This window comes from Ochotona princeps, chromosome 14, assembly GCF_030435755.1.
Source record: "Ochotona princeps isolate mOchPri1 chromosome 14, mOchPri1.hap1, whole genome shotgun sequence".
Classification (NCBI taxonomy): Eukaryota; Metazoa; Chordata; class Mammalia; order Lagomorpha; family Ochotonidae; genus Ochotona; species Ochotona princeps.
In genome coordinates this window covers 38,153,556-38,225,644 of record NC_080845.1, presented here as the reverse complement: position 1 = coordinate 38,225,644, position 72,089 = coordinate 38,153,556, and positions in this window count along the sequence as shown.

Here is a 72,089-nt window from a genome sequence, read left to right as displayed (position 1 = left end):
ACTGACTGCTCAGTTCAGGCTTCATTTGGTGGTGGACAATAAGCATGAGAATATTACAACACTGGCTAAGGTTATTAAGCCCAATCTTAAGGAGGAAATGTAAATAATAGTGCATAATGGAAGCATGAAGAAAAGCCTGGTGATCTCCAGTCAAGTGGAAGAAAACAGGGTTCCCAGATCACATTTCTGAGAGCACTTCCTCTACAGATTCATTGACCCCAAATTGATTTTTCAGGTATGCTACCAGCCAATGTAATTTGAAAGCCAAGGAATAAAAAGCACAAAAGTGATCAAAGGATTTGAATTGTAACTGTACAGCCGTTGAGGCTTTACTATTCATGTGATGTTTTGAGAATCCACCTGCAGAAACTGAGAGTGAGCCATCTGAGGGAAGGTCATTTTCACCATAGAAACGGTATGAAGGTAGAAGCATGCCTTGCATGTTCAAGAAACATGCAGCAAGCATGGCTGCAACAAACTGAGCATGGGAACATTTTATGGGGTGAAGGCAGAGAAGGTAACAAGGTGTCCACGATATGTATGTTCTTAAAAGTTTCTAAAAACTCCTAATTAAATATTCTGAATAATTGTTATGGGAAGAATATGAAACTTATTAAGTGAAGGTTTGAACAATGGGGTGATGTGCTACTACTTACATTACATCAAAGCTTTTCTGGTTGCTTGGTTGATAATATACTCAGAAGATTAGGGCAGGAGCTGAAGCAGGAATGCAAGTGAATTAAGGAGACTAGATAATTAAGGAGACTCTATTAATGTTCCAGAGAAAGGGGAGTTAACAGGACTGAGGGCCATTTGCTTGACATCTGGAAAGTGAAGGTCTTGACCTTCCAGGTAAACCATTTCAAATCTCTGCTAGAATCCAATGTCTATTTGCTTGTATTTCTTGCAAATATAAACCCTACTCATACTGGGACATACACTTCAATGATTTTCTTCTTTAAATGAGACTTTTTAAACAAAGCAGCAAGATTTGCTCTCTTATTCCTCCGTATCACTTTAGTTTGATGTAAGAATCACATTTGCCTTTCTATGTCATATTATTTAAGACATTATTTACTGAGCAGTAATTCTATATTATATGCCATATTACATGATAAACTCTGACTTTTATTAGTCAAAATAATAGTTCCTTAAATAAATGGAATAATGAATTAAGAGTTAATTATGGGACAGAATTAAAGTTACCTAATTTCTGAGTAGAAGCCTCATATCTCTCCTTAGAATCTCAGTAAACTCAGTTATGGTTTTATTATAAATGCAACACATTAGTTTGTTAAAATCATGCCATAAAATAATGAATATTTTTCAGTTTGGATAAGTGTATGTATTTCGTATACCAATTTTTAGAATAAAACATGTCACCTCAACCAAACATCTTTTAGACAACTTAGTCTATAGAGGTGAATTATGCCTATAAATGTGACTTTATCTATAGCTTCGTTTTTCCAGAAAAAAAAGAGGCGTAATTAAAGTATTGACATTTGGTAGAAAGCATTGCCATATCATTTTATTTTGCTTCCATTCTTTATCTCTATTTCTAAGAATCTTTTGATCTTTACTTTCTTAAATAAGAAAAGAAAATCTTCTGTAGTAGTAGTATGATTTGCTATTGAGCATTCACTAAGTTCCAGGTGCTTTAAATTATTAGATCTGTCTTCAATTCAGCAGGATAGCCTATATTTTTCATATACAAACTGAACTTAGAGGCTGTAATTTTCCTGGGATCACATAGCTAATAAATGATAAAACTTAAAACAGTGTCAGATCAACACTCTTATTACTAATAAACATGAAATTCCAAAGCTCTACATTATGATCTGTAGAAAATTAAATCATCTATGATGGAAGAAGCAGAAATTCTCATTCAAAAATAAGCTAGTTTCTTTTCTTCCTGATTATAATAACTATAAGCACTTGGAAGACATTACCTTTGTGCTGGTACTTTGGGTCTCAAATTGAGAATAATACATCAAAAAGAATCTGCCTTTATGAAAATATCTGAATTGCATTAATTTACTAATAGAACACGTCAAAAAAACTGATTAACATGAAAAATAAAGAAGAAAATAGGATTATATGTTTACAAAAAACACATTACAACTGAAAGGAATTCCAACAAGACCCAATGGGAAATGGACGACTTGTGTCTTTGGCAGCAATATGAGGAAAAACATGCATAATTCATTCATTTTAATTGATTGGCTTAGAGTAACTAAATGAAAGTTCCTTATTCTGGTAAATAGCACATGAAAGAATATTTTAAAAACATTTCATGCTCAATGAAATACAAGTAAAGTCAAGTATACAGGAATGGGTAGTGAGGTTATAGGAAATTCATACAGACAGGTTTAATATCAAAAAGCAGGTATCCTAGAAATTTATATCATTGGTTGTTTTTCATATATTTTCACGCTTTGCAAAAAAATCTGAAATTAACCTAAACTAATTCTTTACATGTCATATTAAAAATGAGGACCAGAGAGGTTGGGTAACTTGTTTAAGGTCATGGATTTATTATTAATTTAGCAAAAACTATACTAAAACACCCTGAAGATGGAGTTACTGACAATATTTATTAGTTTTGATGGGTACAAACATGAGTCAGAGAGTGATTCAAACTATAAACTTTCAATATTATGAATTTAAAATTATGTATAATTTTCTATTCTGCCTTAAAGCATTTAGTTTGGAACTTAGAGATTTCCTCAGAGCTCCTTTCATTTCACTGAGAAGGAGAATTAATCATGTAGAAGTTCTTTGCAAATAATTTGTGAGAGAAAGCAATCTAAAAAGAAGACTGGACCTGAGTTTTTTACAGAACGTTTTGAGGAGCAAATGGGTTTGCTGTGACCCTCGGTCCTTGTGATTCAATCCCACCAGGAGCACAGTGCTGAGATCCTGGTAACCTCTTTCAAGTGAAAAGCAAGAGGTGGAGGGTGAGATGGGAAAGGGGCATGGAGTGCAAGTATTGGGGCTTTGTGTTTTTACAATGCTGAAAGTGAGATTTTCAGTACAGAGGGAGATGCCCTCCAGAGTGCAAGGAAAGAGAAACCAGAGACCTGAAAATTACTGCCATGGGCTGAAATTCACCATGACCTTTAGTGTATACTGAGACACAATGTAACTTTGGAAACACTTTTCTCCAGTCACTGAACTGTACATTTTGAATGTGACAACAAAGGAAATCTGACCCACTATGACCTTCACCGTTATCCAGTCCCTGTGATGAACCAAGGGTCTTGCTTCATTCTTCCAGCCTAACAAATCAAAACAAACTGTATTTCAGTGAATCCCATTGTCACCAGGACCATGCTATTCCAGAGGAATGTCCTTTTAGGTACTCATAAAAATTGTTGGACAAATATTTAATAGAGAGGTTTGGGAATGGGACAAAAGTAGAGACAATAGCAGCATGAACCTTCCAGATTCTTTCAATGATTCCCTACTATCCATAGAAATTCCACTCCTTAGACAGAGCTCACAGGCTTTCTATCACGCCCTCAGGACATTAAAGTCCCAGTGATGGTTCAGAATCTAGGACCATTCCATTATCTGAAAGATGTCAAGTGAAGACATTCTGGCTTGCCTAAGGCCAATTTTTGCTTCAGGTTCTTTGTGAACACACCCCTCATCTCATCAACTGAGACAGCCTCCTTCAATTAGGTTAACATCTTCCGTTACTACTCATGTTCTATTCCTAGGTTATGGTTATTCGCCTATTGTGCCAAGCCTTAGGCAGTCTTTGCCATTTTATATACCTATCTCTTGACCCTAAATTTTAAACTAATTTAAATCCAAAATCTGTTACTTTGCTTAAGATTCACATCACCATTGACTTTTATCACATGGTTACATCTTTATCAAGAAATCTTTTTCACTTTTACAGCCAGAGATCTAGACTTTGTCTTGGCTAAGACAAAATTGTAACAGAAACGAAGAAATATATCTGAGTTACATTGTAAGATTTGTGATGATGAATGAATTAGCATAAGATTTGTGAATTTATTTGAGCCCTGTGGAAGAAAAAAAGAATTATTGTTTTATTATTGTTGTGGAATTGCAATTTCTTACATTTTGACATCTGAAGTAGAAGTACCTGAGCCCTAAGGGGGGGAATCTCATTAAGATTTATATGTTATCAATAATAGAAATAGCTTGAAAAAATAATAACCTTGCTAATTTTGACTTAAATATCATATCCATGCCAATTTCATCTCCTGTAAAGTTTTATCAGGCATCAAGGACACTTTTAAGTTTTGTAATTAGTATGATGCAAGGAATAAGGAAAACATCAAGATCACTTTCTATTCTTGCAACTGTCTTTAGGAGGCAACACATACTCTTTCCCTGGTGGATTCAAAGTAAGAGTGTTTCTTACTTTACAAAGAAAAGAGCCAGAGGGTGGCTAAAATCGCCCTCCATGGTGGGAGTTACAAAGAGGCTTAAAAATTAAAATCTATATCTAAATCAACAAATAATAATTTAGTACATTTGTTTCCTTTACCACATCCTCTATAATCTGATTGACCTTCACTGTGCAAAAGCTGTCCATCCAACTCTAAAGGAAATGCTGATGAGAAGTCTGTCCATACGGACACCCTGGATCAATGAAGAACTTTACAGTTATATAAGGCACATGCCAACCCCTAAATAATTAATTCTTCCGAATAGAAAGAGAAAATCCTATTTTAGGATTTTTAGTACATTGATTATTAGTAAAAGAATACTTATAATTTTTTTTAGGTTCATAATCATCTTCTCTAAAAAATCAAGCTTAATGACACATAAAATACAAAAGCAACTTTCACATACTTAAATTATTTGGGCCTCTCAAAACTGTGATAAATGTCATTGAAAGGCCCAATCCATATATGAACAAATGAGATTCTATGATGTCTGGTGTTTAATAAAAGTGTCATAATAAGGAATGGAAGACATGGGCAGAGCATCAGATAGTCTGGCTATTTGGAAAACTGATGTATGTCATTTAAAGATAAGGTTTCTTATAAGGTTAAGAAAATTCTTATAAGGTTAAGAAAATTCTTTTTCTCCAGATTTTGATAGGCCTTATTATGAATGGCTATTGAATTTGGTCTAATTTTCTGTGCCTTGCAACAGTTCTATGCCTTTTTCTCCTACTAATCATTATGTTAACAAGTTTTCTTTGAATGATTGTTGGAATATAGTTAAATCACTTTAATCCTTTGCATTCCTTCAATAACCTTGCTGGGGTGGTAGTTTCAATTTTTCACATATCAATGGATAATTTACACTTTCCTGAAGATTTTTACAAATATGTTCATTAGGCATATTTACATTTTCTTATAATAAATCTTGTGGCATTTTTTTCCAAACTCACAAAACAAGTTGGCGGTTTCTTCCTCATTTTTACAAGAGGTTATATGTAAGATCTGCAATTTTCCTTCATTGATTTTTTTTTTCTGGAATTCACCCAAGACGTCATTGAGGCCAAGAATTTTCCTGAGAAGAGTATTTTAACTGCTAACTCAATTTTATTCAGAGATGAAAGGGTTATTCTGAGTCATTACTACTGTAGGCCAAAGCTTGGTGTGATATGAGGGACTCTTACTGGAACTAGAACCCCTATACTTGATCGATTCCCCTCTCAGATTTGATTCATTCTAGTAGTATTCTGTTCTTAAAATACAATCCAAAAGATAAAGTGCAGTCAACCAGATCTAGTCTTGCTCCTGCACTCTCACATTTGCTCTCTCTCAGCAAAGATGATCTGTTACCTTATCTCCACAGTGGTGTTTGCTCAGTTCTTCAAAGCAGTATGTCCCCTACTAACACAGGACTTGCCTATACATGCTCTTCCTTCTGCCAGGAATGCACAGGTTCCTCCAATCCCCTCTCACTTGCTATTTCCAGTTCATACTTTTTCTATCCTTCCTATTATTCACAGAAGCTGCACCAAAAGCGCAGAACAAACTGGATGTCTCTGTTTTCCACTTTCTTAGCTCCTTACCAATGTTCTTTCTTGGCATCTATTACGGGTTCTATTACCTACTGACATGTTAGATAATTGTCTATCTTCCCACTAGACTACAATCTCAGAGAACGGAGATCATGTCTGTGTTGTTTATGATATCAGCTTTGGACTTGGTATATAACAACTGACAAAAGAGGTTTCACACATATTAAATAAGTGACTAGTGGATTAATGAATGTAATACTGATTTTTGGATAGTCCAAAATGCTGTTATTACGCCATCATGTTCTGCTGACTATTTTGAAGGGCTCAGTGCAGTATAATGTTGTATTTTTTTAAACTTCAGTTTGTATTTTATATTCTTACACTAATGCAACAGGACATATTAGGGTGAGACTATTACGATCCAATTGTGAGTGTATTTGGGCCTAAAATCTCCTTGTGATGTTATACACCCAAAGACTTAAATTGGCCATTGGTTTTCCCAATATGTGATTCTGGTCTTGGCCATTCACTCCCTAATTTAGCTTATTTAGATCATTTCATTCTGGAATTAATAATGTTATTTTTTCACGCTGTTAATAGGTGAAAATGCCTGATGAATCACAAAATGCAAAATTAAGAGTTGTTAACTGTAATCTTTATTATCATTATTTTAGGAATGTTTACCCTAGACATACATTTTTTTCTTCCTTTAAGTAATAATTCAAGATATGTGTACAGTCAACTCTGTAGGAACGGTATTTCTATGCGTGGTGAAGACTGGGTAAATATATTTTCAAAATTCTCTGGAGAGTTAGGGTTGCATTTGTAGCAAACAAAAGATTAATTTAAAAGGAGGGAAAGAAACATGTTAGATTGTTGTCACTGTACTGTTACTTTTTATTGGGATTCTATTAGTTATCAATGAGTTATCCCAGCTCTTTTTATAAATGAAACTGATCTGGGTCCTGAAAAACAGCCCCCCAAAACACAAAAAAGTATGCTTTTTCTTTGGAAATTAAGCCACCATAGTTTGGAATATGGCAGGGTCTTTTCTGGGGATAAAAGGAGGACAATACACATATCAGTCTTTCTCTCCAGTGCCTGGAGTTCTTTGAGATGACAGAAAATGAACTCAAGACACTGTATCCAGAATAAGTGATTCAAAAATCAAGTAACTTGTCTTGAAATAGTTCAAGCAGAATACTAAAACCATGCAGCAATTATACTATCAAACAAATAGCACTGACCTTGGAGAAAAGCCTTAATGATGACCAGAAATAATTTCAGCTGCCATCAGCAACATTATGTATTCATGATGTTATATTTATTTGTTCCTTGCATGAAACATACTTACAAATCAACCAGGCACTTAAGTTGCCTTGCCCTCTTGGACATCCCAGTGCACAGCAGCACATTACAACATATCTTTTAGATACACAGACAAGGCTAGTCTGTAAAATAAGATGACAAAATGCTTTTTTTCCTCCTACTCTCTCCCTTCTCCTCATCAACTATGCCCTGCAGAGCCTTCCTTACAATTTCGATGCTCTAGCATAAACATTTCTTAAACTCAGTTAACTCTAGTGGCAAGATTCACGAAATTTTAGAAGAAAGATGAGAAGATTAGAGAGGAAGGGAAAAAAACCCATCTCTTCTCATTTAGCTATAAGGAGACTAATGCCATGCAGGAAAATTAGTTTTATGTGTTGAGTTCTCTCTTCTAATTATAAATGTGAAATTTCAGAATAAAAGAGCACAACAAAATGACAGTATCCATAGAGAGCCAGGCAGGCAGGCAGGGTTCCAAGAGACTGTAGCAAGACATTTCCTTTTTTGAATTCATCCCAGTACAAGGTTTGCCCTACAGTTATTATACAAGCTTAGAGATCTAATTTATCAGATATGCAGACAAAAGAGTAGACTATATTAACCAAACATATGGAGAATTATATGTAAGATTATCATTCATCCATTAACAATGAAAGCTATAACACTTGTGTAGAATGAAATGAACACATTTTTTCCCCCTTTGAACAGATCTGGATTCTAATCCATAACAATAAAAATGCTTGGAGAATGGATTCTCAAAGACAAGAGGATTCACTGGGTGAGCTGCATATTTAATGGCATTATAAATCCACATTTCTATCACAAATCTGTGAGACTGGTCAAACTACTATTTAAATAATATTTTCCTCTTATTCCAAATCTGAATTGCTATTGGGACTTACACAATAAAACTTTAAGATAGTTTCTGGTTAGTGACACAGATTTTTGTTAAAGTCTCAGGAGCCAATCAAGTTATTAAAGATTAACTTAAAAATGAATAGGGATGGATGTTCGGCCTAGTGAGTGCGACTCGTATGTGCTGTGTTTGAATGCCTTGGTTCAACACCCACCTTGCTCTACTGATTTCAGCTTCCTGCTAACACAGATCATAGGAGGCAGAATTCTTGGAGTAAATCGGTTCCAGCTATCCACATGGAATACCTAGATGGTATTCTTGGATTCAGCTTTGGAAAATCCTGGCTTACAATTGATTTAGTCAGTAAATCAGCAGAAGGGAGCCTTCCATCAACTCACTCACTCTCTTACTCTGCCTCTTAACTATAATTAATGACACATATATATATATATATATATATGTGATTATAATCATTCTTATGTTTCAAATTTCACAGAATAAAATCCTTCCTTTTTTTAAAAAAATTAGCTATTAAAATACAAGAGCCCCTGAGAAAGCCCACACACACATAATGAGTTTCACAACAAACTCAGTTCAGAAATCGGTTACACAACTAAAGCAGAACTGATTTCTCTCCTTCCCCCATTCAATTATATTCCTCACTACCCAGTAATTTTGGGACTGTTTTACTCCATTTCTGTCCAAATTTCACATCTTCATACCTGGATTTAGGCTGTTCATTCATTTGTTGTTTAAGTGCACAAACACATGGAGGGACCACGCTTCCTAAAAATAGGTTCACTTTGAAACAAAACTGAGGCTTTGTATAGAACTTAAGCATCTGTTAAGGACCCAAGGGGTAAAAGGGAAAAGGAGAAATGGAAATAGAATTAATGCAAAGTAAAAGCTACTGAGCACAAAGACATTTTTCACTATTTAAAATATTACTTCAAGGTTGCTTTAAATTCTAAAAAAACCAAAAAATATAAAAAATATGCCAGTTTCTATATTTTAATGCTCTAACCTCTAGTTGTGTTCAGGGATGTTCCTAAATTAGATTTTGAAGAAACTCCTGAGAAGTAGGCCCTGATTTTTCCACCTCTTAATTTCACTTCCTTTATGTAAACACTAGGAACATTTTTATTTTAGGGATGACTGGAGAATAAAGAAAACAGCAACAATGAGGAAAGTGTTGTTACAGGAACAGAACACTGCAAAAAGAAATGAACTCCAAGTTTATAAATTGGATTGTTACGTTGGCAAATTCTCCTTTCATAACAATGAAAGTAAATCAGAATTTACTAAGACTCAACAAAATTTTACCACTTTTGTATGATGAAATTGGCAAGCATAAAGCATCTCAGTGGACATTGCTAAATTAAATAACATACACAAAAATAAAATATTTTGTAATAATTACATAAATAGGTACACAGACACAATAAAATGAAAAAAATATCTAACAACTCAGCTATAAATTCTTTAAGGGAAAGGTATACAAAACATAAAACTTAAGCTACCAACTACAGAGTAAATAGGTTCCATTTTTGCTGTTGAGATTTCAGAACTGATTCAATTTTCCTTTAGCCTTTATTATTTCATAGGAATAGCAAAACTATTTCTTTGCATTTAATGGAACAGGTTAAGAGCAACATACACACAAATAGGAGTCCTTTGAATATCTAAATTGGGCTGTGCTATTATTCCTGTCTGTTCTAACTCCAAGTCAACCTATGTGAAAACATGAGTCATCTTTTATTCATCCAATAGTGACAAAGCACTAGCTGTCTTTTGATTAAAGAACTGTTGTAAATCATAATGATAAAACTTGACTTTCCATACTACAGCACAGGTCAGCCACAGCAAAGGATAGCATATTAGCTTGTAGCAAAGCAAAAACAAAAACAAAATAGTTTCATGAAAGTCAGAAATTCTTACATGGGAGAGAAAAAGCAGATAGATATTTAAAACTATTATTCAAGTAATTTTCTGCGATTGTTCAGATTTAAACTCTAAAATACCATAAAAAGCTTTGAGTAACAAATTTAATTTTAGTAAGTCTTTCAGAAGTTCAGAATAGGTGAATCTGGATAGTTGTTCAATCTAAATTTTTTCTGCCCAGTAATGTGATATAATGCTTAAGGCCAAAGGCACTATGTTAATGATGGCTGGGATTAAATATTGGATTTACCAGTTTTTAATACCAAAGTTATCCATTTCTCTAAGCCTCATCTATAATATACTGACAACAATAATACTTGAGGCAGAGGCTTCTATAGGAAATAAGCAGTATGATTCATAAGAAGTGGAACATATTAGGGCATCAATAAAGCTTAAACAGAAGTTTACTGGGAGAGTAAGATGGTAGAATATGGTAAGGACACGTTAAAATGGATGGAGAAAGAATAGGGAGAAGACTCAGAGAGAATGATACCAGGAAATAGGAGTGGATAGCCTGACAGCAGAGGGCTAGCTCAAGACCCATGGACATGGGAAAGCAGAAGGGCTGAGCAGAGCTGTAGTGAACAGATAACCCCAGCAGCAATTAGAGCTCCACAACTGACCAAGTGGCAAGAGAATTCACCAGAAACTCAGGTGGTGAACTAAGTTTCAAACTGTGGGTTCCTCTGCTTTTTAATTCAATCACAAGTACAAACAGAACGGCAAAGCTATTTTGGAAGGTTTAGGGAATGAGATGAATTTCACAGCATAGATCCCCACATCAGGCACCTTTTTGAGTTTGTGGCAAAACCCCTGAGGCTACAATAGTAAGATGAGCATGTAATAAGTCTGGAGAGAACTGACTTCCAGCTCAATACATTGCACTGGTTTCACTGTAAAAGTAACACAGACTTCACTTCTCTTGGGTTCTATCCAAAATAGGTCTGGTTTGCCATTAGATTTAACATCCAACTGATTACAGTAAGAAGAGAAAAGGAAAAAATCCATGCAAGAGGCACCACTGACAACTCTGTGATCCAGATCGAAGTCACAACTAGTTTCTTCCGAATTCCAAGTACCACAGGAATCATGGGTAGGAGAAAGTCTGAGCAGAAAATGGTGGCACAACACATGACTCTTGGAGGTGGAGAATGATGACCCAAGATCCCCAGATGAAGAGGATATGGCAATAGTTTGGACTTGAACCCAGGACAAAAACTCACTGAAGGCAGTGGCATGAATGACACAAATGGAGAGCTGGGCACTGAATGAGATCATTAATGTCAGCCTTTAGAGAGGTGGATGAAACAGCTTAAAAATTAGCTGCAAATAGAATAATCAACTAATCTGAGTAGCAACAGCCAAAAAAGGAGCAAAAGACTATTTCAGTTTCACAATTAACTGATGAAGGTCTCAAGGAAAAGCCAGTTAAATAATTTTTAAAAAATCATTATAAAGCTCCTTAAACAGTAAGAAGCATAAAAGGAGTTCAAGGAAAATGTAACAGGAAATTGCATCAATAAAAAATCAAACTGAATTACTCAAAATGAAGAATGCAGCAAATTGAAAATTCAATGCAAAATCTCAACAATAGAATGAGTGAAGCAGAAGAATTTAAGAACCTGAAGATTCCAAATATGAAAATGCTAAAACAGAGCTGAAAGAGAAATTTGGAAAAGCTAAGACCACTAAGCAAGAATCAATACCATTGAAAGGCCAAATAAAAGATTATGAGTGTACCTGAAGAGGATTTGAGTTGAAAGATGTATTCAATGAACTAATAAATTCGAATTTTCCTAAAATGAACAGAGATCACCAAACAGATTTGACCAGCAGTGATACTTCCCACCATACATCCTAATCAAACTCTTTGTAGTCAAACACAAAGAAAAAATAAATATGCACATGAGGAAAGTCAATTAACTTACAAACTCCAATCAGACTGAGAGCCTTAGAGCTCACCCCTCAGAGGAAACCCTATAAAGCCAGAAGAGAATGGAATGACATACTCCAGATCCTAAAGGAAAAAAAAAAGTCAGGCAATTACTGGGAATGCTATTGGTTTCCTTTATAGTTGAAAATGAAATAAAAATTTCCCAAATTAAACAAAAAATTGAAAGACTTCCCCTCTATTGGGCCTTCTCTACAAATGTTGCTTAAAGATATGTTACAATACAAACAAACAAAATTCTAGAATAGACAGAAAACAGCAAGGAAAGCTTAGAATCAGACAGGAAATGTTCAGCGTGGATTCACTCATACCTTACTAGGTGGGACACAAAGATTAGTTACTCCTCACTGGGGTATTGAAGATTTCTCTGCACACCCCTCCTTAAAACAGTTCTGCACCTAAACTGTTGCCACATGTCTTGTTAGAGTTATAAACCAGTTTAGACTATCTGAAAAACAGCCAGGTTCAGCAAAATCATGCTTCAACGCTATAAACTGCTAAATACTATAATGAAAATAGACACAAGACAGCTGAATAGTAATCTATAGCCATTTTAAGGTGTATAGAACCCGGTTGTATATAAACTAAAATTGAAATGTCAATGAAGAAGTCACAGGATGTGGTTAAGAACTTGCATTTGTTTTAACATACCGGTTACTCAATAGCATGTCAATTAATTCCATAACGTTATAAATTGTTGCTGATGTTATGTTGGGGCTTTTAATTGATCAGGATGATATTCTGCTGGCTCTACCTTCAGACCAGAGATGGTCTCCCCAAGAAACCGTTGAACTTATCTGGACAATAAGATACTGGACGCTATGCTTGGTATATGCTTGCAATGAAAGAATATCAACTGAATTTGAACTGTGGTAATGCAGCAAGGTGGAGCAATCCACCATGGGGGGAGGGTTTGGAGAGGGCTGGGGGAGAATCCCAGTGCCTATAAAACTGTGTCACATAATGCAATGTAATTAATAGAAAAAAAAGAGAAAAATATTTAGCTTGGGGAAATAAAAGATGCTACAATAGAGAAAAGAATACCTACCAAATCTAAAGGTAAACGTGAAGAACATTCCAATAAAACCACAAAAGAAACTTGAACAATGAGAAACCCTGTGCTAAAATGACAGCCTATGAATACCAACTCTGAATATAAAAGGCTTATACTTATCAATCAAAAACAGAAAGGCAGACTGGATCAAAATACAGGATCTATCTCTGTATTGCCTTCAGTAAATGCATCTCATCTACAAAGGTGCACAGAAACAAAGTACCTTTGGATGGAATGGAATAATCCAGGCTAATTGAAAGGCAAAACAAGCTAGGGGAGCCATTCTACTATCAGACAACACAGACATTGATGTGAAAAACATTAAGAAATGAAGAGGGACAAAACATTATGATCCAAACAGCAACATGAGATCATGATGATAAAGGTATTTTGCACCAAATACCAGGGCACCTACCTATGTAAAAACGAATATTAATGGATTTAAAGGGAGAAATAGACTTCAATGCAATAATTATAAGGCAATTAATGCCCTATTATTGGACATAAAATGAGAGAAAACTCAAAAAGGAAAACACAGACTCAGACTCTAGAGCAGATGGAGTTAATTGATGTCTACAGAAACTCATCTGCAGACACAGAATATACTTTTTTGTTTCATCTGTACATAAACATTCTTCTGGATTGGTCACATCATAAAGTAAGACTCAGCAAATAATACCATGCATCTTCTCAAACCACCATCAATTAACCCCAGAGAGCAACAAATCAAAATACCCCAGCAGATATGCAAATACTCGGAAACTGAATAATATGCTGCTAAGTTAACAATGAGTTGCAGAAGATGTCAGAGGAAAAGAAAATACTGCTTAAAATGTATGAAGGGACCAACACAGCACATCAGAACTCATTGAATATATTAAAGGCAGTGTTAGGGAAAAGTTCATTTCAATTAGTACCTAGTTCAAGAAATTAGAAATGCACCAGGAAATGAGATAACTATGCACCTGAAAAAGCTAAAAAAAAAAAAAAAAAAAAAAAAAAAAAAAAGAAAGAATTGAAATAACAGAAATAAAAGCAAAAAAATCACAAGATATGAAACAGAAAAAATAGAGGACAAAAGAAAAATACATGAGATCAATGAATCAAAAAGGTGGTTCTTTGGGAAAATTTACAAAATAAATTTCCCACTAGCCCAACTAATCAAAAAAAAAAAAAAGAATGAAAGAATGAATAGAATCAGAGATGGAAGAGGAATGTAATAACAGATACCCCAAACAGAATAATCAGCAAGTATTATAAGCAGCTATATTTCAATGGTGGAAGACCTAAAAGAAGCAGATAGATTTCTAGACACATGAAATTTACCAAAATTGAATTATTAGATAAATAAATCTCTAAATAGATCCATAATAGACACTGAATCAATAATTAAATCCTTCTCAACAAAGGAAAGTCCAGGACCAGATGGCTTCACTGTTGAATTTTATCAGATGTTTCAAGAAATCTGCACTATCCTTCACAAGCTATTCAAAAATTTGAAGGGAGGAAATTATTCCAAAATCTTTCTATGAAGCCAGCATCAGCTGAATAACAAAGCCAGACTGAGACACAACAAAGAAAGCTACACACTGATATCCCTGATGAACATAGACACAAAAATCCTCAACAAAATGCTAGCCAAAAGAATCTAAAAATACATCAGACCAATCATTCACCAGAAGTAGGTGAGATTTATTCCTGGCATGCAGGAAAGGCTTAGCATATACAAATCTGTGAATGTGATACATCATATCAACAAACAGAATAATAAAAACCATATGATCATATCAATAGATTCAAAGAAGGCATTTGAGAAAATCTAACACTATTTCATGCTAAAAACCCGAGCAAGGTAGGCATAGAAGAAATATTCTGCAACACAATCAAAGCAATACCAGCATCTTGTTAAACCAGGAAAGACTGGAGCCTTTCCTACTAAAGAGTGGAATTAGACAAGGATGTCTACTTTGACCAGTCCTAGTAAACATAGCACTGGAAGTCCTCGCTATTGCTATCAGAAAAGAAAGAGAAATTAAAAGGAACTCAAATAAGAAAGAAACAATTAAAACTATCCCTGTTCACATGATTCTATACATAGAAGTACTCTTTACTTCCAAAGACTCAATGAAATCAACTATTTAAACTCATAAGAGGGCTTGGCAGGTAGCATTATATACAATCACTGAACATAACTTGATGCTGTCTTATACACAAATAATTTCATGGACAACAAGGAACTTGTAAGTACAGTCTCCTTTAAAATAGCAGAGAAGAATTTTAAATGAGCTTTAAAATAAGCCTATCAAAGATGTGTAAGACCTTTATGATGAAAATTACAAAACACTAAAAAGAAGGAAAAGGAAAGGAAAAAGGAAAAGGGGAAAAGGGAAAAGGGAAAAGGAAAGAAGGAATAGAACACCTTAAATGATGGGGAAATTTACATTGTTCCTGGATCAGCCGGATCAACATCATCAAAATGTCATATTCCAGAATGTAATATACAGATTCAAGTCAATCCAAATCAATCCCAATATTCTTCTCAGAGATGATAGAAAAATTTATCTAGAAACAAAAGAGATCATGAATAGCAAAGCTATCCTGAAAAATAAAAATGAAGCTGGAGAAATCACAATTCCAGACCTCAAGACATATTAGAGGTGGTAACCAAAACAGGCCGGCACTGGTACAGAAACAGAGAAGACGATTAATGGAACAGAGTAGAAACTCCAAAAGGGAGCCCATACACGTACAGCCAACTAATCTTTGACAAAACAAACAAACAAACAAAAAACAGCTGAAAATAATCCAGTGAAAAAGCCTGGTTTCCTCAACAAATGCTCTTGGTAAGAAACAAAATCTCCACCTCTCACATTATATAAAAATCTGCTCTAAATGGATCAAGGACGTGAATCTGCACTCAAATCACCAAAGTATTAGAGAAAACATAGGAAGCACTCTCCAAGATATAGGGATTGGGAGAGACTTCTTAGAAAAGTCACATAAAACACAGTCAAAGCCAGAATAAACAAATTGGACTACATTAAACTGAAAAGCTTCTGTACAGCAAAGGAAATGATCAAGAAAGTGAAGAAGCAACAAACAGAATGGGAGAAACTCTGTACATTATACAACCAGTATGAGACTAATATCCAGGAATTACAAAGAGCTTCATAAACTCAAGAGCAAAACAATCCTGTGACAAAATGAGTGAAGAAAATGAACATTTTTCAAAAGAACAAATTCAAATGTTCAATAGACATACGAAAAGCAGCTAGTGAAAAAAAATTAGATCTAAGACAGCTACAAATTAATCATATGTCCCAGCTCTCCCATTCCTAGAAATATATCATAAGGAAGTAAAATCTGCATATAGGAAAGTAATCTGCAATCCTATATTTATAATAGTACAATCTACAATCTTGATGAGATGGGAACAACCCAGAAGCCCATCAAGAGAAGAGTGGAAAGAAGTTGTGTTACAGCTACTCTATGGAATGCTACTCAGCCATTAAAATGAAAGTTCTACCATTTGCAACAAAATGGTCCCAAATAGAGACCATTATGCTCAGTGAAAAACAGCCAGTCACCAAAGAATAGATACTACATATTCTCTCTGATAGAAGGCAACATTCATGGAAAATACAAAATGAACAGACATGTAGGTAAACATGTATATACATATATTCTCATAGATGAACTGTAGAATGGAGATTAGCATACCAGGAAGTGAAGATACTTTGCATTATACCTCTCTACTCCTGAATAAAAGGAAGCCTCAATGAAATTGTTAATTTTATCTTGACAATATGATACCAGATTTTCTATTATTGCCCATACTTACAGTGCTGTGATAAGCTTTAATAACAAAATGTTGGACTTGCATCTGTTGCTGAAGGACTATGCTATTGTAATAATATGGGAGAAAATGGTGGTAATGGGAAAATGAGGAGGTGTGAAAGGCAAGGAGGAAAGAGAATCCCTATACCTACAAAACTGTATTATGGAAAATAATTTGTAAAAGTACAATAAAAGAGAGACAAGTGCCACAATATAAATGGATCTAAGTAAGTTTATCTGGAGTTTTTAAATGTAAAATTACTAATAGTAGCTAAACACTGTTTTTCCCCCAAGAAATGCAAACTGATATTGGTGTAGACATACATATACATGTAAATATCCATTCTATTCCCTGCCCTCAGTGAAGCTCAAGTCATTTGAAGTCAGTCATACTGTCTTCTGAAGACTCCAGTCTTCCCGACCACTATGACTGATAATAGGCGTTACTCCCTTACTTAAGAGACATGATAAACTTTTACCAATCCAACTTGGATTACTTAAATCCACACAGAATCCATGCAGTTGATAAGAAAAATAAAAGAAACAAAGCATTTAATGTAGCCTAAGTACTTTATTCACTTTCAGTCCTGCCACAACCTTCAGGTTAGACTCTGAATGGTTCCTGCTGATCAGCAAACCTGGGAGAAAGGAAATAAAGTGTTCACAGCCAGCTGGCATTACAAGTATAGAGCACACACAAGATGCAGAAAAATAAGACATACCTTCAACAGAGAAGCAAATCACACAGTCAAAACAACTGTATACAATTTTACTGATAAAAAGTTCCTGCCGCCATCGTTTTCCATGAAAAATATCTCTCAGGAGTCTTTTAGCTGTATGGCATGGAGGTAAAGGCCATGATTTGGCCTGGAAACCTTCCTGAAATTCAGGCATACTATGTGGCCTTAAGGGTTCACTATCTTGATTTGATGATCCACTGTCTTGATTTGCTCAGAAATTCAGTAGAAAATCATGACTCAATTTTAGGATTACTGTTGACAACTAACACAGATAAAGAACGCAGAGCTTGGTATTAGCATGTTTTTAGAGTGTGAGAATTATGATTATTTTACCATTCTTTCTGTTCTTCAACACTCAAGGGCAGAGGCATGAATTCATATAATTTATAAACAGAAGGAAACAATGAGATTTAAATCCATGCTCAATGTGTTATCCCTTTCCCCATTAGCGTGGCTGATTTCAAAAAACCCAAAAGCAACAATTGCTGGTAAAATGTGGAGAAAGGGGAGCTGCTAGCCACTATTGGTGGGATTGTAGATTAGTACAGCCATTGCAGAAGGCAGTGAGATTTCTCTAAAAAACTAAAATAGAGCTGCCAATATTGTCTAGCAGTCCCCCACTGGATTTACCAACAAAGGATATTAAATGACCAGGTCAAAGAGATGCCTTTCCTACCATGTTTGTTCACAATGGTCACGAGATGGAACAAACCAAGTGTACATTACTAGATGAATGGATAAAAAAATTGTGGTATATACCACAATGAAACATTAATCAGAAATGAAAATCAAGGAAATTCTTGTAGAGATGGGTAGAAATGGAGGGCAAAACATTAAGTGAAATCAGCTAAACACAGAAAGACGAATGACACATATGCTCCTTCAAATATAAAAGCTCATAAACAAACTGCATTTCAGTACACAATGAGGAGTACTAGAGACAGGAATGGCTAGGCACATAGGTAATATGTTCCAATGGAGTTAATGGGCACCTAATCAGAGTTAGACAAAAGCAGTACAGAGGAACAACAGGATGGCATTATATAGTTCACAATGATCCATGAAATATTTTGAGAAAGTCAAAGAAAGGTATTCCAAAACTCCACTTGTATGATTATATAAAGGGGGAATGTTTACTAGCCTAATGTTATTAATACATATTCTATGGATATACCAAAATATTTTACAGCAACAATTATTATTGAAATGGTTACCGGGTCTTTCAATATTTTAACAAGGTTAGCATCAACTCATTCTTTCCACGAAGACTCAGCTCTTTATGCAATTCATTTCTGATCTTAATTATCAGCAATAATAAAGCTTCTTAGGAAAGAGACAATCCTGAAGTATCCTGGGGTACCCCTAAACATTGACAAAAGGAGTTAGGAGAGTGACATTTTTATAGGAGATCTTTTGAGATGCTTCAGATGATGTCATTTCTCAATTTTGTGGCAAGAATACATTTCTTATTATATTCCTATGACTCAAAACAATGGAAGTATAGAGGGTAATGTTTACCTGAATCATTGGAACAGGTCTTAAGACTTTTTTTACTTACTCTCTCTTGAGATATAATTCATAAGGATAAATGCATGGATAATGAATTTATGTTTATATAACATTTAAACAAATATATCTTTAGAAACCCTGTCTGAAGGACACTATAGGCTGATAATACTTACTAGGAATTGGATGATATCATAAAGTAATTCTATGAAACCTCAGAGAATTATTAGCCTTTTCTATTTTCTATTTACTACTGATACAGCCATTGGAAAATTTACAAAATATCATTAATAAACCATGTCCAAGAAACATTATTTTTCCACATTTGCATATTTATGTTCAGATATATAATTAATAGTAAACTTGTAAAGTTGAGATTTATTTATAATAATTATAACACATTTCAAGGTTGTTATTTAAGCACTTTCAATATTACTGTATATGATAACATAATTCCTGGTAAGGGAAAACTTGTTTAAATATTTTAGCTTAGGGTTTCTCTATTTGCAACACCTATTTTTAAAAAGATGCACTAATTTATTTGAAAGTTTGAATTACATAGAGGGAGGGAGGGAGCAATAAACAGAGATCTCCCACCCATTGTTTCACTACTAAGATGGCTGAAACCAACAGGGCTGGGACTGAAGCCAGGGACCATGAGTGCATCCAATCTTCCTCAAAGGTTACAGAGGTCTAAGTACTTGTGCCACCTTCTGCTGCTTTTTCCAAGGCACTAGCAGAGAACCAGTTTGGAAATGGAGCACTCAGGACATGAACAATTACCCAGATGGGATGGCAACATTACAGCAGCAGCTTTACAAGCAATACCACAAGAGAACAATTTCTGCACCACTCTTGACATTTAGGGTCAGAGTTTTATTTGTTGTGTGGATTGTCTTCTTCCTTGGCCTCTATGCAGGAGAACAAAAAAAAAAAAAATAGTAGCCTGATGCTCCTTGTATTATGCCTCTTGACATTGTTATATGCCTCCTGGTGATAAAATTTCCCCTTTTGAGAACTACCTGCTTAATTCATTGAATTTTCTTAATAATCCCAAGAGGCAATGTATTACTGTCTCATTTTTGAAGTGAAATGACAGAAGCTTAAGCAGTTTAGTAATTTTCCCAATGTCATATTGATAGAAAACGAGAATTGACTACAGCTCCAAATAATTTAATCATGGCATGACTCTAACTCACTCAAAGATCTGGGTGAATACATCAGTCCTACGTATCCATGGATGTCTAAGCAAACATATATTGCCCTGAAAAGTTTTCACTTTCATAGGCAATTGACCCATCACTTCGAATTTTGCTATAGTGCATGAAAGTTTTAGTTACTTAAAATATCAAATGTTTGTTTCTGACTCCTATTACAATGTAATTGTGTGGTGGGATGGGCTATTTCAAAAATGCAAGTCAACAATTCAGACATACTAGGCTCTGGCAGAGGAATAGTGGAGTCGTGGGATGGTTCCTGAAGCATTCACCCTGGAGTGAAAGATTCCTTCAGTACAGTTAACACAGTTGAAGCAAATCAGGTGGCCAAGCATGAGCTCACTATACAAGGCAGTGTGCCCTTCCCTCAGGGAGGGCTCAAGTAGAAAGTGGCCAACAAAGAAAGGCAATAAATAATTTTTTAAAGTAATTACATTTTCATGCAATTTCATTGAAATGTGATAAGAAGTAATGACACAAAAACAATTTACTTTTTATTCAAAATGCCTTTAACTCTGTTTTCTGGAAATACTCCTCTCAGAAAATAATCATGACATGACAGCCAAGTATCAGACAGAATGGTACAAAATCAGGATCTCAGAACCGCTAAGCAGTAACACATTTCAGAGGTGTCACATAACAAATGCAGTCTCCTGATTCTTTCCCGTTACCTTTTCTTTGAGAGACAGAACAGCTAGTTTCCTGCCCTTCTTTATAAAACTATTCTAAATAAGAGCTTTTTTGACCCAATTTCCAAGTTATTCTTAGGAAGAAGTAGATACATTTCTAGATGTAAAAATAATGCTTGCACTTGATATTTGGTGAGAAGACACTTCCTCCGCCACGGGAAAATCCGTCACATGAGCATTGCATGCTTTCACTACATGAATCGTTTGGTCCCCATTCCACCTTCCTCCTGTCATTTTCTCCCACACTCTCCTCATCGTAGATGTGTGAACAGACACACACACATACTAATATACCGCACAATCTTAAACTTCTGATTAAAAATCATATTAAGAACTTTTTAAAATGTTCATATGTTGGGCAATTAGTGGGGTTACATAGGAAATATGTTCACTATTATCACTAAAGTAGATAATGTACTTTAAAAGCTTGTGGCAGAACAGAATTAATCAGTAAACTTATTTTGGCAATGAGGTGTCCTTTCAAAAAGATCATGGAAATGCCTATTCTAAAAAGTGAACAGATTGGAAACATTTTGAGTAAAAATAAACTTATCTTTAAATTCCAATCTCTTTGAGTTATTGAAATCTCATACTGGAGAAAAAAATAACAATGAATGAATAAAGATAAAAGAGAAACAGGAGAAAAGGACAAGAGAGAACTAATAGATTGAAGGCAGATTCAAACACCACATTTCTGTTCCTGAGGTGTAATCTGCATACTCTTGAATTCTTACTAGACTTAGTGACATTCCTAATCAATAGAATGGCATGGACAGATGAGCTTGGGAAGTCTTCTGGGGGTGGGTGGAAAGAGTTCGTAAAGGGAACACTTAGCATTGGGGATGAAATCACATTCTTCCAAAAATACATTAAACTCTCATTCAAGTCCCAGGAATGTAAATGTAACTTTATTTAGGATCTCTGCAACTATAATCAAGGTAAGATGAAGTTGGATTATGTTGGATTATGGATAAACCTAAATTCAATAAACTCATGGAAAGAAAGTTTTGAAGACACATGCAGAAGGCGGAAGGATCAAGGAAGATAATGGCAAAAACAGGAATGTTGCAATGGAATGCCATTGACTGCCAGTAGTTAGGAAGAGACAAGGAAGTGTGCTTCCTTCCCTACAGCCTTCAGAGAGGGCATTACTTATCAAGCCATAACTTCAAACTTAAAGAAAGCAGTAAGGTGAGAGGATATTTATTATTTTGAGTCATCTAATTTATGGCAATTTGTTGCTACAGCCTTAGAAAAAAACATTCATTAAGTCCTGGGATGTCCTCCTCCAAGAGCCCATGTTGAATCACAAGGCTCAGAAGGGGTCTACTTGTAGTCAAGAGGCCTACAAGAGCTCTCAGTTGACATCCAGCATCAACTACCAGACCAATTAACTGAAGCATGAATTGTAGGAGGAAAGGTTATCTTGGCACCTATCATAGTGTGGCTATGCGATGATGTTCCAGCTTCTAGAATCCCTAGCTCATAAAATAAAAAAATGAAGCAAAAGTGCTGTTTTCAACTACCAATATTTGGGAAAATTTGTTAAACATTCATATATAAGTGGAAGAAAATCCTGAAGCTATGATTCAAAGGATATCATAATATCAATCCAAAATATTAGTGCAGGCTTTTGGACTAACAGAAGACCATAACTGGACTTCCAGAAGTCGTCCAGGGAAGTCTTAAAGAACAATGAGGAAAATGTTATTCGATAGCAATGAAAAAGAAATAATTATGTGGTCACAAAACAATCTTGGCAACATGGCTCACCTTCCATAGCATGGAAATAAAATCTGCTTCATTAACGCCTAGATTTTCTGGGGAAGCTTCAAGCCATAATGTATAAGTATCATCTAGTGTGAAAAATTTTTTCTCAAATTTCTTACCAGAAAAATCATGAATAGAATAAATGATATTAGGGCAGACCTTGGAACACATGTCCCTGGACCCCATATGGGTTCCATTTCATGTCCTGGCTGCCCCACTTTCAATCTAGTTCCCTGCTTGTGTCTTGGGAAAGCAATAGAGGATGGCTCAAGGTCTTGGGATCCTGCACTCATGTGGGAGGCCCAGAGGAAGCTCCTGGCTCCTGTTTATATCAGCTGTTGTGGACAGCTGGGGAGTGAACCAGCAGAAGAAAGATCTTTGTCTCTGTCTCTCCTCTGTGTAAATCTGACTTTCCAATAAAATAAATAAATCTGTTAAGGTTTTTTTTTTTTTTACTGAACAGTCAGATATGCAGACAGAAAGAGACAGAGAGGAAGATCTTTCATCTGATGATTCACTCCCCAAGCAACCATAACAGCTGGAGCTGAGCTGACCACAAGCCAGAAGCCCAGAATCTCTTCTAGGTCTCCCACATGGGTGCATGGTCCCAAATTTGTGCTGTCCTCGACTGCTTTCCCAGGCCACAACAGGGACCTGGATGGGAAGTGGAACTGACAGGATTAGAACCACCACCCATATGGGATTCTGGCGTGTGTAAGACGAGGCATTTAGCTGCTAGGTTACTGTGCCAAACCTCCTTAAAACTGTTCTGCACCTAAACTGTTGACATATGTCTTGTTAGAGTATAAGCCAGTCTAGACTTGCCCCTCAAAAAAAGTCATGTTCAGCAAAATTATGCTTCAACGCTATAAACTGCTAAATACTATAATGAAAATAGACACAAGACAGCTGAATAGTAATCTATAGCCATTTTAAGGTGTACAGAACCCGGTTGTATATAAACTAAAATTGAAATGTCAATGAAGAAGTCACAGGATGTGGTTAAGAACCTGCATTTTTCTTTTTTAAAACATATTGGTAACTCAATACTATGTCCACTAATTCCATAACGTTATAAATTGTTGCTGATGTTATGTTGGGGCTTTTAATTGATCGGGATGATACTCTGCTGGCTCTACCTTCAGACCAGAGATGGTCTCCCCAAGAAACCGTTGAACTTATCTGGACAATAAGATACTGGACGCTATGCTTGGTATATGCTTGCAATGAAAGAATATCAACTGAATTTGAACTGTGGCAATGCAGCAAGGTGGAGGAATCCACCATGGGGGGAGGATTTGGGGAGGGGTGGGGGAGAATCCCAGTGCCTATAAAACTGTGTCACATAATGCAATGTAATTAATTTAAAAAATAAAATTAAATTGAAAACATAAATGATGTTTCACATCACTAGTTTGGAAATATACAAATAGGGTAAAGGAAAGTAGAAAAAAGGGGTAGAAGAATGTAATAAATTAGGTCAGCTAACAAGTCTTTAGCACTGGGCTAAATTAAAATTGGGTTGAAATCCAACTTTCTTACACTTGAATATGGACTAGTGTTACATATCAGTGAACAACTGTCACAGAGGAAAAAAGTAAAAGGAATGAGGAAAAACTGGTTTAAAAAGAGGAAACTGGGATTAAGCCACTACCAGCACTGCTAACATCCGAAATGGATGACTGAGTTCTAGCTACTCACCTTCCAATCCCGCTCCCTATCAATGAACCTGGGAAAGAACCAGATGATGGCCCAAATACTCACACCCCTGAACCCTGGTAGAAGACCAGATGAAGCTCTTGGCTCTGATCTGGGCCAATTCTAACCTTTGCAGCCATCTGGGGAGTGAATCAGCAAATGAAAGATCTCTCTGTCCGTCTCTCTTTAGCTCTCCCTTTCAAATATAAATATAAATATAAATATAAATATATAAATATATATATATAAAACTTTTAATAATGGATGTTTTAGGGTAGAAAAAAATGTCAACGCAACCCCATCTTAATTCCTGACATCACCTGTTGAAAGTTATTCAAATGTCAATTTTCTCTCTCTCCACAGATATAGCTAACTAGCTAGCTATAGATATCTCCATATATAGAAAGAGAGCCAGAGAGAGAGGATGGGTGTGGGGCAATATATAGTCACTAACAAAAACCTACTCTTATTTTTCCTTGATGTTTGAACAAGAGACAACAGTCTGTTTTATTCTGGATGACAATCTAGTTGAGCTGTATTTTTGAGAACTGTCATTTTTATTTCTAACATGATATCTCTCTAAAGGATTTTCAAATTTAAAACCTCTTGCCTTAGGCATTAAACTTTTACCTCACCGAATATGTGGCTTCACTTTATCATTTCAAATAGAAAGCACTCATGCTACACAAGTTGTTTGACTTAGTTAAGACATAATCTACTTACACATTTTTCAATAGCCAATTTTTCAATTGTACAAATCAAGTGGTTCAGAAGCATACTCATCATTTTATAAACATTTGAAAAATGTCGAGATAATGTAAAGCATATCCAAATTAACAAATTCTAAAGGAAGTTTAATACCTTAATATTTATTAAATTTTGAGCTTCCAGAAAATGAAAATAGAAATATCAGCGATGTTTCTCAATATCAATGAGAAGAAAATATTTCATTTATAAAAGAGAAACAAAATTATTCCTGTCTGAGAATCCTCAAAATATCCCTTTAGGAATTTGCCACTGAGGACAAGATAATTTTAACATTTTTCAGTTAATACTGTACCCAGAAATGTGTTTCTATTAACATGTTTCTCCAGGCTTTTCTCAACAAATGAGACCTTAATTCCACAGCTGAACTCAGCAACAGTAATAAAACAAAGAAAATGTGTCCAACCACAAAGTTTCTAATTAAAAAAAAAAATTCTTAGACTATAAACCCTTCAAGGAAAACACTTGGCTTTTTGAAGTTCTATATAAAGGAATAAGTCCCAGTTTAGCACAGTAGCCTAGTGACTAAATCCTCACCTTGTATCCACTAGGATGCCATATGTCCCAACTGCTCCACTTCCCATCCAACTCCCTGCTTGTGACCTGGGAAAATAGTAGAGTATGGACCCTTCCCCCATGTGGGAGACCTGGAACAAGCGCCTGGCTCCTGACTTTGGATCAGTTCAGTTCCCAGCAGAGTGGCCACTTTGGGAATGAATCAATGGGTGGAAGATCTTTCAGTCTCTCCTCTCTGTAAATCTGCCTTTCCAATAAACACAAATATTTGGGAGAAAAATGAATATGTCAATGACATCCTACAGAAATTTCATCATTTGTTTTGGGAAATCTGAGGGAAGGGTCTTAATCATATCAAAAAACAGAGGTGGCATTGTGACACAGCAGGTTGAACCACTGCTTCCAATACTGGCATCCAATATAGGCAATGGTTGGGGTCCTGGCTGTTACACTTCCGACATTGGTCCCTGCTTCTGTATTTCAGGGAGAACAGAAGGATATGGCTCGAGTACTTGTGCCTGTGCTACCCATGTGGGAAACCCAGATTCAGTTTCATCTCCTGACTTTAACCTGGCCAAAATACAGCCCTGGCAATCTTTTAGGGAACACTTTGCTTTTCAAATAACAGGTAAATCTTAAAATTAGAGGAATTGTCAGTCTTTTCAAAGTTGTTGAACTACCTCATCTTTAAACAAGAGAACAAAAATGTGACTGTTAATTTTTTATTGGAATATGCAATACAGAAGCATTAGCACTTATTTATAGAGTTAATATTTGTATATACAATCCTGACAAATAAGAGGCTAACATTACTGTGGGAGTCATCTGAATGCATTTCTCTTTCCTTTCTCACATGGCCTGCAGTGTGAAATGTGTATTGCCGGTAACTGATACAGACCTAAAATAGAGCCCCACTTGCAAGAATATTGAAGAACAAGTGCTTCATGCTTGTTAAACAGTAAAATATCCCAAAAGGCTTGGAAGAAATCAAGACCACCAGTACTATTAAAAAAAATTACCAGGAGCAGCGATGATATTAAAGCTGAGTTGTGGGATGGAAGTTTAGCAGAGATTGTCAAGTACAGCTTCACAGGGCTGTTTAACGCTTAGGCAGCTGACTGTTATTACCATCTCAAGGGCCAGATCTAAGTAAAACTCTCCCAAGTCTTCACTTCACAATGCACTAAAAAGGAATAGAACATCTAGGCAAAGAGATTTCACATCCATTCCATTTGTAAAAAAGCAAGGCAAAGAAAAAAAAAAAAAAAAGACTTGTAAATAGCACTTACTCCACAGCAAGGAGTGATTTGCCACTGCTGGAGGGAGTGGGGAGGCTGGTTCCATCTAACAGTTTTATGAGCACTGTGGGTGCTAAAGAGGGACAGATTCAACCCGGGAAAAAAAAAACACAAATATTTAGGAGCTATCAGGGAAAAACAGTTGCACCACCATCAAACCCAGTCATACCCTTAGGAGCGCATACTCCAACCAATGAGCAAATGAGAGCTCAATAGCCAAAGCTGAGTATGCTCCATGGGGAGCCTCGGACCTATTCTGTGGTGCAGAATTCTACTTAATCTCTGAAGAGATCAGCTGATCTACTGGCTTTCAAATTTCTCTGTAATTCCTGGGAGGACCATCCAGAGGTGCTGCCAAGGGTGAAAAATGACCAGTCCTGAAACAATGTGTTCATATTTCACAAGAGTGACCAATTCAGTAGGCTAGAAGTAGAATTCAAAGCAGTCCCTCGTAAGTTGAACTCACAGACATTAAAATCTAAAGGCTTAAAGAAAACAATTGGTGTTTTGCAGTAGACACAAGTTGCTTTATTTTTTCCCTTTATTTTTGCTTGATTAGAAGGCAGCACTCCTTTGTCTAAATCAGAAGGAACTGTTTCTAACACTGGCTATGACAATCAAAAAACTCATCAATTAGTTTATTTTACTAAGCCAATCTGGTCACTGTAACAAGTTAAGGAGTGTGTTATTCATATCAGAATTTGAAGCAAATATAGACAAATGCTTGGATTCAGAGGTTTTTATGAGAGTTGTCAAATTTGGGGGAACTTGATCGACTAGAATCTTAAAAGTGTGGAACTGAACCTGAAGCTAGAGGGAAATTTTCCACAGAATGGTGGTTAAGCTAGGGAGCGAGCCTTTACCATAGAGTGTGGCTTACAGTATGGACTATAACAAAATTCTTGATGTTTCAGTTATAGAACAAATGAATACATGTCTTTTTTCTTTGTGATTTTGTTTAATCTCATTTGGTAACTAAGAACCATACCTCAATACTATACAATGACATTTTAAATTATTCAAGTATTATTTACAATGATACAGTTTTGTAGGTACAGTTCTTCCTTTCCCCTCTGTTTCCTCCCTCCTAATTTCCCCTCCAAGCATTTTCCTCTGAATTAGCACAGTAGAATAGCACCATACTAATAGTTAAAAGATTAATCACCTTTCATTTAAATATATCATGGCATGGTAGGTATAGGTAAAGTTAGAAAATCTAGTTACATACCACCAAGGTATATTTATATGACTCAATGGGAGTCCTACCTGGGAGTAGAGATACGCACTGCAACATAACTTCCAAGCCCGGCTAGTCTCTGTTATGTCAGTCATCTGTGAGTATATGTATGTACTTGTTTACCTAGATCTGTTTATTTTGTACTTTGCATAAAGTCACTCTGCATTGATTTTGTTCTGTTTTGTTGTCTGTTTTTCATTGAGAGCAGAGGTTCTCAACAGGTAAACTGATTGGTCCAGAGTGGCAAACAAAGTTAGAACTCAAAGACTCCAACTCTGCTGATTCCACCAGAGTCTTTATACACATTTGGTAGTTTCCAAACCAGACCTAACATCCAAAAATTACCTTAGTTTAAATGCACAGCAGAGAGGCAGGCTGTTGGCCTAGTGGTTCAGACACGGGTTATAATGTTCATGTACTGCACTGAAGAACTTGGCCTTCGTTACTGCTGTTTGTTCCTGGCTCAGCTTCCTGCTCATGTAGACTGAGAAGCAGCTGTGATGCTGAAGTCATTAGATCCCTGCTGCCCACTCAGGAGACCTGAACTGAGCTCCTGGTTCTCAACTTCAGTCCTGCCTCAGCTCCAGCCACTGCAGATGTTCAGAGTGAACCAGTGGATTAAAGATCTTTGTTTCTCGCCCTCCCTGATTCTCAAATAAAATAAAATAAAGTACACACATTCTTGAAATTACTGGAGGAGCATGTGCTTTTAACTGAATGGAGCTGTGTCAGTCCAGGGCCCTGAGAAGAGCACCTGCCTGAATCGTCAGGTCCTGAGATGGGGACATCACGCTTGTGCCCTCCTCTTTCCCAGAGTCACCAAATCCTTACCCCTCTCCCTCTCAGAATGAATACAGTAATAGAAATGGATTCTGCCAGAGGCAAACAAATTCCTTGATAAGAACTGTAGACCTTAGTAACCTCAAATTGATATCTTGAAGAAAATAGTTCAGAATTGTTGCTTCCTTTGTATGTTCTTTTTTCCCCCTTTAGGTAAGAAAATTTTGCGTATTTATATGCTTACGCAACATAGTTTATTTTCTTTTACAATCAACTATATGCCTGACCTTGGACAAAAAGTTTCTACAAGTCTTTTTGTTAAGTGTTTTTAGTTGAAACAAATCCTTTCCAAATCTCCTTTCAGATCTAGTAACGTCTGAAACCATGGACTTAAAACACCATACACTGCACAGACCTACAGTGTGGTAAGGCAAGGATATCTACACTTAGGTGAGGATGGTAAAGGGGGCTGATGCAGACAGCTGAAGTGTGGCATTTCAGTGCAAAAGTCGCTTGGAGAAAACTGTGCGCAAGAAAGGTTTTTATTTGTTTTCCCAAAAATCATGTGTAACTCTCCAAAGTAGATTAAACTGCTAAAAGGCAATTACAAGTATCAGAAGATCTGAAGCAAAACTTGGGATTCTTAAAAAGTTAGTTATCTCTAGAAAAATATATTAATCTGAAAAATGTATAGTCGTGCAAAAACCAGGGGCCATTCTTAATCTACACTGGATATGGAATTTTCAGTTTCTATTAATTCATGGTGTTATCTTGTATATTAAAATACCATTCTTCAGTAGTTAACTGTGTTAGACAGAGTAAGATAGTGCCATTTTGGAAAAGTGCATTACTGTTACTTTTACACAAAAGGGAGGAATGTACTGAAGAGAACTAGTTTTAGCATTGGAAGCCAAGTGAGTCTTAAATGGAGTGGGAATTTCCTGGGGATCGTGGACACCTTACTGAAACTCCATGAAGCTCAGTATACAGTTTACACACACAGACACTGCACAGTAAGGTTAATATCTATAGATGGAATTGCTTAAGGACTAAAAGCGTAAAGCAGCATATGGTGGACATTAACACATATGTTTTTGTTTTCTGCATTATAATGCAACATTTCACATAATGCTCACGTGCAAATATCCTAGAATGCACTGGTTTCTTTTGTGATAGATGCATATACAATCATTGTTGACCACTTTGTCCACAGCTTTGGCCTCCTGAGATACTGAAATTCCACTATGCACTCAGACAGTAAAAAATGAATATTCACTTCATATTTCTATGTATTCCTCAAAACATTCTGCAGTTATTAACACAGCAGTGTTCACAAAGACCTACTGATTTCCATACGGTACCCCATGGATATCTTCCCTTATCAGACCTCCTCATGTAAACTTAGCTTTTTTGTTTGCCACTTTACTGTTTTTAGTACTTGTGCTTGGTCAGTGAGATTACTAAAGACAGCAAACTCTACCACATGAGGGAACTGCTGTGAAAAATAATGAGTATTTAATGTGTCAATGACATAGCTAAGTGCAGAGAACTTTTGACATACAGAATTGGATTTGTGACTCCTTTATGCTCTTAGAGAAACCTCTACCTTTAACCCCAAGTTTCAAATACTTGGGTAGATAGAATTCTCTTTCCTAAATGTCTCCTACCTCCACTTGATACATTTGTCCTCTCATGGTCTTTGTTCATATGTTTTCTCCTCTCCCTGGCCCTCCCTTTCTTACATATATTTCCTTTATAAATTATGTCCTTTTCCTCTTTTTTATTAGCTTACATGGAGTTGCTTCTCTATCTCTGACCCTTTATCCTTTTTAAAGCCCAGCTTTTTTGTATTATACTATGATTCATGTTGCATTTCAACTTCAGTTGGAATTTATCTTACCAGAAGGTTGAGTTGGCTGCATCAATTGCCACTTGGGATGCCCAAATCCCATTTCAGAGCTTGGGTTCAAGTATTTTCCCACTCTCTAGGTCAGCCTCCTACAAATGGTCACCCTGAGAAGCAGCAGATCACAGCTCAAATCATTAGACACAAGCCTTGTGTGAGAGTCAGTCTTGTGCTGGTGGGACACAGGAGAAGTGTGGAATCTGAGGCTTGCCTATCATGGTACTCTAAGTAGGCTTTAAGTTCAGGGACACTTCGCAAAAACTAGAATAAGCTCCTAGTCCTTCAATATGTAGACATTAATTCTCAGGCACAAAACCATGTACAATTATGGAAACACAGTCTCACCAAAGGAACAAAATTATCTACCAGGAATTTGACTTAATGAAATGAGTATTTACAGTTATTAGACAACAAATTCAAAATAATTATTTTAAAGGAGCTCAACAAACTTTAAAAATACATAAAATCAATTTAATAATATCAGGAAAACAATAAGTGGCCCAAACTAGGAATTAAACAAAGGTGGGGGTAATAAATTACAAAATCAGAATTTAATTTGGTATTGGGAGAGGATCTGCTTCCTTGCTCATGGACAGCTGCCTTTTCACAAATGACCTCACTTGGCAGAAGAGGCTGGGAACATTCTGAAGCCTATTTAATAAGGACATTAGTTCCATCATAAGTAATCCCCCTTCATAGCTGAATCACCTCCCACAAGTCCCACCTTTCAACACCATCTCCTTGAAGGGGTAAAGACTGCAAATTTTGGAGAGGGAAGATATATTCAAGCCCCAACAAGAGAAGATGGTAACTAGGTAGAATTGGCGGAGCATGTATGTTTCCAGCTTAATCATCAGTGAGGTAGAACTCTGGGTGATTGGATCATGAGGTAACCTAGTGAGTGCCTTGTCCTTTCCAATTATGTGAAGAGTCGGCTTGTAGCTCCCATCTAAGATCTCTAAGATCAGGCCCTCAATGGACATCATATATGAGAGAATCTTCATCTTATACTTCTCAACCTCCACAGCTGAGACATAGATTTCTGTTGTTTAAAAGTCATCCAGTTTATGTTATTTTGCCATATCAGCTCAAGCAGAATAAAAATTATATTTATATTATATAAATATGGATATCACATTTTAGATGATGTGTCATATATGAAACAAGATGACATCAGTAAAACAAGAGTACGTGTGCACAGAGAAGAGAGACAATCACAGGACTTATGGGCATTCCCACATTTACAAGATTAGGAGAAGAGGAAAAAAACCACAAAGGAGATAAATAAGGAGTACACAGTAAGACAGAGAAGAAAACAAGATGGTGCAGTATCCAAAATTTTTTTAAAGATTTATTATTATTGGAAAGCCGGATATACAGAGAGGAGGACAGAGAGGAAGACCTTCCATCCGATGATTCACTCCCCAAGTGAACCGCAACAGGCCAGTACTGCGCCGATCCCAAGCTGGGAACCAGGAACCTCTTCCAGGTCTCCCACTTGGGTGCAGGGTCCCAAAGGTTTGGGCCATCCTCAACTGCTTTCCCAGGCCACAAGCAGGGAGCTGGATGGGAAGTGGAGCTGCCGGGATTAGAACTGGCACCCATATGGGATCCCGGGGCGTTCAGGGCAAGGACTTTAGCCGCTAGGCCACGCCTCCGGGCCCAGTATCCGAAATTTTGTGAACAGGCTTAAGATCATTAAGCTGAACTACTTTGATTATTTCAAGTTTATTCAGTTCCTCCAGTGACAAGGTATTAGGAGATGAATTCTGTCCCTACAAGCCTCTGAAGCTTAATCCTAAACCATTAGTAACTCAGAATGGGACCCTATTTCTGGATATCGGGTATTTAATGAGGTAATTAGATAAAATGTTAGTTCCTTACAGAGGGCTCAAACTTAGCACAGCCAGTGTCTTAGTAAAAAAAAAAAAAAGATGAAGTCACAGTTACATGTAAAGGAATGACCGTGGAAATGCTATAGAAAGAAACTGAAAGATAGGAGAAAGAAGAAAACCCTGCCAAAACTTTGCTCTCAGACTTGTAGCCTCCAGAATTGTGAGAAATAACTTTGTGGCTTAATTCACCCTCACCATGAGTCTTCTTTATATCAGTCCCAGAAAATTGATATGAGGTGTTTGTTTGAAAAACAAAAAGGAACAAATTTCTTTCCAGAATAATGGGAGATTTAATGGACTAAAGATGCAGTATATTACTGCCAAGCATCATTTAAGACCCTCTGGAGGTTCATTGTCAAGAATTTATAGAGAGACAAATCAGTGCAATGGACTAGATAGAATTAGATAGAATTATTTTCTATTCACATGCAACTTGAAAGGGTATCAACTCAACATAGCTGAACAATTAGATTTAATACAAGGATGTGGATTTTGCCACTAGAATTCAACACGGTAATGTATAAGAAGAATCTACAGAGTTGATAATGTGGGCCTGAGAATGCTGATTATACCTCATGAAAGAATTTAAGCTAGCTGAGGTAGACTAGTGGCATCATGCAGGAGAGGAAACATGGAATGGAGGAGAATTTGTGAGTAGGGATTGTGTTCTGGAAGAAGGAATCTGGAAAGATGAGAAGGTATGGATAGTGGTTTACATTCAATTCCCTTCATCTAGCAGCTCTCAGCAATAAGATCTAGGATATGTTATCAACCTTGTTTGCATCACAATCACCTGAATGTTGTTACATATATAGTAAGTACCATTCCAAGAGTTCAATCCATAGGTTATGACTCAAGACCCAATAACATAAATTTCTATTAAGGATGGGTATTCTGGATTATATTAAAGGAACACAAATTTCGAGAACCCCTTCCACAAATTTAAAGGAAAAAAACAGGATGAATGTCTGAGATAGAGCACATGTTAAAATCACTGAGAAGAATTCAATGAACTGTCAGACTAGGTTGATAGAGAAATTTATTGAAACAAACAGAGAAGCAATGACAAATATTAAGAAATGATAGAATTTGAGGACAATTGTGTATACCTAGATCTAAACACATAAACAAAAATTCATATGCATAAATTAACCATATACATCAGTATAAAATTTTAAAATAAAATTGCAACTTTACAAAACCCAGTATGAACTAGTAAATGCAAATGCTCAAAGCCTTTGAGAACCACAGAATTCCCCCTCAGTCAAAGGCATCAGAGGTGCTCACGTATATGCAGGAATTGCTGGTGTCACATGGCAGGCAACTAACTTTCTGTCCTCTCACCTCTGCCTCATGGAGTTTCTGTTCTCAGAAACTTTCGTCACTGAAAAATTCTCTCCATCAGACCTGGGAACGTGTTCCATTCTTTGTTTTTTCTGTTACTTGTTTATGACTGAGGTCAGCCTGGCTGCTTTAAATTCAACAATTTGGATCTCTGTGTAATGATGTTTAGACATGGAGCCTTCCAGAGATAAATACCCCATGAGAATAGTACCTTCATGAGGGAGATTCATTCCCTTCTAAGATACAGGAAGGAGAAGATCTCTCTTTCCATCATATCAGGACATATCAAGAAGGTATCAGCATCCCAGGAAGGGGGTAGTCATTGGAAACCAAATTCACTGGCACCATAATCATAAAATTTGTACCTTCAGAAATGTAAAGAATAAATTATAAAGAATAATAATCTGCAGTGTTTTGCTATAGCAGTACAAAAAAAAGCAGTGATTGCATGAAATCACAAAAACGTTGAAACAAGAAAATGAATATGACTTTCAAGGCACAGGCTATCTGAGAATATGAACAAGATACTGGGTACACACGGTTTAATTTGTGGGGAAAACAGTTCAGAATAGGATTGGATATATAATTACACTTTATAGTCATACAATAAATCTTCCTCATGTTTTTATCTGAATATCCAACAATGGTTGAAAGTCAGTCTCCCATACATCATACTCACAACAAACCATTCAGCTTCTGCAGAAGGATCTTGAATGCTAGAGAACTCACCACTTCATTATTTGCTTGGATAGCTACAACTTTTAGAAAATTCTTCTTACACTAAGCCAGAAACTCCCTCCCGATAACGCTGATCAATTGCTTCACATTCTTGCTTTGGGCTATTTAATTGCTGGCAGAGATTTTAGTTGCTTCCCTAAAGGCAGAAGACTTAATGTTTTGTAAGTACTATTGATCTTTGGCCAGCTTGGTCTGTAGCTGGGCAGCTTGATAATTTATTTCTCTTTGAGATTCTCTGATACTATTTCTGAGCTACATTTTCCCTGTTCTGTTTCTCAATACTTTCATTTCCTTATGTGAAGAAATGATTTTTTAAAAAGTTTTCTGGTCCCTGTGCTACACTTTTTACGTAGATACAAATTAGCTCTTACTTATTAAGTGTGTGAGTGAGAGGGCATAGATACATATTTATAGCTCAAATGAAACTCAGTGCAATAAATATGAAATATTATGAAAATCTTTATGATAGCAATATGAGATAATTAAGTTATGAAACAAGCTGCCAAGAAAGGTTGCCTAATGACTGTCACTACATTTATTGAAGACTGAAACAGCCACCAGTTAGGAAGCGATGGTTAATAGCTAATTACATTTCTGACCATCAGCTATGGAAATATATCCATATTATTCTTCAGGTTATTAAATAATTTTAGTGACTCTAAAAAGGACATTCATAATGGACACATACCTGTTGCCTTCCATTAATGACAGTATAAAACTTTATTGTAGATTAGAATATTTTGCTCCTCGTCAATTCAGACAAAAGTCAAAAACCACAAATGAAGACACTAACTTTATCAATATTTATGGAAGTAATACATAACCAATAGACAAAACATAACAAAGTAATTATAGAAAACAGTGATTTCATTTAAGAACTTATTTAGTAACAATTTAATTTGTAGTCAGTTCACAGTATCAGAAAAACCTTATTTTTATAATAAAAAGCATTAGTTCAAGAACTCCAGTTGCATAACATTTCTGCTATAGAAAAAATTACATGAGAAAATATGGTGGGACGTTTCTATTAGGTCGGTCTAGCTGCACAACTACAGATGTACTGTCACCATACAGAAATGATGATTTGCCACTAAGCTTGAAGCTTAAGAAATTATCACTGGCAGCTAAACTAATATCCCAGAATAAGAACAAAATAAAAGTTTCCACAAAGAAATATGGAAAATATATTAGTCACTGATAGCTAATTTCTAATGCATTTTGAAGTGGTATAGGTTTGAAAAAGTACTATGTGCAAAGAAACTGATAAATCCAAGTTTTCCTTGGTGATAAAAATTGAAATGTCACCTTCAGGCAATGTATGCTGAAAGTAAATGGATGGAAAATGAAGCAAAAATTCAAGGAAAAAGTGTTATCAGAGCAAAAGAGATTTTTTTTTGATGGTTAAAGCAGCAATTCACCAGGAAGATACTACAATCCTAAACAAAGATCAACAGCAACAACAACAAAATGCAGTAATAGTGAAAATTAAAAGAAGAGCATTTGGATAGATGACAGGGTAGGAAGTACCAGAAACCTATTTAACAACCTAGCTAAATTTGCACTGAAAAAAAATCTTTCTTATATATTCATGTTGGATTTCAAGCATTTAATAAAAGCTGTCGACTTCCAGGTGAGCTCCAGCATGGTAAAGTGCTAGTACTTAGTCAATCCTAGTCCTTAATCCTGAGGCAGCTGCTCATGCACAGCCCTGAGCTCCAAGAAAGTACATTTTGCCGTACTTTCCTAGGTTGCCTGCATGCAGCTTGTGAAAACCAGTATGTTCAAAGGACCCTGATTTCTCAGTATCAGGGATCAGTGCTCTGAGCACAGCTGACCAACACGGAGACCGACTGTTTCTGTACCTTCTGCTCTTTCTGCAGGGCACTCCACTCTGACTGAAATGGTTTTCTGTGGTTTTAAAGGGTCAGCAACTTGAAACCTTTTACCCCATTCTGTACACCCCATTTGAAGCCAAAAATTAAAGACTAGGACCCAAATCAACTAAAGTAAGAAATCAACTAAATAAAAAGGTGAAATTAGAAAGTCCCCATGGATGGCCACAAAGAAACTCAAACTCACAAAAAGACCTTGGAAAGCCACAATGCAGGTAGCCTGTAGCATTCAAAGGATGAAAACAAACAATAGAAACAAAAGTTAAATGAGTTCTAAGGACATAGTTAGCATACAAATGTAAATGTCTAGTTTTCTGCAGCTGAAATTCACAATGTGAGTTTCCATAGGCTATTAAAACCATAGGCTATTAAAAACACTAAATCAACAGAAAATTTCTCTGAAAAAAACCTGATGGAATACATATGGTAAAAGTGTTCTAAATAAACTGTTTTAAAGATGTGCAAAAAATTAGAGGAAAACATATAGCAAGTCAAACATTGTATAAATATAATAGAAGTATCAAGAATTGACAGACAACCCAAAAAGAAATTCTATCACTAGAAATTTAAGAACTAAAACTAAAAACCCACAGTCATTCAAAATCAGACTTGAGCAGGTAAATTAAAGAATCAGCAAACTTGAAGACTGAACAATGTAGTTTCAAGTAAAAAAAAAAATGGAAAAACAGTAAAGAAAAGTAAACAGAGCCCAAGACACCATCAAGGAGACTTATATAAGCACTGTTCGAGTATCAGAAAAAGAGACCATCACCACCCAAGAAATGCAGTCTCTACAAACAACTAAAAATGTGTGCACAATAATACACATTCTAAATAAATTGTTAAAAGAAAGCGAATTCTGAAAGCTGCAAGAGATGTCACAGAAGACATCCTCAGTAAGTTCAGCAGAAGATTGTCATTCAGAAACCTGGAGGCCAGAGAGCCGTGTGTTGATATTCAAAGTGGTAGGAGAAAATGAAAACTTTCACCAAGAATCCTATTTCAGAAAAACTGTCCATCAAATGTAAAGAAAAAATTCTTACACTTTCAGATAAACAAAACTGTCAGATACTGAAAAAAATGTAGAGGAGATGATGGAATACACTTTTATATTACCAGTCGTATTATAACAGCTCAAGGAATATTTAATTTTCTACATGATTCAAGAGATCAATACCTTCTTTAGAAATCAATCTACAAACCAGTGTTACTGTAACTTTAGTTTATAATTGCGCATTTCAATTACCCAAATATAGCTATCTTCTTTTAGATAGTTATCTTATGAATCTGAAAGGCATTGAATTATGGACGGCCAGAGGTAGTGAACTTCCAAAATGGATTTACTACCCAGATGGCCACCACAGCCAGGGCTGGGCTAGGCCAAAGCCAGGAGCTTGCTTCTTCAAAAGCCCAAGGACTTGGGTCATGCTCTGCTACATTGACAGGCATATTTACAGAGAGCTGGATGAGAAGTAGAGCAACCAGGGCTCAAACACACACTCCTGTGAGATATTGGCGTTGCTGGCATTGCTGCTTCTTTAATGCACTATGCCAGCTCCCAAATATGGCTCTCTTTAAAAGTCACTTTGCATCCAAGGTCATCAGAACAACAGCCAGGATCCCTGAGCGGCCCGCAGATACAGAACAGCAAACTTCCTTCAGGTCTCAGGAGAGGAGCTTAGAATCAGACAGGAAATGTTCAGCATGGATTCACTCATACCTTACTAGGTAGGACACAAAGATGAGTTACTCCTCACTGGGGTATTGCGGATTTCTCTGCACGCCCCTCCTAAAACTGTTCTGTACCTCAACTGTTGACATATGCCTTGTTAGAGTTATAAGCCAGTTTAGACTACCCTAAAATCTGCCAAGTTCAGTAAAAGTTATACTTCAACACTATAAACTGCTAAATACTAAAATGAAAATAGACATGAGACAACTGAATAGTACCCTATAGCCATTTTAAGGTGGATAAAAGCCAGTTCTGTGTACAAACAAAAATTGAAATGTCAATGAGGAAGTCACAGGATGTGGTTAAGAACCTGCATTTTTAAACATATTGGTTACTCAATACCATGTCAATTAACTCCATAATGTTGTAAATTGTTGTTGATGTTATGTTGTGATTTTTAAGTGGCTGGGATGATATTCTGCCAGCTCAGCCTTCAGACCAGAGATGGTCTCCAAGAACCCGTTTAATGTATCTCGACAATAAGATGCTGGACGCTATGCTTGGTATATGCCTACAATGAAAGAATCTTGACTGGATTTGAGCTGTAATATTGCAACAAGGTGGAGGAATCCAGTACGGGGGGAGTTGGGGGAATCCCACAGCCTATGAAACTCTGTCAGAAAATGAAATGTAATCAATAAAAAAAAAAGAATCAGGAAGAAAAAGTCACATTGTATCCAAAGACAAACTCAATGATTCTGAATACAGCAACAAAATAGACTTCAAAATAAATCAAATTGAATTTTTTGAATATTGCAAAAGTTTTGGTCACGAAAGACATGGTCGGAGTGAGTATCTGCACACAAGTCACCACTTGGTATGTAGGTAGAGTTGATGAGAAGAGCTGAGATTTGTTAGTATTTCCCTGGAATCCTGTCATGACAGCAGAACTGCCTGCAGCATCCAAATCACATTCCTTCCACACACTACCCAAATCCTTGGCTTTGTTCATTGTCACAACCCCCTTTTTCATGTATGCCCAAATCTCCTGCCATTTTCTGAACCCTCCACTTCTGAGTAGTGGACAACCACAACTTTCACCACTTAAAACTGGTAGCAGCTAAAAATAACCAACACAGCTGTAGGCTGCATCCCATGATGATATACATATCAGATCTGACACGCCCACCATCACCTGCACCTAACATAATATTTCCAGATTCAAAACAAAGACGGGGTGAGGAAATGGGCAAAATTCAACACCCACTCCGAGTTGTACCCTCTGAATACCCAATTGATTCTTACCTCAATCACCTTCCCTGTGCTTCCAGATCATTGGAAGGGACAGCACTGGTCCTCACTGAATACAGCCCTTCCCCTACACTCATAACTGAGTGTCTTCTCTAACTTTGCATGCATATAAGTTTTGCATTTTTTACTGACTTTTGTCTACATCTTCTTCTTGAATTCATTTTTGTAATGGAGAAGAATGACCTGCCCATCCCGCAATAACGGTGGAACATTCGTATTCCATTTTAAAGTGCCTGATTGAAGTCACAGCTACTGCCTTCTGATCCACATTACTGATGCTATAAACCCAGGAAGGCTGCAGATAATGCTTCAAATACTTCAACATCTGATACCCATGTGGAACATCTGAGTTGAAATCCTAACTGCTAACAATAGCCTGGTCCAGCCCGTCATTGCAAGCATTCAGGAACAAATTAGCAGATATAGGATTCATTCTGTCTCTTGCTTCCCACCCAACATCCGTCCTTTTCTCTCCCTTTCTCTTTTGCTACATCTCCCATTCTCATTTTCTACTTCTCCACCTAAAGAAAAATATTTAAATGCTTAGAAAATAGAAGACAAAGTGGAGGAAACTGGAAACTCTTTGCTTTGGTGGGACACACAATGATACAGGCATTGCTCATCAAAATGCAACAGTTATTCAAACCGAATCAAAATTGCTAGAACTTCTGTGATCCGGCAATTGTACCTCTTTACATGTGTTTGAAAGAATCAAACCTGGGATCTCAAAGAGATATTTGTATCTCTTTTACTTAGTGGTATTATTCACATTGACTAAAACTTGAAAGGAAACCATATACACCCATCAATCCCTGGATGAGTTACATGTGCTGTAGGTACATTATGTACTGCTGTTTGTAGTTAAAAGGTAAGGAACTTCTAACATGTGGATGAAAAAGAGGAAGAACATTGAGAATATTATGTGAAGAGAAATAAATCACTCATAAAATCAAAAACACAGTATAATTCCTCCTATAGGAAGTACTTAGAATCATTGAAATCATAGGGACAGAAAGTAGCATGGTTGTAGTCAGAGTCTAGAAGCATGGGGGTAGGGAATTTTATTGCTAAATGAGTACAGAGTTTCACATTTACAAGATGATGTTATGCTGTGTAATTGTAAAAAAACTGATATATTAAAACCACCGACAATACACTAAAAATGGTTAACATGGTAAATGTTCTATTTGCTGTATTTTATTGCAATAGATTGAAAAAAAATCAACAGACCATCAGTGTAGAATTAATAAAACAAAAATTCCTCAGGCTTTTCTGTTTGCCTCTAGGTTTCACAGTCAACCATGCACATTAAGAAGTTTATTATGTACAATACTAAGTAGTAAAATATATTTATAAAATGTGTTGTTATCAATTAGGCTGCCAGGCTTTGTTAAGTACTTAAAGAGAAGAATTAATGTATATTCACATGGTGGGTTCCTGGAGGGAACAAAGGTAATGGAAACTCTTCAAGCAGCAACCTATTTTGTCCTTAGTTTACAACCTATGGCTATAGAAAGCAGTATGTATGTCTGTCAGCTAAGAAGGTAGGGTTTATTTCGAACTTCAGTGGCCTGTGTGCCTAACTCCCGTATCTCTGCTACCTCGACTTCTCTTTTTAACAGGTGTGAGAGACTTCTGGGAGACCCATGACTGCTAGAGTTTTCTGCCTTTAATGTGTAGTTCCATATACTGTTCTGTTACTGTCCTCCAAGTTATCTGGTAGAATTTATATTGTGAAAGTGGTTGAAAGCACACATCTCTTCTTAATTTTTGGCTTAATTAGACAAGCCTTGTGAGCCAAAGAAAGAGCGTTCCCTTCTCATTTCAAAGGCCTAGTATTTCTTCTAAGCTATCCTCTTCCATGTTGTAACTAGAACTTGTTTTACCTCCAGAACTGGATGAAAGCTATTCTTTGACCTACATAGATATTTATTTGTGTGAGTATGCTAACAAACGGTAACTCTTCTTCTGGGTTCACATATATATGGATTTGTGATAAAATTATCCACATGGTTCTTAATATAGACAATGGGATGGTGTACAATGATTGTTTCAATTATATGAAAAAACACTGGGTTTTTAAAATATTTCTAAAGCAAATAAAGTGAAATGTTTATTTTCTTCATTGGCATTGTACATACATAGAACACTGTTGTGCATTAATGTATAAGTGTTCACTAGAAATAGTCTAGACTATTAAAACATTTAAAAATACACAAGAAATAAAGGGAAGATTTGTTTTGACCACTGAAAAAACATCAAAATGTTATTAGCTGCCTCTAGAGTTACAAATTTGTGTTTTATTTGTTATTCTAAATGTTGCTATTTTTTCCTTAGAATATTTTACTTGTATTATCTAAACAAAATTCATTTTGCTTTAAAAGAAAACATTTCTGTGGATCTTTCAAACTTCCTTCTGAAATCAAAATACCAGAATGCTGAAAGTACTATGGCATTTGAAGTGAAGAGCATCATTAATTGAAAAGGTAACAGAAGTATGTTTTGGTCCCTTTGAACCCCACTGTAAATTGGGGCTGTAGTTGGAATTGAATGCACTTTTTTTTCCTTTTTACTCTGGAGATTGCTTAGGATCTGTAGCTTTGAGCAGTTTGGTTTGCTTAAGTCAAATCAGTGTGTTCTGCCTCATTTTCCTGATACTTATTTCTCTGAAACTGTAGAGAGGAATTTTATAAGCATTTCTCCAGAATCTTAGATGGACAGATTAGAACTTTTTAAAATTATACAACTTTTACACCAAATGAAACACCAAGCAACAGGGGTGTCTGAATAGCAGAAAGCATAGTTACATACCAACATCCTTTCTGGCATTTAATCTATCCCTAATTGATTTACATTTTAGCATATTGTTTTCAATCATTATGTGAAAAAATTACATTTGCTCCACAGGCATATGATCTGCCACTCCATGGCTATTCATATACATATATATTTTTTTTTTTCAAAATCATTCGATGCTTTCAAGTGGAATTGTTGTGCTCAGCATCTTTTTCCCTAGACTAAGAACATGTGGCTTCATCCTGTACAATAGACTTGGGCAGCAAGTAAGTCCTTTAGACTGATTGTACATTCTGCAGATTCCCTGGGGTTAATTAAAAAGGGGCAGTGCAACATGATGTAGAGAATTCTAAGCATGCTTTCCTAGGAAGCAGGAAAATGTAAATACTGAATTTTCCCACTTTTATCAGGCACTTTATAGCACTTTTAAGAATGATGTCTTTGAGGCACAGTGTTTCTAGGGGCAGCATTATGAAACTTTTCTGAAAGTTCTACCCTCTGCTCTTCAAAGATTCCAATTCCTTTATAGTGTCTACACACAGGCAATGGAGTCTGAATTAAATATTCTATTGACATGTTTTGGAAGGAAGATTAAGCTAACTGTTTTGAGATTCAAACCGACAGTTCTGTGGTTTCTAATCATTACAAACCTGATGTTTTAAATCATTAAGCCATTTCTTTTAGCTAACCATGGGAATATAATTCCATAGAGTTTGCTGTGATATATTGAGAGAGATAAGAATTAGAATTCAATTGCCATTTAATTTTTCTCCCAAAGTGACTTGAAAAGGTCATTATAATGCCCACACTTCTTCCATTTCTCAAATAATTTCTACTCTAATTATCACAAATTTTTGTGTCAAAGTAATTTATTTGACTAGGCTCTTATAACTTCTGGTTATATTTATTGGAATAAAACCAGAGTCCCATCTCATCCTAACCAACAAGGCAGGGAAACATAGAAATGGTTATATTGAAAATGCTGAATTATCATGAAATTCCTATAATTTTCCTTACACTTGAATAGACCACAAAATAGAATAGATGCATATTCTAATTTTACTATCAACCTACTCAAAGTTCATTCCAAATTATTGAGGCATCTTTGATATAACAAATATTGCCTTAAGAGAAGATTTATTTTCATTTATTGAGTTTTCTGAAATATTGTGATTTCTTTACTTCGTTGTTACTAACCCCATATCCTCAATGTCTGGGTCCCTGGGTTAAAAAAATAAATAAAATGAGAGGTCAGCATGCAGGCTAAGCTTTTGCCTGTAGCAGCAGCATCTCATATGGGCACCAATTAGTACCCTGGATACTTCACTTCCCAACCAGCTCCCTGTTTATAGTCTGAGAAAGCAGTGAAGGATGGCCAAAACCTTGGGACCCTGTGCCCATAGGGGACCAGAAAGCAGCTCTCAGCTCCCAGCCTCAAATGGCTCTGCTATGGCCATTCCAGATACTTGAGGAGTGAAACAGTGGATGAAAGCTCTTTCTGTGTCTACTTCTCTCTGTGAATCTGCCTTTCTAATAAAAATAAACCAGTCATCCACAAAAACAAAAAACAAAAAGATTTTGTATAAACCAAAGCAAAAATGAAAACATTCAAGAAAACTGAAATTCAAGACCTCTGAGACAAATTTCTAATGCAAACAAGAGAGGCTTCCAGAGTCGTGAGAGCAGAATTTGGTCACATATGCTCTCTGAGCCATGTAGGAATTGCAATGGGTGGATCCCACAGCAAAATGTAGTAGGAGCACTGCACTCACCAGAACATAGCATGTATCTCATCCAGAATAGATTCTCAATAACAGTTGAAATGGAGAAATAGAAAATTAAATCTGCAAGCTATAAAGGATCTAGAAGATCTCTTCAAATCCTAAAATCACTTCCCAGTGTGCCTTCTTTTTTTATATTCAGGATTCCCTAGTTGAAATTTAATGCAGCTGTGTGATAAGGGCTGAGGTAATAAAATGTTCCATCTAGAGTATAACTCCAGACTCTAAGGTTTTGAATGTGGACGATTTCCGAAATACAGTCAATATTGACTCCCAGGTTTACTTACTGCCCAAATTTTGATTCAGTGATTTGGGGATGGGCATAGAAACAAATACTTTTGCTAAACACTTCACATAATCTGGATGCCTAGAGTATTGGGATCATTTTTGAAAAGCAATGCAATGGATCCTCATTAGCAACTCAATGGATGAACCCAGCACAAGGAATGTTAGCCTTGGTTCAATGCCTCTGCTGCAGCTTCACTGTCAATGCTTATCACAATGTATTAAATGCTTTGCCCTAGGAAACAATCTGATCAAGCCACTAATGACCATCAATTCTTCAGAACCCTCCTTTTGAAACTGGAGGCAGCTTTCACCAGCACAGCTCTGCTACCCAAGGACAAAGAACTAAATGGTCTTGTGAGGACTTGCTAGGTTCCTGATGAGACACTGACCACATCTCATGGACCTTATCTCCCCATTTACCTGAACACCAAAAGCACAAGACAGAAAATCTTTCAACATTACCCATTTCCACCAAAATGTAGCATACCTTTTTCATAATTGGGAAACATTTAGGAAATCAAATCATATTTACTCATTTTAACTATTTTGGACACCAAAATAATGAAGCCATATTTCTGGGCTCACAGTTCTGTTCCCCAGCTCATTAAGGCTCATAATCCTCATCTTTAAGAAAAACATTCAGATGAAAATCTTTGACAGGTAATTTTTTTCAAGTCGATTATATTCTTTAAAGACATAGATTTTGGATTCTGACCATACTGTTCGAAATCACACAATATATACTGTGTCTTCATATATGTATTATATGGATAGTTCCAAAAGTAAAGAAGGCATATGCCACCTTTCAACATTCAGGCAGTTGCACATGAAACACGTCCGTGGCACGTTGCCATAAAGTCACATCTCTGATCTACAGATCGCCTTAATTTAACCATTTTTCAACATGTTAGTACATTTCCCTATTTTAAATTCCTGAGTAGTGGAAATTACCCCGTTGAGCATCTGATTTAATTTTGTCTACTTGGATGCCCTTTAGGCAAAGGACACCATTCAATATTGGAATTAGAAGCATTCTATTCATTTTCCCCTGCAGCCAGGGAAAGAGAAGGGAGAGTGCAAAGAGGCAGAGATTCAGGCAGCTCGAGATGCTGCAGTTCTCCAGCAGCCGAGCAACGAGCTTTCAGATGCTGCCAGAGAACCCATTCATCTTAATCCATCTGGAAAGAGGGCTATGCGCAATATTTCACAATCTAAGTACTTTCTGACAAATCTATTAATTATGCACTCAAACAAATTATTTGCTGCCTGTGGAGAATTGCTGCTGGATTTTCTCTTGTGCCAGAATCCATGTTCTTTTCTCTGCTTTTAACTCATTGCCATCATTGACAAACTCATATTAGATCTCTCTTCTTAACCATACATCACTTTACATTTAGATATGGTCACTACTAGAGAGAAGCTCACCAGAGGGTTAAAGTTACAAGTATCTAATAGTAATCAATCAAGTTAAATTAAATAATTCCAATTATTTCCTTATACTCTTTACTTTCTGACCTTCCTTTTTCCAAAATAAGTTCTTTTACATGCTAGATCATGAGATGAGACCATTAGCTCCCCTACTTAACTGATGCTCACTACACAAAAGTCCTTCTCCATAACTCACTAATAGTAATAACTTAATGAAACATGTGCACCATTTAGAAGGGAATTATAAGCTGTAGCTTATTCTCACCAACTTGATGATTATAGAAAATTTCCAGAATATCAATGAAAGAGTTCAGTATTATTAGCATCTTCAAATAAAGTACTAGAAGTATTACATACAATTATAGAAAAATACTTAAAACTAGAAACAATGATAGTGCATAATATCAATTTTTGCATGGATGCCTTGCTAAATATGCTATATTAGAAACTACACATAGAATATATTCATTTTATATGGATTTAAAGATTTTATGTACACATATATACATATGTGTGTGCATGCATGTATGTGTATCCCATTACTAAGACTATATTGGCTTGGAAATATAATTAAAGCAAAAAGTTCTCCAAACCCACAAAACTCATAAAGACAAAAAGAAAGAAAAAATCGTTTTTTGACTAAGCATTTAATAGGATGTGATGGACATTACAGATATTTATGCGATTACAAAGACAGAGACTCCAAACTTTTATAGAACCCCGAGGGTATAATTCATTAGATACATTTTTAAACAGGTTAATTTTTATTTCTTTGAGAGCGATAGAGACGGAGAGAGAGTGAGAGAAAGATTTGCTGTCTCCTCATTCACTCCCCAAATGCTTGTAGCAGTTAGGGCCAGCTGGCCAGACCATAGCGAGGAGCCAGAAATTCCACTGTGCCTAAATACTTGAGAGCCACCTGTTGCCTCCCAGGATGTACCTGAACAGGAAGCTGGAATGAAAAGGGGACTCAAGACTCAGGAACTCTGCAACGGGATGTGAGTGTCCCCAGAAAGAGACATCTTAACTTTTGTCCCATATACCTATTCTATGCACATAATTTTAAGGTAAGCAAAATGATCACACATAGCCAGCCGTAAGCAGTCAATAATACATCAGAAGATAAACAAAATTGCCGTTCAGAACCTAATCATTGATTTTTGATGTCAGGACTTTAGTTTATGAATAAACTCATCTACTTTTCAGCTTACGTCATTTCCTGACTAGTACAGCTGCTCCTTCAGGAAGGATCCATGTTCTGCAAATGTCTTCCTCCCAAGGTAATCGGGAAGAAACTAATTTTTTACATTGTAGTTGTGTGAACTGGAATCATGAGATTGCTTCCAAGATGAAAATAGGGTAATGCTTTTTTCCCTACATAAGAGGGGAGGATTATCCACATTTCTTTTATATTTTTCCATAACATTTGGAGGTAAGTTGACATTCTGGCATTTATACCTAAAGAAACGGAAGTGGTACAGGGTCTTGCAAGCAAGTGGAAGATGTAGGATTTGAATGCCTCACTAGCAGTATTCAAAATCCCCTCTCCATTATTGTAAAATATCTTGGACAGATAATTACCATAGGCAATTTTTGGTCCTTACTTTAAAAGTGTCTGTCAGATTGACATTTCAAAATGACTCAAGAAAAAGAGGGTGCAGGGAAATCAAGAACGTACAACTGAATGAGTAGATGGCTGCAGCTTTTAAAAATAGTTCACAGATTAACTGAATACAGAACAAAAGAAAGTACATAACTGGCAAGTAAAATGACCCACTTTACTTGCCAAAACTTTCTTTTCCAATCTCAAAAATAAAAAAAAATATCCCAACCAGAATCTTTTGCTCTATTGGAAAATCTTAAGTTATATCATTTTCATGACTATTTTAGTTTCTTATCTTGACATTGAGCCATTACTGAATGTACCCAAAGATTAGTGTGTTAATATTAAAACAATCTCACTATTGACAATGGAAAATATTCTATCCATATTTTACTCTTTTTTAAAAGATATTTATTTATATCTCTTTCTTTCTTTATTTGAAAGTTACAGAGAGAGCAAGACAGAAGGACTCAACTGCCAATTCTTCCTCAAATGACTACAATAGACAGGGCAGAGCTAGTCAAAAGTTCTACTGCTTTCCCAACCCATTTGCACGAAGATGATGGCTTCTCTAACAGATGAAACATGATATTCTAGCTGGTCCAAGTTTGAGCTTTATTGGATATGTCTGGAAGGTAGCAGGTTCAGTGACACCATCTTTATAGTATCTACTTTCTCTTATGTACATATATATGTGTGTGAATAAATTATATATACATTTATCAGATGACATGTAAAACTAGATGACTAACATAAGGTTTTTTTTTTTTTTCAGAAAAAGCATGCAAGAGTTAGGCAAAGAATTTATGGATACAAAATGCTGTGAAAATAATCCATATATGACCTCTGTTTATCCATATTCTCAGCCCCAAGTTCAAAGTCAAATTACTCGTGAATCCCAAAGAGAAGGGAGAAAGACCCAAAATGAAGAGGCAAAGAATTGCAGTAAGATCAAGGATTGCTTTCAAGCACCAAGACCAAGTAAAACATGAACCCAACCTGAGATGGACATGGAGCAGGAAGGATATACGCTGAGATCTATTCAAATCAGGACCAAATTGGTGCAGTCTTTACTATTTCAGCCCCCATGAGAGATTCTGAAGGGAGACTGGGGGAGAGAGAGAAGAAACAGGGAGGAACAGGATCAACAGATAATTAGGCGTTTCCAGCATCTCATGCACCTTGTAGGAGCTCCACTGAAAACTACTGACTTTACCCTAACTTACTGAGGCAACGGAATGATTACTGCCCTGTAACAGATGAGAAAGTGGCTTCCAGGGGAATTTACAAGATTGTCCAAGACTAGAATTAGAATGGTCCCTTCAACTTCCCCATTAGGGGGTATGTTTCTTCCTTTTTTTTTTTTTAATGGAAACCTTCAGAACAAAACCATCACTTTAACCCTCCTCTTGGCTAACTGAAACAGAAAATAAAGTGTCTTTTTAAACACTAAAGGCAGCTTACTGTAACCCAAAAAACTTACTATAACCAAAAAGAACTAAACAAGCCATAGGCAACAGGAGAGCCAGGGGTTAACCTAAGCTACCTCAAGTCTCTTCTGTGGGCAGTTTCAGCTCTAGGCCACTTCCATGGCTGTGTCACTCTACTCAATATTCAGGAATAAAGGGAGACTGTGCTCCAGGATGGAGCACATGTCCACTGCCCAACAGCTCCCCAGTGGTGGGGATACAAAGCTGCTGCAGCCGCAGAGGAGAAGATCCCCACCTTCTGTGCCCCGGACAATCAGAGAGAGTGCAGGGCTGGCGCAATAACAGATTCCCCACAACAATAATGAAAGGTCTCCTGTGCCCTCACCAATGTCCTCCCTTGTCACATTACAGTGAGTAGTTTCTGCTTACTCACATATTCCTCACACAGAGTCCTTTGAAGCAGAGCCTGAGCCACGGGGAACTCGGTCTCCCTCCCTATCGCCACACAGCAGAACTACTTCGAGCTTTGATTCATTACACACATCACTTCTATCTTACCCACCAGAACATGATATATATGGTAATTTATTTCACTGTTTTGTACTCGCTGCCACCCCCTCACGTCCTATATCATTTAAGCAGAGTTCTGCCTCAGCAGCACTGAGCATTAGGAACCACACCTCAGACAGAGGGAGCAGGGAATTCGACCTCTCTCCTTCGCCTTGCACGGAGTCAGCCCAAGCACAGTCCAGATATTACAGCCTCTCCATAAGCCCTTTGCCAACATCTGTCTTTTTCAGAATGCTGAGTTCCACAAATCAGAGTGGGAGAAAGTCAGCCCACAAATTGTGTAACTGAAATCTAAAGGCCAACAAGAATTGTTCAGGAAGCACTCAAAAGTCTTTCTATGAAGATGCTCTTTTAGTGAAATTAAGCACTGTAGACTGCCCAGAGATAATGGTTCAGAAATTTCCTGAACAATGCAGCAGAATGTGATTCTGAAATGGAGATACTTTGTTTAAATCATCCATTTTATAAAGATATCCAATGTGTCTTCAATTTATTACTATGGCAATCAACATAAAAACATGAATAAGGATATCCTTTATAAATTAACTTGTATAGAGCTTGTATAGAGAAAAAGAGATGGTTTGGTTAACCGAAGGAATGAAATACAGAATTTCCTTTTATCTGTTAGCTCCTGCAGCTGACTGTGCAACTTGCTTTTAATTGCTATGAATCTGGCTTCAGACATAGCTCCCCAGAGAATAATTTATGAAATGGAAATGCCCTTATTGTATTTACCAGATAATGCAAATTTGATGGGAAAATCTGAAATGCCTGCAGGGCCAGGGAAAGAATCCTGCACAGAACAACTGACTTCCCATTGCTCCTGGTAGTAACCCAAAATTCTCAAGGCAGCCGGAAAGCAGCCCTGAAAAATGGTCTTTTCTGTATGTGAAGTGGTAGGGTTCTGATAGTATTTAACTTTGGGTAAGAAAGTGCAGCAGGAACAGAGAATAACAAATAGTAGCTAAGGAGGCTATTTGGCACTGTGGTTAACTGTCCACTTAGAACACCAACATGGGTTATGTGAATGGTTTGAGTCTGAACTCCTATGCTTCTGATCTAGCTTCCTGCGAATACACTTCATAGGAGTTACCAGGTATATGTTTTGGGTCATGGACTTGGATCCTGCCACCCTCATGGGAAACCTGGGCTAAGATCTAGGCTTCTGGCTGCTGCCAGAATCGGTGAAGATCTGAGTGTGTGTATGCACACGCATGCACACAAATTCACACCTATGTTTAAATAAAAATACCTGTAAAAATCGTTAAACAGTAAGCTTTAAGATAAAGATGGATATATTCAACATAAAGTAACTTGTAGGCCTCTGACTAAAAGGATTCCATGTCCCTAAAATTGAAAATAATCAGTTTTACATTAAGGAGATCTTCGGACACATCAGTGCATGTGTGTGGGCGGAGTGGTTAGACTGACTTATTTTAGGTGTGGAATGGGTAGCTCAATGAACCTTTTCATGGCCTATGTTGCCAGGTTGATCATGGTGGCCTCTTGGTTACACATGCAAAAACGAGTACATTACTATTGTTTCATAACAACATGCAAATGGCCAATCCATTGTTGTAAATGCTTTCTAAGATGTTTTAATTTTTTTTTTACTTTCACAGATGTATCTCCACTTCAAGATGTATAACTATTTTCTATAAGGTTACTATTCATTAGAATGAAACAACATCAAAAGCTCTAATTAGTCTATTCTACCTTGATTTTTTGCCACTCATACAACTCCTCTCCAGCTTAGCCAAGCTAATGTATATTCTGTGTTCCATATATTTAAGTTGTTTCCAGAAGTTATGCTTCTATTTATGACATTCCTCACAGCGATAATTACCTCCTTAATAAAAGTCTTTGTTGCTAAGTCTTAGTTCTAGATTCTCAATTCTGGGCCAATTTTCTTGAGCCTAAGCTTAATTTTTAAATTCTTGTCACAATTCTTATCCTGTCCATACACTCCCTTTAGCAGTTCTGTAGCTATGCATGCTTGGATTACCTTTATCCCCACAAATGATGGTGAGCTCTCCTAGGGCACACCAACTGTCCACTTCCTGGTGGCTGAAAAGGCACTGAATTATGGAGGTTATGGCAGCACATAGTCATAGTCAATGAAGTTTTGTTGAGCTGGTAAGTATAATTCTCTGACTAGAAACTGGTTGGCAATGTAATTTGAGAAACTACCACCTTCAAAGCAAAAGCTAGCTTGAAAATGGAATGGAGGTAATGTGTAAGTAAAATATACTGTCCTATAACTTTAGGGACTCAAGCTTATATTTAGAGACACTAAAGCACACATGAAAATAACCTAACATGCATCAAAGCAAAAATTCAGTTTTACAATGGGGAAATGTGCGTTACCTAGCTGTACAAATATTACTTTTGTTGTACACAGGTGCTTCTGCATCTATGGGGGTGAGATTGGAGCTGGATAACCATGTGAAGATGCAGGGAATGATGGGAGCAGCTAGCCTAGGGAGGTCACTGGGATTCTTCTGAAGGCTTGGCATTTTGAACCCAGATCACACAGCTTTAGAATCCCTTACACAGAGTATAGCAGAAAGTGACTGAGGAAAGAACCAAACTGGTGCCATTATAATATATTTATTGAAAGGACATATTTTAGGAGAGGAATTTGCACTGCTTCTGTTAAGCCACACACTAAAGTTAACTGGAGAGAAACTCATGTGCAAGAGCATGTAAATGTAATAAAATCAGAAATATTTTGCCACTGTATACTTAAATCATGTGAAAATATATAAAAAATAGAGACAGATGCTCAATCTGCCCTTATTCTTAAGGTTCCTTAGAAAGTTCCTTGGTTGGGCCCGGAGGCGTGGCCTAGTGGCTAAAGTCCTCACCTTGAAAGCCCCGGGATCCCATATGGGCGCCGTTTCTAATCCCAGCAGCTCCACTTCCCATCCAGCTCCCTGTTTGTGGCCTGGGAAAGCAGTCGAGGACGGCCCAAAGCTTTGGGACCCTGCACCCGCCTGGGAGACCCAGAAGAGGTTCCTGGTTCCCGGCTTGGGATTGGCGCATACTGGCCTGTTGCGGCTCACTTGGGGAGTGAATCATCGGACGGAAGATCTTCCTCTCTATCTCTCCTCCTCTCTGTATATCCGGCTTTCCAATAACAATAAAATCTTTAAAAAAAAAAAAAGTTCCTTGGTCTACCTTATTTTTCGCCAGAATACTTATCACTACCTGACATAAGAGCCATTTATTTGCTTGTTTCCTTATTTGTCCTTTTGGATTATGATAATTGCTAATTTCTAGAAGCTTCTAGAAGGGAGCTGGATGCTTCATAAATACTCATGAACATTTGTAAAATAAACACATTGTTTCAGACAACTGAATCAAAAAAGTGTAGTAACAGCTCAAAACTATTTATGATCTGTAAACAGTTTAAGGATATTTATATTTTAATTTTAGAATACCATTCACTGAATAGAGAGCTTCAGCTCAACTGACATTCAACGAAGAAATTTCCATTTCTTCTTAAGGCAGCTAGGTTGGCTAACTAATATAGCATGCTGCTTGCAACTGAAAATTGGTTTACTTAATTTATCTTTACTTCCTTGGTACTGTTGAATTCCGCTCATCCCCTCCACACAGTTTTCAAATCCATACCATCCCCTCTCCCCACATATGCCCTTCTATCATATTGAATGCGTAATTTCTCTTTTAAATCATTTACCACTCATCCTCCCTTTTTCTGTTTCTTTATGAGCCCAGCCCAGGAATATGTTTATCTCTCTCTCAAAGTAATGACTGTTTCAGTATGTGTGTTGAATAAGAAGGTAGAGACTAATTATTACCCAGCCCATTTTTGATTCATGGTGCACAGAATATGGTAAATACTTGAAAATATTCACTGAATGAGTAAATGGCTTGATGAAGGCACAAATAAATGGATAAGCCAAAGGATAAGCTTATGAAACAGGCCACCACCTTCATTTTCAAAGAAACCGCACAATCCATTGTACATGGAAGGGTGGATCGTCTCTTAAAGAAGCAAGTCCACAGTTTACCCAACGTTCCCTAGTTTGAATTACAGGCCACTGATATTGACCAGACCTGAAAATGACCAGATCATTTGTCCCCTTTTCAAGACTTTCTACTCTTCTTAGAGTCAGAGCTTCAAAGAATTCTTGCCCCTTGCTGCAACCAACCATCTGTTACAGGCAACCTGTTATAAATAGTATTACAGAGGAGATCATTGATTCTTCTCCTGGAAGTGTGTGAAGTGATGTTGCTACAGGAAGAGACAGTATTTTGCAAGGCAGATTTCACGGGTTTTCTGTGACACACTGTAAAGCAACAGTATGATTTTCAGTGATTTCTTCCCTGCATAAGAGTTTTTGATTGCATCCAGTATACTGTACCACAGTAGAATTCATGAATATATTACTTGCAGAAGGAAAGATAAGGGTAGCCCATATAAATATCTTTTATTTTGTAATATTTTAATTTGTTATCTCTCCCGATCCCACACATCATAGGCTCTTTTGTTCTTTTTTAAAATGAAGACCCTACATTAAACAGCTGTGTTGCAACTTTTTCTTTCCCTGTAAGTGTTTTTGCATTTACAGACTACATTTCTATGCTACAAAAAATTAAAGTATTAGGAGGAAATGATCACCTCAGAAAGGGCTTGGGAGGCATTGTAAGGCACCAGACATCTCACCAGAAAAGCATCTCTGGGGAGTTTGCTTTGGAAAGAAGAGGTGGGTGGAATTGCTGAGCTCCTGGATCTGTTAAGAGGATGCCTACCTTCCCACACTTGTCATCTTTACATAAGCATTTTCCTTTTATGGCAGCCCATAGCAGCACCCAGACAGAAGTTGACAGGCTCGCCCCTCAGTCAGAAATATTCCAGGGACGAGATAAAAAAATAAAATGTTATACCTGAGTGAATGACCTTCCCAATGTTTAAATAATGAGCAACTTTATGAAAGGAGTTTCTGAGTCTACCTTATTCCTCACTCCCATTCTACTTGTAAATTTTAAGTTCCAGAAGACAAAATACAGTTTACTTTGTTAACAGTTACAATAGGAAAAAGACTGGGCTGTGTCTGTGTGTCTGTGTGTCTGTGTGTCTGTGTGTCTGTGTGTCTGTGTGTCTGTGTGTGAGAGAGACACTTTCATCTTAACTGAAAATGTGAAGGAGGTTAGCCTTCAAATAGAAACCACTGGAATTACGCCTTTAGTACCTGCTCATGCAGATAAGCACATGCCTTTTCTATTTCACTTAAACCCCTCATATCTTCAATGTGGGGCTGAAAACACATAACAGGTATGATGTGACTCCTTTAGACAACTAACTCCTAGACTTTGTCTTAAATTCAGAATTTGAGACCTTGCCTCTTATTTTCCAAGTTAGAATGTCTAATTAGAGTGTCTAATTCACACATTGCAGAAGGTGGTACACATAAAATGGAAAAATATATATACAAGTCTAATCCAGCATAATGTCTCGCTACATACCCTATTCCATCCCTACCCTTTGTCCCTAGCATTTCTGTCAACGTTTTGTCTGATTATCCAAAGCTTGTCTTTTGAAGTATAAGCTTGAACATGCTGGGGTATGCCCCAGCAGTGGGTCAGACTAACACTTGCAAATACTGGTATTCCAAGTTGGCCAGGCAGTCAAGTCCTGACTACTCTGTTGCCAAGCCAGCTCCTTGCTTACGTGCCTGGAAATACAGTAGAAAATTGCCAAGTGCTGGATGCCCTTTCACCCATGTTGTAGACCTCAGTGGAGCTCCTACTCCTGACTTCTGCCTGGCACAGCTCCTACCATTTCAGTTTTGGGGGGACCAGCAAATGGAGGATTTCTATCTCTGTCTCTCCCTCTCTCTCTGCATATCACTTTGAGTTTCAGTAAACAAATCATTGAAAAATATCATGCATTTGACATTTTTCATATACAACACCGTGTTTAGAATGGAGTAGGTAGCCATGAGCATAGTGTCGGTGTATGTAGTTTAGAGGGGGAGTTAAAAGGAGGGAAAAAAACAGGATGTTTTGGAAAGACTTTGGGGAGAACACGAACAGGAAAAAGTTATTGGATGTAGGAAATATGTTAATCATGCATTATAACTCCAGTGAAGCAATTGTGTGGGCAGATTCCCACAGTGAAATAGAATCCTCTATGAATTTATTTGAATTGTTTTTTACCTTTGATTGATGTCTAGGTTCCTTGTACCTTGGTAATCTCTGATCATGTTTGGATTATGCTCTTCCATAATCTACAGAATGGTGGCATGGAAATCTTAGTTGTCAAAAAGAAAACAATAATGACCAGATGTATAGAGAGCACTGTGATTTTTGATGTGTATATATAAGAAAAAGCAACTTCACATTCTGAAATAATTGAGGAAATGTTTCTTTTATCTCCCTTCCTCATCCTTTTTCTTTCTCTGCCTCAAACTTTTGACTGCAAAGAAGTGTAACAATAATAATAGGATTATCTATAATCAATGGTATTTCTCTCTTTTGTCAAATAGCTAGAATAACAGTACCTAAATTAGAGCGCTTTTAGAGGGGAGGGAGAAGAATAGATGGGATAATATGTGTAAGTCACATAGCATAAAATCCAATCTACAGTGGAGCTTAATATGATGTCACTGTAATAACAATACACTCACAGATATGAAATGAGCTTGGGTGCGTTTCCTGTAAGAAATTCAGGTCATCCAACTGAAGTGTTGATTTTATAGGTAAGTTTCAAAGTAATAATGCAGAGCCACTCAAGACAGACATGAATATTCTCTGGTCAATAACTTCATAATAAATAGAATTTTTAGAGTGAAATATTTTTTCTTTGCAATTCATATATCACCAATCTTTTTTTTAATCTAAAGCCCATAGTGAAACATGTTAGGTGACTATTCTATTCAAACATTGTTGGTTAGGAAAGGTTTGTTGAGGACATATCATTTTGGTCATTTAGAACCTAAACAAATTGCTTTAAGTTTAAAATACATACAACTCCGAATACTTAACTTTCTCCCTTTGAGTGGCTACTTTTATCAAAGAACTTAGTTAATAATCTCTTATGTTTAATGTCTCTAATCAAGCCAAAGGCACCTGTATTTATCTCATTCTTCAAAAATGCAAGCTGTTTGTTATCCACAATAAATGAGATTTCACATTTTGTGACAAGCCTATTAAGGGAAAAAGTACAAATGTTAGTCTGAAATAGAGAATAATGATAAGTTATCAAAAGACTTTTTCCTCAAATATACATCATTATGTTCATTATTCTCATTCTCTTTCTCAGAATTTTGTGTTCTAGCTAAGCTAGATAGTGGTATTAACAAGAGAATATATCCGAGAACATTCTTTAGAGGAAAATTCAGCTGCAAACATCACATATTTTTGACACACTCACTGCAATATCCATTTTCTCCTATTGTCAACCCCCAATCTGGACCATTTCTAGTTCTACTATCAAGTTGTATATGAAACAAAGTATGAGCTACTCAACACATCTTTTGTGCCTCATCACGTCTATCTCAATCCTGTCAGTTTCACCCTCTATGCAGTTGTGAAACCAATTAATCTCACCACATCACCATAGCTATCATCTCATGAGTTGACATTCTCTTACATTATTTCTGCAATATCATGGTAAGTAGTTCACCTGTCCTCTCCAGGCCTGCAGTAATCCACACTACAAAGTGCATGATCTTTAGAAAATCCAGCTACTTTCTCCTCAATGTGTGCAACGTCATACAGAGCCTGCTCATCCTACCTCACCAACCTCTCCTTGGCTTTGGTCTTATTCTAGGTGTGCTATTCATTTCAGCAAGAATATTTGCTTACATTGTTAGCTAAACAATTTATTCTGTGTTGAAAGTAGACTAAATAAGATACATTGTGAATAAATAGTAAAAATAATAAAATTTCTCAAGCATTAGAAAACATGCTCAAGAGTGAGGTTTTACTTTGTTGCATAATAACATGAATATGCTTTATTTGTGTGGAAATCATTTAATTAAAATGCTAACATCGAGTATGGTATATACAACCAAATTGATCTAGCTCATGAGAAAAGAGCTTTTCATGTCATTTTAAAAGAATTAATTATTTATTTATTTGACAGGCAGACCAAGAAGGAGGAGCAGAGAACAATAACCAGATACACACACACAGACACAGATCCCCTATCCATTGGCTCACTCCTCAAATGACTGCAACAGGAAAGGTTAGGCCAGGTTTAAGTCAACAGCCTGGCATCCCAGCTTGGTATGCTACGTGATGGTCGGGCCCAAAGTACTTGGAGTACCCTCCACTGTTTTCCCTTGCACATTATCAGGAAGCTGGGCCAGAAAACGAGCAACCAGGACTGGTGCTCACATAGGATTCTGGCGAAACAGGCAGCAAACACAGGCATACCACAATGTCAGTCCTCCAAAATACAGGCATCCAAAGAACCTTGTTCACTTGATAGTGCAAGTGTGTTTTCCTCCAGCTAAACTTTTCAAAAATTCTTTCAATACTGAAACTCACTGAGACGTCTTTTTTCTTCAACAAGAAATATTATTAACAGAGGTTTTTATTATGGATTTGGTGAGATTATGCAGATGGAGATACGAAATGGCAGTTCTGTTCTCCTTACAGCTCTTTTTCACAGGACCATTTTACTCTTGTGACTTTGACAATGCACCTCAACTAGTTCCCTCTCAGGAACACAGAATATTTTTATGCTAGAAAGAAGGGAAAGATCATTGAGTTCAACATCCTTATTTTACAGATGAAAAATCTGAGGTCCCAAGTGGTGCCCCTGATCACAGAACTAGTTAGTGAGACCATGGATACCAAAACTGTCTTCTCTCACTTTAAAGCTGCTGATATTATATTACAGACACTTGGACAGATTCACTTTTACCCCTTATTTCTTTTTTCTATAGATATGTTTCAGCTTAAAACTGATGACCCAAAATTCACAACTTAATATGAGCTAGGTTTCTTCATGGTTTTCAGAATGGCAATCTTAACTGCAGATAGATTATTTTTAAAAGTTAAGGCTTTGGAAAGAAAAGAGGGAGCCTAACTCTGCTTTTTATTAGCTGAATAACCTTGGGCAAGTCACTTAATTTCTTTGAGCTTCAGTAACCTCATTTGTTAAATGGGAAATGTAACACCTATCTCAAATGGTTACTGTGAGGATTATGCAGGAGATAAACTATGAATGCAAAGAACCAAATTAGAAAAGTGTTGAGCACAAAGTAAGCCTGTAGAATGTTAACTTTTTTCTTTCCCATAGAATCTGCAGAATTAAGCTCTTAAATAACCACAGCATCATACCATGAAAGGTTTCCTAATAGGTCACCTAAGTCAGGTTGAAGGAATGTAATGGGGCTTGTGCAGTTGTGGCTTGCAAAGGAATTCAGAATATTATTTTAAGTTTGTTTTCAAAGCTAAATAGTAACTCAGCTACTTTAAACCATCTTTGAAATGAACTAGCTTTCTTCTACTCCGTTTCCATGGGAAAAAGTCGCATATAAATTCCTCTTTTTTGATAACAAGAGAAAAGAGAACTATCAGCGGGACAATTTTACCTATGATTGATGCTTTGAGTCACCTTAAAAGAGCAAGTACCTCAGATGTAAAAGTTCTGACACATCAGTTCTGACAGAGTTACACAAAATAGTCACAAGCTTAATCCATTAGCCCAATTCTGCAAAATAAAATTAAGGCTTTGATATTAATATCATTGAAGGAATCCTGTTCCTTCTTCAAATTTTCTAAATAGGTCCCTCCACCTCCATTATCGCTCATTGGTAAGATGATATTTTACTCTGCTTTTGAGAACAGAAGGATAAAACAATACTGCACAAGTTTACCTCTTAGACTCCAGATTTTGGTGCTAAAATGCGCAACTGGAGGAAAACAGAACTGAGCTAAAGCAGGTGGTCCTAGAATCCCAGTGGACATAATATTCTTACCTAACCCTTAATTGTTTCCTTTTTTAGCTTTTCTGAACTTTCTCTTGTTATTACAAAGAACCAATTTTTACTTGTAACTAAAAATGACATGTATTGTAAACTCCAATCTATGACTGAAAAACTTAACCAAATCATAACTGCAAATAAATTGTATTAAAGAGTTGGTAACATTATAAATGAGTGATCTTCTTCCAATTCCATAATTTTTATCTTTGTGACTTTATGTAGCCATTTATAATTCCTCAAGTAATATATAAAGCTAAAAAAGCAGGCAAAATAAACCATTGGAAATGAGGTACTCCAAAAGCCCAGAGATTGGCTTATTAGAAATATTTGTACTATAGATGTTGAAATATTCACAATTTGTAACAGTAAAAATGTTGGTAGCTAAGCAAATGTTTCAGTTGTTAAAATCTTTAAGAATGGAATAAAAAATGACCAGACAACCTATGAAGAGTTGGAATAATCAAACTGCATACTCCTCAGAGTTGCAGGCTAGGAAGGGGAGGGGAAGGGGCAAATACAATGTACTTTTGTTCTTAAGACATCAAAAATAAATTCTAAAGATAATTGAATTTTCCAAATAATATGCAACTCATTACTATTTGGATATACCATGTATGTTTAACATTAGCACCAAAAGCTGATTCTCTGTGTGATCCCTTTTACTAATGCTGACCAGAACAATGTTCCATTTAACTTTCATAAAGCCTATTTCTTTGATGTTTGGGTATTGACCTGAAATGTGGCTTGTTTTTGTTTGAATATGCTTAAAACTTCACCTTTAACGTATTTTACCTCCACCTGCAAGTCCCACTTCCGTGATTTCTTCCCTCATGTGTTCCCTGATGTGTCTTTGGGCATGTTATACATGAGAATGAGAGCCATACATGAGTTTGACAGTGGGAATGGAACAGGAAATCTTATATTTCTATAGAGTGCCCCCCCGTCCACACTTTCACTTTCCACCCTCTCGGCTCCCCATTGTCAACTGTGGGATGGAAAAGCTACATGGATGACTCAAGAAAAAAAATAATGCCATTCATTTCAATTATAGGCCAATCTGAATATTGTGATGAAATCTTGTGTCATCTTACCAGGGACATTAATCATGCCTTTTTCTAGCATACCCATATTGTACACATTACCCATGTGTCAGTCACTCAGACTGCCTCGCATCAACTATCACATTACACTGCTTGCATTCAGGAGACCTGCATTTTATCCAACAATAGCTCCAACTTGCAGGAGTAGCAATGCTGGGAATGTCTGTATGCTAATGAGAACTGAAGCATTCTTTTAAGTGAAAAAGGGGAAGGTTCTTGTCTTCGTAAGACAAAAGTTGCTAAAATTGCTAAGATCTACAGTAAAATAATATCTGCCTGTGAAATTATGAATAAATAAGAAATTCAAGAGTTGCTGGGGTCTTATTACCTCAAATTGCAGGACTTCTGACCCCATTCAATGCTAAGTATTTCATCAAGATGTAAAAGGCATTATGGGGTGCACTACTACCTACAGATCAGGCATCCATCTTGAAACATATTTCCTATGGGTAAAGAGAGCTACACCATTTGTGACTAGCATTATAAATATGACTGAGAATGCACATTCCTATCTACTGATTAAGGAAACCACCATATACCGTTGTGCATTTTGTCTCAATTCCCTGAATTTTTACAATATATAATTCAATACAGCCACCTATCAGTAATAGAACAAAGAGCCATGTTCTCATAGAGAATCACTGAAAACAAGCACTGTTTTATTCTTTAAAATGCATTGCAGATAATGCAATATACATCTAAATCTCAATCTCCAGAAAATAGAACTTTTAAAACCTCTACTACCAACAACAATCTGCATCATAAATTAAGAACTTTAAAAGAAAAGGAAGGAAAGAATATTTACTTTGAACCAGGAGCCAGGAGCCATGCAGATAAGCCAATGAGCCAATACCTATGAATGGTGCCTTGTATGATTTCTCTCTTAATTCTTACTGAACCCTGATATAGGGATTACTACAAATCATATGCAATGATATGATACTAAGACAAGCAATAATCAACCCATGCAAGCTTACACAACTAGAAAAGGCATTTGCACCTAGGTCTTCTGACTTCAGTTTCTGCTTCTTGCCCTACAGCACACAAATTTCCACAGATAAAACTCATCTTACCTCTGCAATGTTCTTTATTTTCTGCATACCTTTCTTACTCTTCCTCCCTTACCTCTTCTCCACATGAGAAGAAAGGATAATATTGCAAAAGACCTACTATTAGTTCAGTCTGTTAGTTATGGAGAGATAAAACAGCTTAAAAGTTTTAAAGAAGTGTTGTTTCTTCAGATCACAACAATATTTCAATATTCAAAAATTTATTACAGAAACTAATGCTGTTTTTTCAAATTGTGCAATATAATTTTGTGGCATAGTGGCCCTGAGAAATTCTTTCTCATCTTGTATTTTCATGGAGCTTAGAACTGAGTACATCTAACCTAAGAAATTATTTACTCACATTTCTCTGCTACCCCCATTTCATTCTCATTGGTTAAAGAGACCAAATTTTATTGTAATTTCTTCCGAGTTCTCAATGAAAAATATTAACCTCTCTAGCCTTTGCAGTAAATTATGCTGTATTTTGTCATTAGTGATGAGTATTAGGTTAAAAAATGGCTTAAGATCAAAATAAATACAAAATTTCAGTACTTTGGAGAGTTAAAGAGAAAAAGAGATAGAGAGGTGAAGTGGGAGAGGAACAGAGGACAAGAGAGGAATACAAATTGAGAGAGAGAGAAAGAGAGAGATCTTTTTATCTGCTGGTTTACTTTCCAAATTGCTGTAGCAGCAAGTCCTGCACAGGCTCACAGCCATGAGTCAGGAATACCACTTTCAGAGTGGTGTTATGGTCTCAAATATTCAACTGAATTAGAAGCAGAGGTTCCAGATTTTGAACTGGCCTTTAGATACAGAATGATGGTATTTCAATAGAATGCTTAGCCAGCTGTACCACAACACAGACTCCAATTCAGATATGTATTAACAGTGAAGCATTCTAAATATATTTAAAGCCTGATTCATTATTCTTTCAAATTAGTCTGAATCATTAAGGACACATTCTGTAGTAGCTGACATATTTTATTCCCATGCATCTTGACTGCCCCTTCAGGTCTACCATACTACAATTCTACAATGTATAAATACATCTAGACGTCAAGATAATAGGGGGGAGGCATAGTTGGCCTGTTTACACTGATCTCTCCTCTTCTATTTCCCTCTTAAAGAACATGCTTCCCATGGTCCTCCCCTTTAGTGCAGCCGATTAAGATATAACTATATAGACTGACCAGTGGTGCAAATTATTCCTCCATGTACAAGCATCAGTATCCCATCTGTACAGCAATTCATGTCCCAAGTGCTCCACTCCAGAACCAGCTCCCTGCAAAGGGCCTGGCAGGAGGATGGCCCAATGCCTTGGACCCCTGCATCTGTGTGGGAGACTTGGAAGAAGCTTCTGATTTCTGTTAAACATAGTTCTGGCATTGTACCCTTTTGGGAAGCAAAACAATAGATGAAATATCTCTGTCTCTCCTTTCTCTGTAAAATTTGCCTTTCAAATAAAATAATCTTTTTTTTAAAGATGTCCCCATACATCTTTCATTTAGCCTAGATTCAATATTCTCAAGATGAGAACTTTCTTTTCCTTATTTGGGTACTTCTGCTAATGTGTTTCAGGACTCATTTATCTCTGCATATCTATACATAACTCTGCTTTTTTATGTACTTGTACATCTTAAGATATTTACCATAGTTGAACACATTTTTAAACTTTTGTTTCCAAATTCCTTGAATATTAGCAGTATATCACAGCCTCTAATATGCTGTAGGAACTCAACAGATATGTGCTGAGTTAACTAATATTTGCAGTTCTTTGCATGAATGAATGGATCAAAAGCCACAGCTAATGCTTACTGGGCCAGGTCCCAAACTCAGGACTTCGTGAATCAATTGCACTGAACTTCCCACTCTGCCAAAATAACTATTAAAAGCAGAATGCAGAGGTCCAATAAAGTGTACAAATTGTTTTGGGGGTGGAAAGGGAAAAATCATTTTTCAGATTAACACAACTGATTTATATTTAATAACTCCTCAATCTGAATTTTACACAAACTCAGGGTATGAAGCATGCATAGCTGAAATTCTCACATTGACCAGAGTCAAATCATTTCTTATTTTTTAAGGTTTTCGTTTGGAGAGTGGAACAAATGGATGATAGAGAATGAATGCAGTATATCATTACACAAGAGATCAGTCAGCATCTTTATCTACGTGTTAAGGTTACTGAGTGAATAGCTCAGATTTATAATAGCTGAGTTTCATGCCAGCAGAAAAACCACAACCTAGGCTGAGTTATCAGGAGACATTAGGAAGAAAGTATGATGGTAATATATCCATCCAATTGCTACATAAATGGAAACACTATGAGAAAGTTGGCTGAGCACCTTGATAACCTAATTCATAATGTCTCTAAAAAGGCATACAATGATTTAGAGGAAAAAATGATTGTCATATAAAGATGTATAGAATTTAAGATATGTGTGTATCATACATATTATAGTCTTCAGGCATAAGCTGTATATTAGATTGTCTAGATTTGTCCACTAAAGAATAAAATGTTCTGACTTTTTTCTGCTGCTGTCAAGACATCCTTATATAGCTTCATTAAAGATAATGTTTCAAAATGTACCTTCATAATTTTCTAAAAACTTTCAGATAAAAGGCTAATGAAATTTCATTGTAAGACTGATAATTCAGAGCTATTATATCCCATCATTTAATTTATTCAAGGTTCAGCTTTCTTGGTAGATAAAATTAGCTTAATTACATTTCAAAAGATGATGTGTACCCCCCAAAAAAGAGTCATGTTTTTTAATCTTAGGAAGAAAGACTGGCTATATGGTCATCCTTCTTTATAGCTAGTTAGGGCATGGTGACCAAACTGGCCAACAAAATGTTGGCAGAAGGTGAATAAGCATTTTGGTCTTGGTCCTTTAAACCTTTCCTGAATAATCCTTCACCTTTTCTAAACTTGCATTAATTGTCCAGTGTAAGAGGTTACAGTCTGAGGAGGATGATAGAACCACTGAACAGCAAAAGCCTGGATTGTGAATAACAAATAGAACTTTCTTGTTCTGAGGTCCACTATCCAACCCCCACTGACCCATACTGAACTATGAGATTAGTCAGAATTTTATTGAGATTCTCTGTTATGGCAGTTACCCTACTATAATGCAAATTACAAGCATCTTCTAAAGGTTTATAGGGATGGAAATTAAAATGACCAGTATGAAAAACTCCGTATTGTTTCAAGTAATGTCTGGCAGTAGAAATCTGGCTAGTTCCTCTTCCTCTCTCTACTCACTAGGATAATTAAATATCCCCAATCTTTTTACTTCAGGCTGTCTTTATAGTCTTCTCATTATTGACCCTTTTGCAATAATATGTAAAAGAATGAATACCTTTTAAGGAGGATAGTGACATTTTATAATTATAAGTTTTTTTACAGATTTTTTTATCACTGAAATCACTATTTCTTTTCATTTTTCTCTTTTATTAGACACATCCAGATAATTGGAACTGTATGTTGAAAAACTAATGCAACTCAGAATGCAGTTTGGATTTATGCCATAATTATAAGCCTTAAATTTTTTCTGATTTCATTTGCAGGTATATATGACTCAAACATCTTTTTATAACTATCAGCAAAGGATCCTTGTCAAAGTCATCTTTTTCACACCTAGAGAAAATAAGGATGAGAAAACGATGGCAGTGGAAAATTTCATTCTTTAAAATATGCAAAGTGATTACAAAATAAGTCAGGATGCCTTGGTCTATTTTTAGAAATTTCCCCTTGCAAAACCCAATTTAACAGAAAATAAGCAATGGGTATAGTGGCGTTGCTGATGTAAGCTGAGAAAATCTATGCTCTTAAATATCATAAAAATGTCTTGAATTATTCTTGGTGTATTTGACAGTTTGGAATTAGCATCTGAAGAGATTTATATAAACATATGTATTTGGTGGCTTATACATTCATTACTTCACTTTAGAGGATTACTTGCAAAAGCTTTATAGACATGATCTCTTCATTTTCATAGAATTTGTACCTTCAAAATCCAAGTATCAGTGTCTTTTTAACATTAGGTACCACTGACAAAGTGTCCCTTTTATGGCCTGCTTCTGTAATCCTGCCTGGTAGAACACATTGCATATCTACTTTATTTACTCTTCATGACAACTTTATGAAGCGGATAGCACCAGTCATCACTATATTGCACATGAGAAATTTTAAAGAGGTTCACCGATTGCTCTTGACTCCAAAGCTCATAATCCTTCTTGTCTAAATGAGACTTGAAAATAGTAAGCATACAAGTTCTAAATTTTGCAAAGCTACATTTCTTTTTCCAAATGTGAATTCGCCACTTTCTGTAGTATGTCATCAATATGAAGCACGTATCTTTGTCCGAGTGTTGATCTCTCTTCTCTTACATTTCCTTTAGCCATTTACCATATGACTGGAATGTTCCATAACATTACAGAGCTTTGGTTCTTAAAGTACAACCAACTCCAACACTGCCCACAGCTCTCAGGATTCTATAATGCTTTCTGTTCATTACCACCTGCTGGTTTATTCTCAACAAAGCCCTTCAGTTGGACTGTTCCCGAAGCAGAGCTGCTCGGAGGCCGTCACACGGCCCTATTTAGTTCTGGTCTCTTACTTTGCTGAAGCAACATTTGAACAGTGATGGGACTTGCTTAGATATATCAAGTTCTTTAACCACCAATTTAATACGACATGTTGAACTGGGTCTTAATTATAGTGATTTCATTATAAAATTTAGAAAACATGCTTGACTTTTTTTTTTTAAAGATTTATTCACTTTATTACAAAGTTAGATACACAGAGAGGAGAAGAGACAGAGAGGAAGATCTTCCTTCCGTCCGATGATTCACTCCCCAAGTGAGCGGCAACAGGCCAGTACTGCGCCGATCCGATGCCAGGAACCAGGAACCTCTTCTGGGTCTCCCAGGCGGGTGCAGGGTCTCAAAGCTTTGGGCCGTCCTCGACTGCTTTCCCAGGCCACAAGCAGGGAGCTGGATGGGAAGTGGAGCTGCTGGGATTAGAACCGGCGCCCATATGGGATCCCGGGGCTTTCAAGGTGAGGACTTTAGCCGCTAGGCCACGCCTCCGGGCCCAACCAAGGAACTTTCTAAGGAACCTTAAGAATAAGGGCAGATTGAGCATCTGTCTCTATTTTTTATATATTTTCACATGATTTAAGTATACAGTGGCAAAATATTTCTGATTTTATTACATTTACATGCTCTTGCACATGAGTTTCTCTCCAGTTAACTTTAGTGTGTGGCTTAACAGAAGCAGTGCAAATTCCTCTCCTAAAATATGTCCTCGTTCAAGGCGAGGACTTTAGCCACTAGGCCACGCCGCTGGGCCCGCTTCTTTGACTTTTTTTTGAGCCTTACAAGGTCTTAAAATCTAACCAAGGTTCCTGAACTCTCCACATCAATGTTCCCAGCTCAACAGTTGACCAAACACTCAAGGTACCTTCACTATAACTGATCCCAACCTAGTGAATTTCACTTCGTGGTAGCATAGGAATTACTCAAAAATCACACTCACCAAATACTTTACATACACACACACACACACACACATATATTCATAAAACTTCCTATAAATTCAAGATAGGATATTTTAACAACCAAAATTAGGATTTAATCTCAGGATAAAGAACAGTTCTTGAGAACACTGTCACACACACACACACAAAAACAATGAAATTTGCTCTCAGTTTTCACATTTTGCTACTCACTGGGGAAGGCTTCAGAACATGCTGGCTGTTTGTGAACAGATATGTGGCAAATATTGAGTCATGTGTCTAGCTTCATTCACCACAATTTAAAAAAAATCTTACATATATGCTTGTCCATATTTACCTCTCAGTTGCTAGGTTTCGATAAAACAAAGGAAGTGCAATTGGGTTACTATTTAAGAGAAATCTTTGTAAAAGTTCATGGAAAAACCTGATGAAATAATTATGCATGTCTTTAAAATAACTTGTACCAAAATAAGCTTATTTTTAATGCCATCTCCCACAATGCCTTCATATTAATCCACCCTTTCTTAGGGCCATTTACCTATGTCTAAAATAGGCATCTGATGAGTATTTTACTGTTTAATAAGCAATCTTAAATATTACACTGCATCCACTCCGTGAAGAGCTTGTGAAATGTGTTTAAGTCATGTTAATGATTAAAGATGGCATTTCAGTCTCAGCACAAAAGTGTTTGCACATTATCAAACATCACATCCTGGTCTAGTCAAGGTTACTTAAAAACTGTTCTTAGGAATAATTTAATTATACATTGGAAAGTTACATAACCTTCAAAAGAACGAAACAGAACTTTCGGTGTTGATGTGGAAAGGCATTCAGAAATCTTATAAACTGAGGAACATTATATAGTATGCCTCAACCATTTGAAAGGAATCTTATACATAAACACACAGACCATTTGCATGGGTACCCAAATGTTTTGACAAAAAAAAAAAACCATTATATCATTGGAACGGTGCTTCTTGGACAAAGGACATCTCTCCATTAAGGACTTTCTTACAGTGCCCGCACTGTCACCAGTCAGTGCTGTTGTTTAAGCTACAGTCACTCAGTTTAGACTGCATTTATTGAATAACAAAGGTAGTATTTCTTATAAAAACATAACAGCTTACAATAAATGTTTACCTCAGCAAAGATCCTTCAACCTCCCATAGAGCTATGAATATCAGGCTAATGTGCTCTTATTTCAGCCAGACTGATTTTTCTGTCTGCTCTAACACTGCTTGGAAAGCTCACGTATCTACAGCATTGCACATATCAGAAAACAGATGAAGAATGAGCCCAGGGCATATGCACAACACCGGTGCTTAGTAGGCATCACAACTAAAATATCCAACGAGTAAATTTTACTGCATCATGTATTTCTCAATTACTATGATAAAGGTATCTGTGAAAGAGCTTTCTTGTGATTACTTCATCATATAAGATTCTCACTACATAAGAAAAATCATATTTGCTAAATAGCTAATACTCAGCATATCATCTGAAAGTACACATTCAATTATTTAATCACGATGTAACACTGTGATAAAAAGACCCTATCTTCCAAGTGACTTGGTAATTCTGTCATGGTCAACTTATTTTTTCAGATCATATATATAGTTCCGTCTTTACTAAAACGTAGATTCATGTTTCTTCTAGTTACTAACTGATCCATTTAAAACCACTGAAGACTTTCCAAAGCAAAGCAACATTATTTTGTTACTATCACAGATTTTGTAGTTCAGGAATCACCATGAAAAAGTAGAGGTGACTTGTCTGTATTCTGTGATGGTTAGAGCTGGATTAATCTGGAATATGGTACACAAGCTTTTCCTTTAAAGTATCAGATAATGTACAATTCAGTCTTTGTGTCTCTGCCATTTATTTGTGTTTATATTTTTTGGAATGTAAAAAAATGAGTGTGTGCTCCTAAATAACACAAAACCAAGCAGCAAATCACCTTTAATCCACAGACTGTACCCTACCAATTCCTGCTCTGGGGGCTTTTTCACTGCAATGTGTGGCAAATAAGACTGGGCTGAGTTCACAGGTTCCCTTGGACTGCTGACCAGAGCATCTTTATGCAAACTTCTCTTTCAGTATAGGGTTTTTTGGCTGTTTTAAAAGTAAATGTCCCAACAGAGGAGTTCCCAAAATATGTTTTCCCAAGCAATAGGAGCCAACTATACTAGATTCGAAAGCCACACTGCATTTATGCCAGCATATTTAATTTATAACAAGCAAATCATGAAGACTAACCCTGATTCAAAGGAGAGGTGATTTGCCTCTAATTTATGAAAGAACAGGAAGATCAAAGCACAGAAGTGGGTGCACCAAAGCAAGACACTCTAATAAGCATGCTTGGAAAACACAATCTCCCAAAACTCTCCAGAAAATCTTCTGTGTTTGACAGCATATACATGTATATAGATATTCATATAACAGTTCTGAGGCCAAGACTCTAGCATCGTCATAAATCTCAGATCCCTTATGTATTTCTGTAACCTACTACCTGTGTCCTCCCACACGATCAATTCTTCCTACTGCCTAACATTTTCTACTTAACCAGTTTCAAGATAGTATCTACATATATCAAATGTTTTATTCATTTTTTTGAAGGGCAGAATGACATCAAGAAGCTCTTCACATGAGGAAATTGAAAAAGTAAAAAGCTGGGGAGAGGCTGCACTTTTCAAGTCCTAAGAGCACTCTTAATAAGTTTGGTTTTCACTGGCACCTCTGCCTCACAGAGCTTAGGAATAATTACCACCTTCAAGTCACAGAAATTCCCTTCCAGTCAATGTACCTTATGTTGTGGACAGCAATACTAAATTACACACACACACACACACACGTACAAGTAGGTATGGCTCAGCCACTGAGTTTTCATATGGAAGCAATTTAAAAATTTGGAAAATTTTCCCTTTGTTTCTCCCCTTACCCCAGATACAGGGAAAAAATGGTAATATTAGTGTGGAAACAATGGTCTTACCTACTTTCACCCTGTAGCCCTCGACCCTTTGTACCCTCATCAAGTAAGATTATTAAAAATTTTTTTAAAAATTGGAAAATGTTTATTCCAGAGCTGCCAAAACAAAGACCAGTAACTATAGCAAACAAATCTCTTAATAAAATTCCATCACTAAAATACAAGTTGTTGTCAAAAGGGTAAATGAGTTTCAAAAGATAGTTTTGCTGCATAATCCATGGAATTAACAACTCACATCACAAACACTGAAAACTAAGTACATTTTAATATTCTTTGTTAATCCTTTATGTTTTTTTAAAAAATTAACATGTATCTTTCTTGCTGGGAATTTTTTCAGAGGTAAAAATATAACTATATTTTTTCATTTAATTAAAATGAGAGTTGATTATTTTAGGATATTAAATGCAGTGAATGTTAAGATTTCTTTTCACTTAGATTTTGATCACTTTGCCAAGTCACTCAAAAATCTGCTTTGCAACTTGTCCAAGATTTTCCCCTCATTAGCATAAAACATCTTAGAATCCTGCTGATAGCACTTTACCTAGTGCAGAAAATGATTTGGATAATAAACAGCTGGAAATAAAAATGTTCTGTGGTAGCAGAAAAAACAGATTAGCAATTACACAAAACGAATAGAAACTTCCTTTCTCTACCATCCTGTGTAATTTTGTATATTAAATTTTAGACTTGAAACAGAAGTCCCAGGAAAGTTTATTAAAAGATAGCCTGCTACACTATTTTTCTCTTCCAATCTCCCCTTTATTTTTTTACCCAACTTTTAGAATTTTCTGCTTAATTCTGACCTTAATGTTTATTCTCTAATCAAATGGTTCTCAAACAATTTTCAGATTTGCAATGGCTTCTTAATACACTGTAAAGGCTACAAAACAGCAAGTATTACAGATAAATCGGGACGGCCTTCATAGTTTCATTTCATGCCGCACCTCTACTCACGACAATCTGCCCTTTCATCTCTTAAATCTTACATTTGCCGCAATTTTTCTGTCAAGCTATAAACATGAAGTGTCTTTTTTATGAAGCTTAATTTTATTCCAAAGCAACTTCGATGTTAAAAATAAACATGTTTATTTTTCTGAATCACTTGTCTTGCCGCGTCTTTACAGGCCATTCTCCATTCGAGGTAAGAAAACATAACACATGAAGAAAATATTTGTCTATTTAAGGTCTTACATCCCGAAGCTCCTGTGTTCTTGCTCTTCTGAAAATGACACCTTTCCTTGGGAAGAAACTACTATCTGAAAGAAAAATAACAACCTACCTGCTGTGTAATTGCAGAGCTATTACAGAGACTGAAAATGAACACGAAACCTGACAAGTCCTCAACTGCTAGCCAGAGCTAAAATTCTGACATTTAGATAAAAAGCATAAAGCCAACAATGACTCATAAAACCAGGTGGTTTCTGATTCACAGGATGCTCCCAGCTACTCATGAACCCTTGAACCCCCAAAATGATCACACTTAATTTATAAAAAAATGTGAACAGATGAGCAGCAAAACTAAGCACTTGGACCATGAATACTGTATGAAGTTTGGGGGAAAATTTACTCATTATACATTATAAGAGAAGCACAAAACATCAATCAGTTTATTCCAATTACTTATCTACAATGTGATATGAAGTTTTGGCTTCACTTTTATTGCAATG